The sequence below is a fragment of the Talpa occidentalis genome, unplaced genomic scaffold, assembly GCF_014898055.3.
Source record: "Talpa occidentalis isolate TD23 unplaced genomic scaffold, MPIMG_talOcc4v2.1 talOcc4.9, whole genome shotgun sequence".
In the NCBI taxonomy this organism is placed as follows: Eukaryota; Metazoa; Chordata; class Mammalia; order Eulipotyphla; family Talpidae; genus Talpa; species Talpa occidentalis.
Window position 1 is genome coordinate 117,759,594 of NW_023605305.1, and position 62,631 is coordinate 117,822,224.

General features: G+C 66.4%; 9 protein-coding genes across 11 annotated transcripts in view; 7 read left to right on the forward strand and 2 right to left on the reverse strand.

Annotated features, from left to right (window-relative positions):
* The window catches only part of LOC119236971 (olfactory receptor 1044-like), a 933-nt gene extending 669 nt beyond the window's left edge, over positions 1–264 (reverse strand). Inside the window, exon 1 of the mRNA XM_037500902.1 lies at positions 1–264. This exon is cut by the window's left edge and continues 669 nt beyond it. Within this exon, the coding sequence (XP_037356799.1) occupies positions 1–264 (264 nt within the window).
* A 7,445-nt stretch (positions 265–7,709) lies between these two features.
* Positions 7,710–13,198, forward strand: LOC119236972 (olfactory receptor 2G3-like). The gene is made up of 4 exons (XM_037500903.1): positions 7,710–8,625; positions 11,250–11,427; positions 12,314–12,606; positions 13,146–13,198. Exons 1-4 carry the CDS (start codon positions 7,710–7,712, stop codon positions 13,196–13,198), a joined length of 1,440 nt encoding a protein of 479 aa, XP_037356800.1.
* Positions 13,199–19,541: 6,343 nt separating this feature from the next.
* Positions 19,542–24,002, forward strand: LOC119236973 (olfactory receptor 2G3-like). Its single transcript, XM_037500904.1, has 3 exons — positions 19,542–19,685; positions 21,200–21,364; positions 23,109–24,002. Exons 1-3 carry the CDS (start codon positions 19,542–19,544, stop codon positions 24,000–24,002), a joined length of 1,203 nt encoding a protein of 400 aa, XP_037356801.1.
* Positions 24,003–28,714: 4,712 nt separating this feature from the next.
* On the forward strand, positions 28,715–29,671 carry LOC119236974 (olfactory receptor 2B11). Its single transcript, XM_037500906.1, has one exon. The coding sequence runs from the start codon at positions 28,715–28,717 to the stop codon at positions 29,669–29,671; it is 957 nt and encodes a 318-aa protein (XP_037356803.1).
* A 4,680-nt stretch (positions 29,672–34,351) lies between these two features.
* LOC119236975 (olfactory receptor 2H2-like) lies at positions 34,352–35,302 on the forward strand. The gene has a single exon (XM_037500907.1). It carries the CDS (start codon positions 34,352–34,354, stop codon positions 35,300–35,302), a length of 951 nt encoding a protein of 316 aa, XP_037356804.1.
* A 2,068-nt stretch (positions 35,303–37,370) lies between these two features.
* LOC119236976 (olfactory receptor 2H2-like) lies at positions 37,371–42,660 on the forward strand. Its single transcript, XM_037500908.1, has 3 exons — positions 37,371–37,671; positions 40,615–40,690; positions 41,706–42,660. The coding sequence occupies exons 1-3, from the start codon at positions 37,371–37,373 to the stop codon at positions 42,658–42,660; spliced, it is 1,332 nt and encodes a 443-aa protein (XP_037356805.1).
* A 1,486-nt stretch (positions 42,661–44,146) lies between these two features.
* LOC119236977 (olfactory receptor 2H2-like) lies at positions 44,147–45,863 on the forward strand. Its single transcript, XM_037500909.2, is given in 3 exon segments — positions 44,147–44,707; positions 44,710–44,881; positions 44,884–45,863. Coding segments are annotated over 3 exon segments (945 nt in total). The 3' UTR covers positions 45,096–45,863.
* An 801-nt stretch (positions 45,864–46,664) lies between these two features.
* LOC119236978 (olfactory receptor 2H2-like) lies at positions 46,665–49,553 on the forward strand. The gene is made up of 3 exons (XM_037500910.1): positions 46,665–46,724; positions 47,483–47,586; positions 48,599–49,553. Exons 1-3 carry the CDS (start codon positions 46,665–46,667, stop codon positions 49,551–49,553), a joined length of 1,119 nt encoding a protein of 372 aa, XP_037356807.1.
* Positions 49,554–52,406: 2,853 nt separating this feature from the next.
* Positions 52,407–60,229, reverse strand: NLRP3 (NLR family pyrin domain containing 3). 3 transcript variants are annotated; one of them, XM_037499595.1, is made up of 9 exons: positions 59,953–60,229; positions 58,642–58,749; positions 56,599–58,336; positions 55,657–55,827; positions 55,288–55,419; positions 54,231–54,401; positions 52,848–53,018; positions 52,600–52,770; positions 52,407–52,524 (listed from the first exon to the last, which is right to left on the reverse strand). In XM_037499595.1, the coding sequence occupies exons 1-9, from the start codon at positions 60,227–60,229 to the stop codon at positions 52,422–52,424; spliced, it is 3,042 nt and encodes a 1,013-aa protein (XP_037355492.1). In that variant the 3' UTR covers positions 52,407–52,421. The 3 variants fall into 3 exon arrangements, with proteins under 3 accessions (XP_037355492.1, XP_037355490.1, XP_037355491.1); XM_037499593.1 differs by having other exon boundaries at positions 55,288–55,458; XM_037499594.1 differs by lacking the exon at positions 54,231–54,401 and having other exon boundaries at positions 55,288–55,458.
* Positions 60,230–62,631: the final 2,402 nt, after the last annotated feature.

The window sequence follows — 62,631 nt, forward strand, 5'->3', positions numbered from 1 at the left end:
CAGGAGTGTGCTGGCCAGCGCCCTGGGCACGGTGACCGAGGTGTAGCACACGTCCAGGAAGGACAGGTTCTTGAGGAAGAAGTACATGGGAGTGTGCAGGCGGCCGTCCCTGGTCACCGCGGCGATGATGGAGCCGTTCCCCAGCAGGGCGAAGAGGTAGATGAGCAGGAAGCAGGCTGTGCTCACGGGCCGCAGCTCTGGCCTGTCCGAGAAGCCCCTGAGGATGAACTCGGTCACCATGGTCGCCACGGTCTCATTGGTCATTTCCCGTCCGGGTCGGGGATAAAGAGCCGAGACTGTCCGGGAGCGCGGTGGCCTCGGGGGCCGTCAGAGCGGGATGCACAGGCACACGGTGGCCCCAAGCGGTGGCCCCACCATGGCTCCCGGCCGCCCGCCCGAGGTCTCCCTCCTGCTGCTCCTGTGATGGCTGAGAACAGGAGGCTCTAAACAGAAGGAAGAGAATCACACGCATTTGCGGAGGCCTGCTGGGCCCTCACGCTCGCCGGCGGGCTCTGAGACGCTGGCTTCATGCAGACCCCTTGGTCAGCGTGCCCCTGGGCCTGCGCCGCCCGCCGGCGGGCAGCAGCTGCACGTGCATGGCCGCCGGGCTCTCCACAAGGGACTGGGGGATGCAGGGCCCTGATCGGCCTCTGCCAGCCGCCAGGAGACAAAGCTCTCACGGTTTCTGTGAGCACAGCCGGGAGAGGTCCGGCTCCCGAGGCCCGGCCAGCCCCACTGCTCCAGGCTGCTCCACCCCCGCCACAGACAACAGCCCCCAGGTGGCCTCCCTGGTGGCGCAGGGGTTTGGTCTCAGCCCTATCACGCTATCGCCAGCCACGGCAGCACGAGCTTGATCCCGGCCAGAGAGAAACCCACATGGCGCGGCAGACCCCTCCTGTCTCCTGCTGCTCCCCTCAGCAGTGGATTTCGTCAGTCTGCCTGTTCTGCTCCCCACTCTGTCTCTGGGGAGTCCCCTCCCCCCAGCTCTTGTGTGCATAAAAAATAAAATAAATCTTCTTAAAAAAGAGCGAGAACGGCCCAGCACAGCCTCTTCACGCAGCAGCGCTGATGCTCACTGCAGGGTCACAACCGGGGTGACTGTGACTATTTTAAAGTCCGTAATTATAGTAAATTTCTTAACTGCGGCAACACTGGCTCCCACGCTGGTGTGATTCAGGGCACAGTCACCCCTCAGACGTGCATCACCCCCACCCTGCCCCTCGCCACTGGCTCCCCTCCTGGGGTCCATGCGGCCCGGGGTCCATCCTCCTGCCGCTCACCCCCCGCGCCCCGGCTGGCCGCAGCAGAGCCCATTTCTCTCCCTGGGAGGGGACAGAGAGCGGGCTGGGGGTTGAGACGGGGCCTGGAGGCCTGGATGGCTCCCTGCACCTGCCAGCCCCGGGGAGGCCTGACGGCCGGCTTCGTGCTCTCGGGGCCGCGGCCTCCACAGCTGCAGGTCAGCCTGGACTCTTCATGAGCAACTTAAATTCTAAGCGACATGTCCTGGTCACTGACATGGAGGGAATCCGGGGGCCCGGCCGCCCATGAGGGGCACGAGAGGCCAGTGGGGTGTCGGGGCGGCCACCCTGGGTCACACGCGCACAGTGGGACCACAGCGGGGCCAGGCAGGGGCCGGGCCGGGGTGGCTTCAGTGACTCCTTCTAGGGCAGCCTCGGTGGCTCCACGGCTGAACTCATGAGGGCGGCAACCCCCGGCCCCGCCTGAGGAGGGGACTGGACACCACCCAGACCCTGTCCTGACGCCAGCCTCAGGCCTACGTGAACACAGATCCCCGAGCACTCAGAGCAACCCGGCAAAGCAGGACATGGCCTCGACCCTCAATGGCCCCACGGTACCCCCCATGGTCCCCCCACAGTCCCCTGCCATGGTGTCCCCATGGCACCCCCGGAACTTCCCCTCTTGCACCAGGGCCCTCCAGTCGGCCCCTCCACCACCTTCCATTCACACAGAGCCTGGGGCCATCCCCTGGGGAGCCACGGTGTCTGTCTCCCGCCTCAGTCACTAGCTGGCCCCTGGGCTGGCCTGGACGCTGGTCGGTCGGTGTCAGGTGCACCTGGATGTCCAACCTCTTCCCGAGCAGCAGTGGCCAGGCTGACCGAGCCCCGAGGCTGCACATCATGGCAGCGGACGTGAGCCTGGCCCCAGGGGCTTAATGGACAGGTGGGAGGGGGCCTGCTTGGCCAAGTGGCCATGACTGTCAGACACTGGACGGCCCCGTGGAGGGCGTCTGCCATCTGGAGCGCAGCGTGAGCCGGTCCCGCCGGGCCCACCCACCACCCCTGGGCAGCGCTCACGGCTGGCCCGGTCCTCACCCGGGAGCTGCCCCCACACAGGCCACACAGTCAGCCCGGAGGGACAGACGCCTGCGACGGCCACAGAGGCAGGGGACACCGTCCAGAAAAGACCCTGACGCAGACCCGGGGGCCCGGGGAGCTCTGAGTGTGCACTGCCCCACCCCCGCATACCCGCAGGAGCTGTGTGGCCCCCACCGCCCCCAGCCCCGCCCCGCCCCCGCTCTGCGCCAGCCAGTCCCCGGGTCAGACTGGACAGGACAGGCGTCTGAGGAAGCAGCCCTGCTTGTGTGGCAGCAAGACGACGTCTAGGGCAGGGGCCTCCTCGGGCAGTTTGCGCCGACCTCGGCCGCCCGGTGCCCACGACAGGCCTGAGGCCCCATCATCACCAGCGCTGACCGCGAGGGCCGGACCTGCTGCCCGGGCCGCCCGCCACGGCCCCACTTGGGAAACAGAAAGTGAACGTCTCACCCTCCCCGTGGCCTCACCTGTCCCGGCGTCTCCTCCCCGTCAGCCTACACGCCGCCGAGACCCGCGAGCTCAGCCTGGCCAGACGTCGCACAAAAGCACCCGGAGGAGCCCTGGGGTGGGGCACCGGGGTCAGCACCTCTGAGCGGCCAGGGCCGCATGGGTCGGGGCCGCCTCAGCCAGGAAAGGGGTGCGGGCCTGCCTGAGCCTGCGTGTTTTGGGGCGTCCGGCCTCGCGTCCATCCTGGGGCCTGCAGAGCGGGGCCCAGCACCGGAGACTGCAGGCGCAGATTTACATTTTTGGATAAACGATCCTGGACGGCTTAATCTAACGGCCGTCACCGCATTGTCTATGGTCAGCTAGAGCCACAGAGGACAGCGAGGACCGGGCAGCGAGGACCGTCAGAGGTGGGACAGGAAACCCACAGGAAACTTGAGGTCAAGCGGCTACACGGGACAGGTAAGAGACGTTTCCAGGGAGGACAGTCGTCGGCTCGGAAGGCCAGGCCAGGCACCAGTGTCCAGGTCTGGGGGTGCCAGCTCTGCCAGTCAGCGGTGGTGCCTTGAGGATCCCCAGACCCTGCCCCACCGAGAGCGAAGTGGTGACTGAGCTGCCGCCACCTTCCCGGGTCAGTAGCTTTTACTGTTGAACTCTGCCCGTCAGCTCATCTGAGGGCGAGGCTGCGTCCCCCGGGGCTGACCACGGAGGAGTCCCCGACCCCGGCGCCCCGGCGCATGTCCCTGGGGCCGAACTGCTGGCAAAGCTTCCCGCAGCTCCCCAAATTGGCGATCAGAGACCGGGAATCAGTCCCCGGCTGGCGCAGCACAGCCCACAGGGGCGTCCCTGTGAGCAGACGGGTCCAGCTCGTCAGTGGGGATCCTGGTTGGGGCGCATTTGAGGAGGCTCCTTGAGGGGGGGGGCGGGGGGCGTTCTATTTGTCTTGGACATATTTTATGCTCTTGTCAGTGTTTGAATTACTCTCCTACATTGTTGCTAATTTTCTTGGGGCGTCTGGCGTCCCCACCCCCCCCCACCCCCATGGTCCTGGCCCATGTCCCCGTGCCCGCTGGACGCCAGGCCTGCACCGGCGCGACCCTCGCTGGGGTCCACTCAGCACGCGGCCCGCTGGCCCCTCCATCCACCTGGCCTCGTCGGCACCTGGCCTCACCCCTGTGCAACCCAAGCAAAGCTGGGGGCCTGCGGGGTCGTCCCAAAAGCCCCCACGCACGCGCCTCCCGGCCCAGCGCCCGCCCCGCAGCCACCTCGGTGAGAAGAGGGAGCTTCGCTGTCTCACTGCAGTTCTATTCCCTCAACCCGAGAGTGAGACTAGGGCAGCCGCACCACCACCTCCATGAGCTGCGTCGGGAGAGGGAGCCCGGCCCGGCCCAGTGGCCCCCCATGCCAGAGCCGTGGCCCATGGGTGGCACCTGCTTCCCAGCCCCTGAGCTGCCCGTGCACCCGCTGGACGACCCCGTCCCTCCAACTGGCCCTGCTTCCCCGAGTGCGCCCTCCTCACGGCTCGGCCCAGACGGGTCTCATGGCGGCCGCGTCCCCGCCGGGCCAGACCCCTCCGCCCTGTTCCCCCAGGGTGCTCGGAGGACGGAGGGCTGGGAGCCGCTCGCCCGGTGCCCCCGCGCCCGGCGGCCCGCGGCGCAGCACAGGTGGGGCCAGGGCAGGAGAGCTGGTCCAGACCTTCGGCGCCCGGGCGGCCACTGCAGAGCCTGCTCAGTGCGCGCCCGCAGCCCGGGTTGGGGCCGGGCGTTGGGAGGGGGTGCGGGGGGGACCCGCTTTCAGCCCCCGTCACGGGAGGCCGAGACCGCCACGGAGACAGCGACAGACTGGAGAGGGGCGCGGTGTTCAGCCACGGCCCTGCGCGGCCGCGCCGAGTCCCAGGAGGCCACCGCAGGCCTGGGAGGCCGCAGCCCGAGGGCTCCGCACCTGCCCGCAGGCGGCCGCGCTGCCCTGAAGAGCAGCTCCCGGCACTGGGGGTGTGGCTGGGGGTCCCGAGGGGCGCACAGAGGGGAGGCCCTGCAGGGGGGCACGGGGTGGGGGGAGGGGGCTCTGCGGCTGGACACGGGCGCGGGAGGAATCTACACGCAGTCTCTGCAGCCCCGAGGGCGGCGCCAGCAGGGAGCGGGACAGGTAAGGGAGAGGGCGCAGGAGGGGGTGTGTGAACCCGGTATTTAAAGATTTGAGAAAGACGGCTGAGCTTGCAGAAAAGAGTGAATCCAGGCGTTCCTTCTGTTTCTTACCGGTCTGCACAGCGGGGGCGGCGCTGGGGCTCCGGCGGTCAGCCTGAGGGCTGAAGGGGAGCCCGAGGGGCAGCCGCCCCGCTGCTTGAGTCCGCGGGGAGGAGCCCCCTCGAGTCCCACTGGTCTATTTTCCATTTTGGGACATCTCTGGCGGCTCTGCCGCTGCAGCGAGGCCCCAGACAGGCGCAGAGCAGAGAGGCAGCTCCCCCAAGAGCCCAGAGCCCGCAGGGGTGCCCTGCGGGACCCGTCCCCAGAAGACCTGCTGCCAGCGCCAGCCCCAGTGGCTGAGCCGCGCCCGCCAGCCCCGCCCACCCGGTCCTGGCACTGGCCGGGACAGCCTGCGTCCTTATCACTCGCCTGGCTGCGGGCCCTGGGGGTGGGAAGGGCGCAGCCAGAACATGCTGAGGACACCACCGCACCGCAGACACCCCACAATGGCCTTGTACTGAGGGGCACGGCCGGGCCGGCCACGGGCAGCGTCCCCGTCACTGGGCTGCGGGGGTCTGATGCGGCAGGTAAGGGCAGAATCGGGTTTGCTGTGAGACGGGGCTTGGGCGGCTGCTTCTTCCCAAGTGCAGCCGGAGCCTCTGCTGGCTTGTGTGCGGGTACCGGCTCTCGGGCCGACCCCGCTGATCTACGAGCACCGCAGGCTGGGCGGGTGGTGGCGGGAGGGTAGGTAGGAGGTAGGAGGAAGGACGGGTGCACGGTGCAGGCAGATGGACAGACAGGGAGAGGGGTGACCATGGACAGGCATGACCCATGGCAAGTGGACCCTGGCCCTGAGGCCTCGGCCTCTGTGGCGTCACCGGGAGACACATGTTGGGGCTGTGGCTGGGCCATCCAAGACGGCCAGCAGGCAGGTCAGTGATGCCACGGCTGCGGCCAGAGGTCCGGCTGCTGGCGCTGAGGAGGGGATTCCGTCCAGGGCTCACCCCTCCACAGCTGAGCGGGGCCTCTGTGCCCCACGGACGCTGTGTTATCACCACAGTGGGCTCCGTGGGGTCGGGCTGTAGGGGCAGGGCTGAGTCCGGGGCCGCTCCGCCGGCTCCAGCAGAGACACAGCCTGGGGAGCAGATGGTGGGAGATGCGACAAAGCCGGGGCCCGCGGGAACATACCCAACCCACAGGGGGTGGGTGGGATTCCCAGGAGAGCTCTGGAGTGGCCGTGGACATGGGTGGGCAGCACCAATGTTCAGGTCCGGGTGAAACCATCTGCTCCTGGCAGGGGTGGGCCAGACCGAGGCCCCACCTGGAGGAGCGGGGAACCCTCCTGCCACCCACCCTGGCCCTGGGGGCTGCAGGGAAGTGGCCCCTCTGTGCTCACGGCCAGCAGACGGCTGCGCTGTCCTGCGTCTTCAGCCAGGGTCCGACTGTGGCTGGGGCAGCCCCTCCGGCAGCTCAGGCACACCCCCCACCCCGGTGTCCACCGCGGGCCCCCCGGCCAGGGCCGGCCACACAGTCAGGGCGCATTGTTTTGGCTTCCTCCACGTCGGAGAGCGAAGGGCCTTTAACAGAGCCGACCCTGTGTGTCTTCACGCAGATTGTGTGTTCACAAGTCTCATGCACAAGCTTTTAATGAATAGTGCAGATTCTTTTTAAGATTATTTATTTCTGCACACAAGAGCTGGGGGCAGGCCAGAGGTGTGGGGGGTGAGAGGATTCCCCAGAGACAGAGCGGGGAGCAGAACAGGCAGAGGCAGTGAAACCCACTGACGAGGGAGCAGTGGGGAGACAGGAGAGTCTGCTGCGCCATGTGGGCAGCTCCCTGGCCAGGGATCGAACTCGTGCCGCAGTGGCTGGAGAGAGCTTGATAGCGCGGAGACGTAAGCCCCGCGCCCCCAGGGGGCCCTCTGGTGTGTATTCTTTGGAGCAGTTTTCCTGTCTTAGACATTAAGGATGTTTGTCCTTAATGAATCGATGTCTAAATAATCTTCCCTCAAAACGTATTTTTCAAACTAGCTTGTGCTCGCCGCCCATCCATCACAGGGTGGGCGTGGCCGGGGTGTCCCCGCCGTGCCAGCACCCCCACACACCACTCCAGAGGACAGCTGTGCTCCAGCCGCGCGCCCCCGCCCCCCGCCAGGCCGACCCCACCAGCAGCGTGCGACGTGCCCGGGAGCTCCCAGGTCATCTCAGCATCGTGCCTCAGCGAAGCCACTTGACTCGCCGTCTACGTGCCGCACCGGGGAACGCATTCTTCACGTATTTCCCTAATCTGAGCTTCTCACTGAGTTGCTCACTGTGTTCTGTCTCCAGACCGACTGTGACCCCCGCAAGGACCCCGATTTCTCTGCCACGGCAGCGGAGCGTGGAGACCAGGTGCAGGCGGGGGTCGAAGGGCGGGCCAGTCTCCAACCCACGACGAGGGATGAGGCCTGAGATGGTGCCGGGGCAGGCTCCCGGCCGTGGCTAGGAGGTGGAGGCGGCCTGGGCGCCTTGGGGGCTTGTGGTCAGCCGGGGGGCACGTCCTCGTGGGCGGCCGGCTTGGGCCACCAGACCAGAGCCCCGTGGTGGACGCCTTCAGGCCGCAGTGTCCGGCCAGCTGGACTGCTGGGCACACGGTGGGGGCGGGACCCCTGGACGGCGCCTGTGTCTTCGGGTCTCAGGGGCACACGGTGACCCCGGGCTGCGTCCCAGGCCCCTGACCCACCCCCTCCCACAGCACCTCTCCTCGGGGATGGACAGGGCCAACCAGAGCACCCCGGAGGGCTTCGTCCTGCTGGGGTTCTCCGACCGGCCGCGCCTGGAAGCCGCGCTCTTCGTGTTCGTCCTGTTCTTCTACCTCCTGACGCTGCTGGGGAACTCGGCCATCGTGCTGGTCTCCCGCCTGGACCCCCTGCTGCACACGCCCATGTACTTCTTCCTCAGCAACCTGTCCGTGCTGGACCTCTGCTTCACCAGCAGCCTGGCACCCCAGACCCTGGTCAACCTGCGGGGCCCCGACAAGACCATCACGTTTGGCGGCTGCGTGGTGCAGCTCTACGTCTCGCTGGCTCTGGGCTCCACCGAGTGCCTGCTGCTGGCCGTCATGGCCTGGGACCGCTACGTGGCCGTGTGCCGGCCCCTGCACTACGCGGTCATCATGAGCCCACGGCGCTGCCAGCACCTGGCTGCCACCTCCTGGCTCGGCGGCCTGGCCAACTCCCTGGTCCACGCCACCCTCACCCTGCAGCTGCCCTTCTGTGGCCACCGCAGGCTGGACCACTTCATCTGTGAGGTCCCCGCCCTGCTCAAGCTGGCCTGTGTGGACACCACAGTCAACGAGCTGGTGCTGTTCGTGGTCAGCGTCATCTTCCTCCTGCTGGCCCCAGCCCTCATCCTGCTCTCCTACGGCTTCATCGTGGCCACCGTGCTGCGGCTCAGGTCCGCGGAGGCCCAGCGCAAGGCCTTCAGCACCTGCTCCTCCCACCTGGCCGTGGTGGTCATCTTCTACGGCACCATCATCTACATGTACCTGCAGCCCCGGGACAGCTACAGCCAGGAGCAGGGCAAGTTCATCTCCCTCTTCTACACCATGGTCACCCCCACGCTGAACCCCGTCATCTACACGCTGAGGAACAAGGACGTGAAGGGTGCCCTGCGGCGGCTGCTCTCGGGGAGACTGTGCTCCCTGCGGACATGAGGGGCCGCCGTGGCTCCGGCTCGCCAGGCCCCATCCTCATGGCCATGAGTCGCAGCCTGACCCAGCCTGACCCTGCGGAGGGTCCCTGCCCGCAAGTCACTGGACAACACGCATGTGTGCGTCCCGAGTGGAGGCCGGCCAGGCCCCCCAGACCCCCCAGATCCCCACCCCAGGCCCCCACCCCCGGCCTCCCTTCTGACCCGTCCCAGAGACTCAGTTACTCGCTGCTCAAACACTCGCCAACCCGTCTGGCTTGCAGTTTGTGTGTGTGTGTGATTTATTTTGTTTCTTGTCCATTTTTTACCAAACACTCACTTTGCCGCAGCCCTGCGCCAGGAAACCTCCTTTCTCACACGCGCTCCCTCACCGAGGGCACCGGCGCCAGCTGGCGGGAAATACCAGGCAGCGCCTCCCAAACAGCCCTCCCATCCGTGTGCCCGTGGCCTGCGGGGGCGTCAGGGCAGGAGCCCACGGCCGCTGAGCCCGTGCCTGGCGTGCGCCCCGTCGCAGCCAGAGCTGGACGTGTGGAGGAGACGATCGATTTTATTTCAAAACAAGCACAAAACAATGTCTGTGACTTGCTCACGCAGAGCTTGACCGGCCATGTCCTCCACGTGGAGGCGGGGACGGCCCTGACCACCACGCCAGGCGGTCACCTGTGGGCGTGAAACTCCTGGGGAGAGACAGACACAGGCGATTGCCACACAATTAAAAAAAAAAGACGACGTGAGACGCTCACAGCGTCAGCCACTGGACCTTAAAGCCCACGCCGGGGCGCGGTCAGCCACGCTGTTCAGGGCGGCAGGGGCTGTGCGGGCACCTGAGCCGGGAAAGCTGGCGTCACCTGCGCCTACAGGTCTCCTGTGTGTCCCTGTCACGAGGCCCAGGCCGGGCACCGCCCACACTCCAGGGTGTGGGTCCTGAGAGCACGTGGACGCCCAGGGCGGGGAGCTGCAGCCAGAGCTCGGGGCACCTCCACTCACACCCCGTCGACCCCCAACAACGCTCTCTCCAGGGCCTATAGGAGCCAGCCCCCAGGTTAGCTCCTCCCCAGGAGCAGGTGCAAACGGGGAACCTGCTGGCGCTGCCCCTATGGAAGGCCCGGGAGAGTCCAGCCGTCGGCCAGCCCCGGGCGCCAGGCCCCGGAGGAAGCCACAGCTCCTGAGCGGGGCTCCTGCCGCCCGCAGCCCACCGCGGCTTCCCGCGAGCTCATGGCGCAGCCGTCGCGGGCCCCACGGTCACAGTGCGCTCAAGCCACAGTTCTCGGATCCTCCTGGACGCCCGCCAGCAGCACCGGGGCCGCGCTGCTGACACCAGAGACGAGGCCGCGGGCCCAGCTCCGGGGAAGACGCCGCACAAGGGGCCGGGCACGCCGCGCCCTCCTGGCTGTCCCCGCCGTTATGAACTGACTTGGCGTTCCTGAGGCGATTTCCGCATCCGCGTCCAGGACTGTCCCCCGGGACACCCGCGTCCTTTGTCCTCAGACTCTGCTGCCCACGTGGGCTGGAAACTCCAGCCCCTGTTACCACGGCGCAAGAAGGGGGCCACGCAGAGCGCCAAGACGGGGATACAAACGCCTGCCTCGCTCGTAGCGGGGAGACGGAGCGGGAAGGTGCTGCGGAGGCAGACGCAGCGCAGAGGAGGCTGTTCCAGGTCAGCGCCCCGGGCCCCGGCGGGACCTCACCTGGACGGTGAACACTGGGATACGAAACACTGCGCCCGGCGGGCAGGCAGGGGCTGGACCAGCAGGCCCGAGTGCTTCCCTTTGCACGTCTCGCCGCCCTGGGAGAGCCGCGGCTGTGCCTCCTCTGAGGAGCCGAGACTCCAGGGCTGACCGCGGGGCCCGGGGCCAGGCTGCCCCCTGCTCTCGTCCCGCGTCTCGCCCGCGCCCACCTTGTCTCTGCCGCAGCCAGTCCGCCGGGGACGGGGCAGTAACCGGGGTGCGCACGGCCTGCCAGCCCCTCGCCCACCGCCTCCCCCGCAGAGCAGGCAGCCGCAGCCCTGGGGCAGGCGCGGGAGGGGACGCCCTGAGCAAGGGGAGAGGCGGCGGCGCCTCGGAAGCCTGCCCCGGCGCGAGCTGGGGCTCCCGTTCCTCAGGCCGCGCCTCCGGCTGCGTGTGCAGCAGCCCCAGGAGCAGAGGCGTGAGGGACGGGCCAGCAGGGGCGTCGCCCGGGGCCGGGTTACACGGCTCCCCTGAGGCGCCACACAGCGTTAATGAAGAAAGTCACGGCAGGTTCCTCATTAGAAGACGCTGCGCGAGACTGGCCGTCCGAGCGAGGCTCCTCACAGCAGCGCTTCGCCACTCCCTGGCTCGTCACAGCACGTGTTCCCAGGGCCTCCTGCAGTGCGTCGGGAGCGCAGCCTGCACGTCCTGGTTCCTCAGCGTGTAGGGGAGCGGGTTGAGGAGAGGCGGCCACAGGGTAGACGAGGGAGACGAACTTGCCCTGGTCCTCGGCCCTGCTCCTCCGGGCAGGCTGCAGGGACCTGAAGGTGACGGGGCCGCAGAGGACGACCGACCACCACGGCCAGGTGGGAGGAGCAGGGCCGGCCGCCTTCCTCCTGCGCCTTCCTTGCCGCCGCCGCGGTCCTCGGCACGGCGCGGGCGAGACAGCACAGGCGACCAGGATGAAGGACACGGGCGCCGCCAGGAACAGCAGAGACAGCGAGACAGCAGCGGGTCGGGCAGCGTGGGGGGCAGGCACCAGACACGGGCCCAGACGAGGACGAACCGACACCAGGAGCCGGAGCGCAGATTCCAAACCACCAGCGGGGGGTGGGGCGAGCAGAGGCGGGACGGGCGCGGACTGCAGTGGGCACTGGGCTGCCGCGGTGGCGGGCGTGGGGGCGCACCCTGAAGGGGGTCCCGTGGCCCTAAATCGTGTACAGTGTAAACCCATTTTGCCTCAAAAAAAAAATGATAAAAAATCTGCAGTTTCTGCCCGCCAGCCGCACCCAGAGAAAGCTGTGCAGAAAGTCGCCGTCGCCGTTGCAGGACACGGATCGAGCGTCCTTCCCGTCGCGACGCTCGCTGCTTCCTACCCGCGGACGGGGAAGCTCAGTTAATTGCGACAACAACAAAGCCCCGAGGTTTCGTGGCGCAATTTCCAGCGTGGAGGAAACGGCCGCGCCGGCAGCCCGGGAGAGCCGCGGGGACGGGCCTTGCTCAGGGGCCTCCGCCCCGCCCCGCCCCGCCCGCCCGCCCCGCGGCCCCTCCTCGCTCCCTGCCGGCGGCTCGCGCGCTCGGCCTGCTCTCCCAGCCCCGGCCCCGTCGGCCCCGTCGGGAGGTGCCCGCGGCCTCGAGGGCCTCCTCCTCGCGCCTGCCCGGCAGCTCCGGATCCGGGTGCAGCCTGCGGGCCGCCTGGGGGCGCGGGCGCTTCGCCCGGGTCACTCCGCAGCCCCAGCGGCGCCCGCCGCCCGCTCTCCGCCCGGCGTGCGGGGCCGCGGCGGTGTCCACGCGCGGAGACGCGGGCCCCTGGGGCTCAGCCGGCTCGGGCCAGCGCTCAGCACCGCCGCGCGGGGTGCGGCCTCAGGCCTCCCTGCTCCCCCGCGGGCGGGCGGCGGCCCGGGAGGGCGGCTGCGCTGGGGGCGCGCAGGGACGGGGGGCGCGTGGCGCCCCGATCTCCGCGCCCCGCGCCCCGGGGCTCCCGTCGCGGCTGCAGGCGGAGACGGCGCCAGCCCCGCCCGGGCCCCGCCGGCCGGCGGGAGCCGCCACAGCAGCGCGGAGAACCGGCCCCGGCGCCCTCGGCCCCCGGGGGTCAGGACCCCCGGGCGGGCCGGGCTCCCCGGGGCCCCCGCCTGCGCCGGGGCAGCGGCTCCTCGTCCGAGGAAACCTGCGACGTCCTGGCCGCGGGGCCGCCCGGGCTCCGCCTCCGCGGCTCAGCCCAGCCGACCGGGCCGGGGCGGCGCCAGAAGAGCTCGGGCTCCGGCTCGGCCCGGGAAAGGCCGCGCGCGCGTGTGTGTGCATGCGTGCGCGTGCACGGGGTGTGTGTGTGCGTGTGCACGGGGTGTGCGTGCGTGTGCGTGCACCGCGTGTGCGTGCACGGGGTGTGTGTGTGCGTGCGTGTGCGTGCACGGGGTGTGTGTGCGTGCGTGTGCGTGCACGGGGTGTGTGTGCGTGCGTGTGCGTGCACGGGGTGTGTGTGCGTGCGTGTGCGTGCACGGGGTGTGTGCGTGTGCGTGCACGGGGTGTGTGTGCGTGCACAGGGTGTGTGCGTGCGTGTGCGTGCACGGGGTGTGCGTGTGCGTGCGTGTCCATGCACGGGGTGTGTGTGCGCGTGTGTGTGCGTGCACGGGGTGTGTGTGTGCGCGCGCGCACGGTGTGTGCTGTGCACGCGCGCGTGTCGGGGGCTCAGTGGCACTGAGGTCGCCAGGTCCCGGGGCGCGCGGCAGCCCCCCGCGACCCCCGCGGCCTCGCGGGCCGCACGCGCTCCCACCGCTTACGTCGGCCCCGGGGCGGCCCCGCCCACGACTCCGATTGGCCTGGTTTTTCAGTCCTGCAGCTGATTGGACCATTTGGCACCAATCACCTCCCAGCTCACAGCTGATTGGCCCAGTCCACAGGGCAGGAGGTACCCAGGCACGTGCAAGGGTCGGGGCGCGGCCGCCGCCCCGGCTGGGGGTGGGGGGCCGCGGGGAGCCACCTGCTGCGCCCGGGGCGGGGGCGGGGAGCCCCGCGGGCCGCGCCGGCCCTACCGCGGCAGCACCACCTCGTAGTCGTGCTCGGGGCCGCAGGAGGGCGGCCGGGAGGGCCCCGGCGTGCGCAGCAGCGCGTACTCCGTCTCGGGCGCGGGCCTGCGCGCCGCGCGCACGTTCTCGTAGCCGGGGTCCGCGGGGCCGTGCGCGATGACCGTGTAGCAGACGTCGTCGCGGCCGCCGCCCGCCGCGCCCGCCTGCCGGGAAGGAGCCCGTCAGCCGCCCGAGCCCCGCCCGCCCCCGCCCGGCCCGCCCGCCCCCGCCCGCGCCCGCGCCCGCGCCCGCGCCCGCCCGCCAGGCCCCGCCCACGCACGCCCGCCCCCGTCCATGCCCGCCCGGCCCGCCCGGCCCGCCCACGCACGCCAGGCCCCGCCCACGCACGCCAGGCCCCGCCCACGCACGCCAGGCCCCACCCATGCCCGCCAGGCCCCGCCCACGCACGCCAGGCCCCGCCCATGTCCGCCAGGCCCCGCCCGCGCCTGCCAGGCCCCGCCCACGCCTGCCAGGCCCCGCCCGCTCCCCAGACCACGCCCGCGCCCGCCAGGCCCCGCCCATGCCCGCGAAGCCCCGCCCACGCCCGGCCCTGGACGGCATCGGCGCGCAGGTGGCCCCGCAGACGCAGACGGCGCGGGAGGGCGGGGGCCGCCTGCGGGCTGGCGGGCGGGGGGTTGGGGGGGCCAGCGTCGCGGCTCGGCGGCCTCCGCAGGGGCCCGCGGGCCGGGGGACACGGCGCTGCCCACCGGCCCGTCCTCGATGTCCGGGCGCTTCCCCTCCCCAGCGCCCCGCGAGCCCGGGCCCAGCCGGAAGCCGCCCGGCGCCTCACCTGGTCCTCCACGCGCGGCGCGGCACCTGCGGGCGGGGCGGGAGCAGAGCGTGGGCGCGGGACACGAGGCCCGACCCCCCCCCGCCCCCCCCCCTCGCAACAGAGCCGGGGCCCTGGGGCCCGCCCAGCATCCCGAGCCCTCCCCGCGCCCCGGGCCACGGGCCGCCGTCAGCCGAGCCAGGCTCAACCCGGGGCTCCGGGGCTCGTAGCGCCCCAGCAGAGGGGGTGTCTTTCCTGCGCCCCGATAATTGCGACTCTGATCTCCAGAAGCCCCTCAGCCACGACCCTGGCCGAGCTCCAGGGCCCAGTTGGCTTCGAGGCCGAGCACTGACGGGGCGCCGGGGCGCAGGGCTCACTCGGCCCGCCCGTGGCCCTGGGCCGCAGCCCCCGTGGCGGCCCCGGGGCGGTGGGCACAGAGGCTGCCGGGCCTGGGCCCTGGAGCCCAGAGCTGGGGGGGGGCGGGGGGGCGGGGAAAGAGCCCGGACTCCTGGGCTGCAGCGTGACCTGCGGGCACGGGAAGCGCCGCCACTGAGGGCTCGATCCTCCTCGCTGCCCACCAGCCTGCTCCCCGAGGAAAGAGGGGGCGCATGAGCACGGGCGAGGATGCAGGCTGGGCCCCGGCCACCCCACCCAGCATCCCTTTGGGCCTCCGCCAGGGTGGCCGGGGGCTCACAGCATGACGCAGCCGTGGCCTCAGGGTGCCTGCGGCTGGCCCCGGGACGTGGCCGGCTCGCCGGGACCCTCAGGGGCACAGACGCCCCAAATGAGCCGGGTGGAGACGTGAGACTTACGATCCTGGTGGTGGCCTCGGGGCTGCCTCCCAGGGGCCGTGGCCGCCCGCCTGCAGGGAGAGGAGCAGCGGCGTGAGATGCCCAGGCACGACCCGCGGTCCCGCAGTCCCGGGCTAAGCAGAACCTGCGTGGCCCAGGCTGGGACAGAGAGTGGACACGCCGGCCGCGCCGCTGGGACCGCAGAGCTCCGTCCGAAACCAGGCAAGGGCTGGGGACCCTGTCGCACAAGCACACGCCGGCCTCGCACGCGGCTCCCTCTCTCTATGAAGCTGGGAGGATGGAAAAGGCACAAAAATCCCGAAGAGACTAGAGCCCGGCACCTGCCGGGCATCAGGGACCGGCGGGCAGGACCTGACCGGACAGCGTCCAGGCGCCGAGCACCTGTGGGACAGCCCAACAGCCCGGCCAAGCTCTGATTCAGCCCCCAGCGGCTCCTCTGGGAGGCAGCTGTCCCTAAAGGTAAATGAGAAGTTTCTAGAAACCGTAACTGTGGACAGGCCCCCGAGCGAGGCTCTGTAAGGGGGGAAGCCCGGGCTGGCCATGTGGAGTTGTGGTCTTTTTAAATATAAAGATCATTTTCCATTGAGAGAAACAAAATTTAAAGGCTGTAGGGGATTTGCTCCGAGCTGGCACGTTTCCCAGGACAGCAGAGGCTGACAACGTCCACAGGGCGGGAAGGCGCAGGGACGCCGACCTAGGAGGGGAAGCAAAGCTCGAATTGAAGCCACAGACCTGAGAAGAAGTAAAAGGAAATAGCAAAATATCAGCAAGAACAGCGCTCCCCGTCCGGCTCGGGGACCCGGGAGAGACCTCGTGCAGGGGACACTGGTCTCGCGCGTCCTGTTTCTAAACAAGGAGAAAACAAACATGCAAAGGACATCTCAAGCCCAGAGCAATTTTCAGAATAGCCACCAGCCTTTAAACTCAGGCCCACAAAAGTAAGACGCGAGGAAGTTGGCAGCGGTGACTGCCGCCTCCTGGAGAAAAGCAAAAGTGACAGAGACTGAGGCTTCGGGGGCGGCGAGGGGGCCCGTCTCTCGGCTGGGGTGGTCCCACGACTGTGTTTTGCTAAACTTATCACGCTGTTTACCTTAAAAGGGTTTTTGTTGCGTTATCCTAGATCTTAAAAGTCCAACGGTCCTTGGCGCGACCGCGCCTGAAGCCCTGGACTAGGTGAAGATCAGCAGAAACACAGCACGCGACGCCTCCGGAAGAAGGCGGGGTGAGTCACTCATCCTGACCCACTGGCCACAACGAGCCGCCGCCCCGGCCTCAGCTCCAGCCATGGGAGCCGGCGAGGGGCCGCCAGGTTGGGGTCCCCAGCAGCCAGGGTCCCTCCCGGCAGGACGCCTCCGCCGGCCGGCCTCCTGTGTGCACGTGCAGACACTCGGGGCACGTGTGCAGGGAGGGGTGCGCCTGGCGGGCGGCACTTTGGGGCCGGCGCCCAGGACCGTCTCCCGGTCCTCTCTCCCCCAGGCCCCATGCATGCTCGGCGGCTGCCCCGTGGGGGCGGCTCTTCCTGCCAGCCTCCTCACGACACTGCAGCCCCCACTTCCCCGGCAGCCCCCGCCCCTCACACTGCAGGGGAAGCGGAGGAACCAGCCCGGAGATGAAGCGATTAGGAGGCGGCTGTGCGCAGAGATAGGGGAGGCCGTGGCTAGCAGACCAGGTGTCCCCTGCAGATAGCCGGAGCTGGGGGTCCCTGCACACCCCGCAGACGGCTGGGGGCCTCTGCCTTTCTCCACCGCGCGTCCCATAAGGGCCAGGCCGCGGATGAGGCCAGGGCCGGGTGCTGGGCCTGCAAAGGTGTTGCACGCAGAGAGGGTGTCAGGGCGCCAGGCCCCCCCCAATCCCGCACCCAGGGCACCTCCCAAGCCCACACTCAGGATGCAGCAGAGCCTCAAGGCCGAGCCAGGGTGTGGAAGGGCAGACTCGGTGTTGGGGCGTGGAGGGTGGGGAGCGGTGGCCGCCGCCGAAGGCCCTGACTGGGGCGCCTGGGAAGCCATGACCACGAGCTTGCCTGGCCCACCCCCACCCCCAAGGAGCTGCCGGGCCAGGGACGCAGTATCCCCGAGGCCTGGGCACAGCCCGACTTACCTTGGTCTCCCTGCCCCGGGCCCTTCCCGCCTCCGCCGCTGTGCACCATCCCCCAGGCAACTGGAAGGAAACAGAAGGTGAGCGCGGCCTCCCGCAGGCTGCCCACTGCCCCGCTACGCGGCCCTGCAGTCACCCGCCACCATCTCTGGGTGCCCACTTGGACATTGCCTCAAGGCCTGGCACCCGGACGGCTGCCATCGGCCCTGGCACGTTCGCCTCTTGACTGAGAACTGGGACGTCCGGGCCAGCTTCCCCCACTCGGGCCTGTCCTGGCCTTGGGGCTGTGGCACAGAGGGGGCCTGCAGCAGGACTGCCCGGCACCAGCCCTCACCAGGTGGCACCAGCCGAGCCGAGCCTCACAGAGGGCCCTGCTGCCCCCGAGTCCAAAGCCTCGAGGTTCATCCCCTGAAGCCGGCCACTGCAGAAAGAAGGTGCCAGAAGGCACCAGAAGCCTTCCCGAGGCCGCGTGCTCCTGGCCCCTCCCATACCCGCCTGTCGCCAACTCTGAGCCAGAGCCCGAAACCTGGTGACCCCAGGAACCCACCGCACGGTTGTCACAGGCCCCACTGCGGCCCAGCCCAGGCCGGCCTGCTTTTGGCTCTCATCTCCGCTCTGTGTCCATCACGGGCAGCGCCGGGCGCCCCAGCAGGACAGACTGGAGCGCCCAGGCCAGCCGGCGCAGCTCCTCTCCAGGGGCGCGTCACAGACCCCGGCCCCACACCCAGGGCCACAACCCCAGGCCACATGGAGACCCAGCCCCAGTGAGTCCAGAGGCCCCCTGCAGAGGAGCAGCCCCCGACAGCACAGCCCCCAGGTGCCCCTCCTGCCCCCACCCCCCGTCCTCCCCAGACCCACCTGAGCTCCCGCAGAAGACGATTCCCCATCCTCGCCCAGTGCTCCTATCTACCCTGAGCGCCCCCTGCTCTGCACTGCCCGGCCACTGGCACCACCCAGCCGGACGCAGGATGTTGCTCTGACCACAGGCCGGGAGCCGCGACCACAGGCTGCAAGGGGGGGGGCGGGGGGGGGCAGGAGAATGCCTGTGTGTGTCTGCCTGTCTGTGCATGTGGGGGGGGGTGTGGGGGGGGTGTGGGGTGTGGAGTGTGTGGTGTGAGTGTGTGAGGTATGAGTGTGTGAGGAGTGAGTGTGGGTGGTGTGAGTGTGTGGGGTGTGTGATGTGATGTGATGTGTGTGGTGTGAGTGTGTGGGGTGTGTGATGTGATGTGTGTGGTGTGGTGTGAGTGTGTGGGGTGTGTGATGTGATGTGTGTGGTGTGGTGTGGTGTGTGAGTGTGTGGGGTGTGTGATGTGATGTGTGTGGTGTGAGTGTGTGGGGTGTGTGGGGTGAGTGTGTGGGGTGTGTGATGTGATGTGTGTGGTGTGGTGTGAGTGTGTGGGGTGTGTGATGTGATGTGTGTGGTGTGGTGTGGTGTGTGAGTGTGTGGGGTGTGTGATGTGAGTGTGTGTGATGTGAGTGTGTGTGGGGTGTGTGGGGTGAGTGTGTGGGGTGTGAATGTGTGGGGTGCGTGGGGTGTGTGGGGTGTCTCCATGTGCGCTGGCAGAGGTCGAGGGCGGGGCTGGGCGCTGTGCCAGAGCGAGGCAAGCGCCCCCAAAAGCACCTGTGCTGAAATGTTAGCGCCTGGTTAAGCCCCAGGAGTGACAATTGACTGGAAACGTCTGTATTTTTAATTGCCATGAAACTGTAATTATCAGAGCGGCAAATCCCAGGCTCCTCCCTCCCAGGGCACCCCCTCCTGAAAGCGGGGTGTGGCTGCAGGGTCATTGGACTCTGGGGTCCCCGCCCTCTCGCTGCCGCTTGGAGCCGCCTGCCCCCCTCCGCCGTCAGGGGACAGCCAGGCCCAGGGCCCTCCAGCCGCCTCCAGGCCGCGTCCCCCCTGGGGGCTCAGCCGCCTCCCTCCCCTGTCCCCACAGGGAAGAACAGCAGCGGGGGGGTCAGCCCTTAGGTCAGGCTTGATCTGGGAGGTCATTTAATTTGCACCCCCATATCCCCTGCCCCCTCATACTCGACACCCCCTCGTGGTCAGTGGGGAGGGTCAGCCCGAGTCAGCCAGCTGCCAGGATGTGGAGCGGGGGCTGCCCGGACACCCTCAGCAGGCTGGGGCGGAGCTCCTGCCGGGCAGGCCAGCGTGGCCAGGCCAGGTGGCCCCTGGGCCGGCCCCTCGCAGCCCAGCGGCAGCCCCCGTTCAGCTCTTTGCTCTGGCACGACGCGTGCGTCCGCCGAGGTCTGTGTCTGGGCTGATGTCCAGAGCTGAGGCGACGGTCACACGTCCGAGTCTCTCCCAAACACGCGGGCGGCTGCGGGGACGCGGCTGTCACCAGCTCAGCCGGCCACGGTCTGCCCGGAAGCTGGGCGCAGCCACAGCTCCCCGGCCCGGGCGCGCGCCCCTGCCAGGCAGCGGCCACTTCACCTGGGGGTGGCTGGGGCAGCAGGGCACAGAGTTCCCCAGATCAGACGGCCGCCAGGATGCAGCAGCCATGCCAGGCCCTAGGCGGACCCTCCAGCAGCAGGACAGAAGGGCCGCGGGCCTCCCACACCGCCTCGGAGAAGACCGGGTGGGCGGAGCTCAGCCTGCTGGCGATCAACCCCAGGGCGCAAGCCGGCGAGACAGTGTGCCCCGGGCCAGCCAGACCCGCAGCCGCGCCCCTGCCAGGCCCGGAGCCGGGCCCTGACTCCGCCACCAGAAGGGCGTCTGCCCAGCAGGCCTGGTCAGCACAGGCTGGAAGTCCACCGCGTGACCGACCGGTGGATCACTCACGCCATCCGTCGATCCATAGGATCGGGATCCGGGGGAAAGAAAATTTTCCCCATCGGGAGACGTGATCTCACCTGTACAAAATCCCAAAGACGCCGCTGAAAACTGCTGCACCAGTTTGAGGATCCAGGGTTGTCCAGGACACGCAGAAAGCAGCCGCGCGTCTGCACGCCGACCGGGCCGGGCCGGGACCCTCACGGCAGCGCTCGGGCAGGCAGATGCCGGGTGGCGCCGCGGTGCCGACAGGCCCGCTGGAAACCGCTCGCGTGTCAGATGAAGGCCAGAAGTAAGAGGGGACACGCCCTGCGTCTGTGGCCAGCGGCACGGGTGTCACTGGGGGCCCTGGAGCGGCCCCGGGGGCCCGGCGTCCCCATCACAACGCCAGGTTTCTGGGAATTTTTCACAACCCTAAAATCCTCTTGGAACTGCTAAGACCCCAAATAACCAAAACAATCTTCGTTAAAAAGAAAGGTCTGGGGCCTCCCTGGTCGCGCAAGGGGTTAAGACGCAACCTGTGGAGCTGGCCGCAGCCTCTGCAGCACGAGTTCGATCCCCGGCCAGGGAGCTGCCCACCTGGCGCGGCAGCCCCCTCCTGTCTCCCCGGGAGAAGCAGAAGCAGCAGAAGCGCAGATCTCGGGCGACAGCAGGAGACGCGCCTGCAGGCAGAGAGGCGGCGCGGGAGACGCGGCCTGTGGAGCGGGAAAGCCGCCCTAAAACCCGGGGGACCCTCTCTGGACCATGGGGCCCCCTCCTCATTAGCACCAGCCACCTGCTGGGGACCCGGGGCACACGCTGGGCTGTGGACAGGGACGAGGGAAGGTCTCCGCGAGCCGGGCCTGGTTGTGTTGGAAGACACAGGTGAGCAGGCGGCGGAGGGGGGCGGGGGCGGGCGGCACACGTGGGGGTCTGGGCAGCTGCCGGAGGGCGAGGCCTTCGCACTCACGAGTGCCGACTGGGCCGCTGGTTTTGCACAGACTCTCCGGCGGGGGCTCCCGGGTCTGCTCCTCTGGCGGGGGGAGCCCAGACAGACGACAGGCGTGGCCAGAAGCGCCATCGCCCCCCGGGACCACCTCACGGGGGCGTCCCTCGGCGGCAGCGCATCCCCCGGGCCGGCATCCTCCAGAGGCCCAGAGGCGCAGCCCTCCAGGGGCCCCTGCTGCAGTCAGTCCCTGAGCTCTTACCTCCCGCGGGAGCCGAGTCTCCAGAGCCGCGAGGATAAAGCGCAGGAGACCCCCGTCCCCGGCTCGCTCTGCGCGGCAAACCCGCCCGAACCCCGCGGTGCCTGCGCGCCCGTGGCCGGGCCAGCGCCCTCGCCCAGGCTGGCCCAGGCTGGCTCCCGCTCTCCAGCCCTCCACTCCGCGGCCTCCAGGGGGGAAGGGAGGAGCCGGCGAGGCCCGATGGGCTGCTGGAGGTGGGTCTCTGCGCGCTGGGCAGCGCGGGCGGAGCCCCAGGTGGGAGCCCAGTGAGCTCTCCACCGCGGTCCCGGTCCCGGCCCCACCTGCTGGTCTCAGGCCCGGCACGCTGGGCCAAGGAGGTCAGCGTGGCCGCAGGGGACATGGCAGGCGCGGCGGGGGGGCACAGCATGTGCAGGGCCACACGCGTGTGCATACAGGCCAGGGGCTGGCCCTCCCCAGGAGCCTCCCCGGCCGCTGCCTCGCCCCCACCCCACTCGCCCGCCTGGGCCTGGCTTAGACAGAAGCAAAATTTGAACCAAGTCTAGAAAGTCGAGGAGAATTTGGGGCAAGGGAGCCGGAGGCGGGCGTGGAGAGCCCACGTGAGGTGGGGAGGCTGCGGGGCTGCGCGTGGAGACAGGGTGGGTGAGAGTGAGACGGGCGTGGAGCCTCGGGGGCCCCTGCCTGAGCGCGGCTGGGGTGGGGCGGGCGAACCAAGCAGAGCCCAGGGGTGCGGTGCCCTGAGCGGGACCCCAGGACTGAGCGGACCCCGGGGGGCGGGGGGCCACACCGAGGGGACCCCGGGGGCGTCCCCCACACCTGGGCTGAGCGTGAGGCACCACTGGGGCTCCAGAATTCTCTCTCCCCTGAGAGAAGCTCGAGGCGGGAAGGAGATGAGACGATAGGGGAATCCAGTCTGCGGGGAAAAGATGGCGAAGACAGCACATCTTGGAAGGAATTGGGGGGCACCCAGGAAAAGTTTATTCACTTTTAAAGATTGATTTATTCATCATACAAGAGCCGGGGTGCAGGCCAGAGGTGCGGGGGTGGGAGGACTCCCCAGAGACAGAGCGGGGAGCAGAACAGGCGGAAACACGCTGCCGAGGGAGCAGCGGGGAGACGGGAGGGGCCTGCGCGCCCTGTGGGAATCCCCCTGGCCGGCCGGGAACTGAACCCACGCTGCTGGGGCTGCAGACAGCTCAGGCTCTGCACGCGCCACCGGGGAGGCCCCAGGAAAAGTGCAAAAGGTGAGCTGAGAAGGACGAGGTGCCAAGTGAGGAGCGCGGCCGAGGCGGCCGCTGGGAAGGCGGGTCGGTGGCCGCACAGCACAGCGCGGGGCTGCAGGCCGGGCCGGCCCTCCCCGGGCCCCCGAGGGGACGCCGCCGCCCCCCACCCGCTCCCGAAAACACGTGCTGACCGAGCCGGCCCAGGGAGGTGCGCGGCCGGGGCTGCGGGCTGGGGCTGCCTGCCTGGCGGTGACGCCCCCAGTCCCCCGGGCCCGAGCCGCCCGCCGCCTCCTGCGCTGGGCTCCGTCCTGTCCCCGCCTCAGGGGCCCCGCAGCCGCCGCCCCTTCCCAGGAGAGGAGGGACGCGGCGTGGAAGGGAGAGGGGCCGGGAGGAGGCGGGCGGCCGGGGCGGGCGGGCGGGAGGTGAGTGCTTGGGTGACAGATAAATAAACAGCGGCAGATACGGGGGCGACGGACGGATGGACAGACAGCCAGACCTTAACACAGAGGAACTCGTCTACATTTTTCAAGTGAATGTGTGACAGCAGGACTCGCTTTACTCTCCCTTCTGAAACAAAATGACAAAGCCGGGGACTGGCCCCAGCCGGGCCCCAGCCTTCCAAGCAGCGGCCAAGAGGACGGCCCTGGGCAGGGTGGGCCGCGGGCGGGTGGCCAGTCCCGTCCTGCAGGCCCCGCCCTGCTCAGTGGCCGCGCTGGGGCTGCACCGCAGGACCCCGGGACGGCACAGGGCCGCCCGTTACAGCGCCTTAGGGCGCAGCCAGGGCCGATGGCCGCCGGCAGGTCATGGGGCCCCTGACCCACTCTCTCCTCCAGCCCAGGCCAGCTGAGGCCACGGAGGGAGCAAACACCAGCTCCCCCAGCACCGTCTTCCCGGTGGCTCCTCGGACCACCCCTGGCTGGAGATGCCGCTCTCTGGCGCCTTCCTGCTCTCCTCCCTGCCGACCCTGCCGGGCCACGGTTCCATCGTCCTCTCCCTGCCGGGCCCCAGGCTGCGCACCCCCATGTACTTCTTCCCGGGCAACCTCTCCGTGCGGGACCTCCGCGTCACCAGCACCATCGTGCCCCCGCTGCTGGCCAACCTCAGGGGCCCCGACAAGACCGTGGCCTTCTGGGGCTGCGTGGCGCAGGCCTACCTCTTCCCCTGGACGGGGTGCACCGAGTGTGCCCTGCTGGCCGTCATGGCCTACGACCGCCACGTGGCCATCTGCCGGCCCCTCCGGTACACCCTCCTCATGCCGCCCCGGGCATGCGTGCAGCTGGCCGCCGTGGCCTGGGTCAGCGGCCTGGCCAACGCGCTGGTGCAGGCCACGCTCACCTTCCAGCTGCCTCACTGCGGCCACGGCAGGCTGGACCACTTCTTCTTCTGCGAGGTGCCCGTGCTGATCAAGCTGGCCTGTGGCGACACCACGGCCAACGACCTGTCCCTGGTGGTGGGCGCCCTGCCCTTCGTGCTGGTGGCCCCCGTGCTGGTGCTCGTGTCCGACGCGTCCATCGCCAGGGCCGTGCTGCGGTCGCCGGCAGGCGAGGGCAGGTCCAAGGCGCTCAGCACCTGCAGCTCCCACCTGGCGGTCGTGCTCATGTCCCTCGGACCCGGCAAATACATGGACCTGCAGCCGCCGGCCCGAGGCGCTTCCCAGGCCAGAAGGGGGCAGGACACCCCAGGAGGGGAAGAGCACCAGCTCCCCGAGCCCGCAGCCTGGGCGGGCACCCCGGGTCTGGAGCGGCGGCCCCCGGGGCTGCCCGCTGGGGCCTGACACACGCCTCTTCGCGCCCCGGCCACAGGGCCAGCTCTCAGTTTGGGGAACTTGTGCCGTGTGATGCCGGGAGCCATCCTCACGTCCCGCCAGCGCCTGGCCAGGCCCGTCTCACCTGGGGAACTCGCCGCGTTTCTTCCTCGTTAAACACACGTCTAGAGCGCACCCCTGGGTGCCTGTCCGCGTGGGCTCTGATCCTGAAAGGGGGTCGCTGGGACTGCGAACAGGAAGGTCTGGTGGGGGGAGCAGGGGATGGTCTGGGGGCCCTTGCTCCCCCTTGCCAGCTCGCTGGGGCTCTGCACCCGCCCTCGGGCTGCCCCTTCCTGGCCGGTGGCCCCGCAGGCCTCCCCGCAGTGAGGGCAGAAGCAGGAGGCCGAGGGCGCGGTGGGGAGGAGCGGGAGCCGCTCGTCTGGGTTCTCAGCAAGGCCTGTGAGGGGACGGGGAGCTCGCGCGGAGCGGGGCACCCCCACCTCTCTCCCAGCGCCTGGTGACACCTGCCGCGAGGCTGGGGGATCTCAGGAATGACTTGCCGCCTGAGATGGCTGGGATGGGACAGGTGCCCCGGCCTGATCCTGGGGGCCGTGAACGGGCATTTTCTGGAAGACAAGCGGGTCCTCAGTGAGCAGCAAGGGCCCGGCCCGGCCCGGAGCAGCACAAGGAGGATCACGGGTGCACCCCAGGGGCCTGGTGGGCAGACCCAGGGTCGGGGTGGGCAGAGTGCTGGGGACACCGGCACAGGGGCTGGGGACGGCCGCTCCTGCCACTGCTGGACCCCGGCACCAGGCAGCAAGCGCAGCGCAGCAGCCTGCAGGGAAGGGGGGATGGATGGACGGTGGCCGACAGACCACACACGCACGCGTCCGTGTCACTCGGGAACACGCAGCATCTCGCTGACGCAGGTTATGTCACTTCCTGATAAGTTCCGGCACCGAGAGACCATAAAGCCTTCCTCAGAGGGGGGCCTGTAAGTCCCCCCCCTACTGGAGAGGGCTAGCGGTCGGGACCAGCCTCCACCCTCGCCAGTCTGGCTCCCGCTCCCCGCGGCTCTGTGGGCACCCAGCATGTGCGCCCGGGATGAGGGGCCTCTCCTTGAAATGACGAAGTGGGCGCATTCCCGAGGGCCCCAGCGGCCGCCTCCTCGGCCTGGACGCCAGCCCTGGGGTGGAGCGGGAAGGACAGACGTGCACGCACGCAACTGCAGGGCGCAGCCAGGCGAGCCCCGACCGCGCGGGGCCGCCCGGGGGCCTGCAGACGGCCTGCGGGGCCGGCTCTCATGCCCACCTTGTCGCGGCCCAGGCCCACATGCACTCCCCGCAGGAGGGCGGCAGGGCGCAGAGGACGGCCCCCCGGCAGCTGGCCAGTGGCTTTGCCCACCCGGCTGTCTTGTCTCCTGGGCTTGCTGAGCAGTGGACACTCGCTGGCCTCAGACTCCCGGGGCAGCTACAGCCGTCACTGAGCAGGGGCCGCTCTGTCGCGTCTTCCTGAAGCCTCCGTCCTCCTGGGCCGCCTCCACCACCGGCTGGGGCCCCGGAGGCCTCGGACACCAGCGTGGCAGGGACAGCTCGTCTCGCCCATGCAGCTGCTGTGACCGCCTCGTCCAGCCGCCCCCGTCCTGCTCTCGTTTCAGAATCTCGAGTCTTAACTTTCTTAATATTTCTCTTCTCCCAAACGTCCCACTAGGAGGCTTTTCTCCCATTTGGTTTTCCTGCGTGATTAAACTGGACATGTAGGCCTTTCCACTCACATTTTATTTCTGAAACATTTTCCTCAAAAAAGCAGCCCCCTCCATTTCCCAGCGCTGCTGTGCTCCCCCCACCCCCTGGCTGGGCTGCGCGGAGCTTCCACTCGCCGGCCGGCTGGGAGATCTGGGTGGTTTTATTTTAATTAATTAAAATAAAGATGCGAATCACAGGTGCCTCTGGGCCAGGTGGGCCAACGCTGTGCGGCAGCAAACACAGCCTCCCAGGGGTCAGTGACTCCTGGACACGCCGTGGTCACTGCCGGCCGATGGGCAGCTGGCGGAGCTGACAGACTCCTCTGGCCCAGCAGCAGCTGAAGACAGGATGCAACGCCCACCAGGGCTCCAGGCCGCGTGGTGCAGGCGGCGGTTCCCCACCTGCGTGGCCGGAGAGAGGGTGGACGCGGCAGTGACTGGAGCTGTGTGAGGGGCAGTGACCTCCCGTGCAGGGTCTCCAGAGCAACCTTCTGGTGCGCCATCAGGCGCAGGGGCTGTCTGGGCTGCACGCCCACCCCTGCCGGGCACACCTGCCCCTGCCCTTCCCAGCCGTCGCTCCCAACCCCCTCTCCAGGCTGTCCAGTCCACCCCGTCCAGGGGACACGTGAACAGGCATCCGCCCGTGGGGAGCCGGAGGTGCTCGGCGCCACCGCACAATGTCGCTCTGCCCTGTGCCCGCCCGTTGTGGAGCGAGGCCGGAAGAGGCGCACAGCTGCAGGACACGGCGTTGGGGGACATGGCCAGGGGGGGAGGGGGGGACGCACCTGTCCGGGCACGTGCCGAGGACCAGCCACGCGCGATCCAGCTGCCAGTCAGGCAGAGCCCGCCCCACCGGCCCCGTCTTTTAGGATTTGCGGTTAATTGCACCCCAGACGCGCCCCGCAACAATTATCGGTGAACCCCTCAGACGCTCATTAAAGAAAACATCGGGGATCGCTCCAGCCAGCGGAGAGCGAGCTTCCCCTTGACGTCTGGGGAGCGGGCAGCGCCCTTAAAGGAGGAAGGGGTGAGGGCATCACCTCGAGCAGAGCACACCAGGGGCGCCCCCGCGCTCACCCTGGGGCAGGTGAGCGCCCACCGACAGCCCCAGGTGGAGGCCCCGCCCGCCCCCCACGGGGAGCCGGGGGCCGCTCCTCTGCTGACCAGGCTGCCCTCGGCAGGGAGGCGAGCCCAGGTAAGGAGCCGGGCGCGTCCTCAGAGCAGCACTTGCTGCCGAGGGCAGGAGGGGCGGCCCCAGGGTGGCAGGGAGCCCCTGCGCTGACACAACCGCCCCTTACTCAGCCCCCAGAAGCCAGCACCCGGGGGCGGGCCCCGGGCCACAGGCTGGAAGCTGGCAGGGCAGAGCAGCGGGGCCGCGGGCAGAGCGGCCAGCACGGGCCGGCAGGCGGGGGAGGCCCTGGGGCCCGGGTGCCCAGGCCAGGCGGGGCTGGCGGCCGTCAGCTCACGGAGCTGGAGCCGGGTCGAAGCGGATCCGCCTGGCGTCTGTGCTTCCCTCAGACCAGAGCTTCTGTCCAAGAGTCAGAGCAGGACGGGGCTGGGCTGCCCACGCCAGACCCCACCTGCCAGCTCCGGGGGGACTTGGCAGCTGCTGCTCCCTGGCATCCGGGCGGCGGACGGGTCAGGCAGGATTTCGATGGGGACGGAGCCTGGGTCCAGCCGGCAGCAAGCCCCCAAGCCCGCCTGGCCCTCCCAAGCCGCCCACACGCTGCTGCCTGCTCGTCGGGCAGGTGACACGCAGGGTCCTGGGTCACCACGGCGCCCCCGTGTGCACGCTGCCGCCAGCGGGCAGCCTGACGCCGCCGGCCCCAGCAGAGGGCATGGGCCAGCAGAGCCCGGCACCTGGGGAGAGGGGGCCGTCCGGGCAGCCGCCGTCCCGGGCAAGTTGCTGGGCTGCAGCCTCTGCGGACCGGGCACACGGGGCCGCCTCCTGAGCGAGGAAGCGGAGGGGCCAGGGCGTCCTGGAGCTGGACCCAGGGAGACCCCTGCAAAGGGCCTGACTCGAACCTGAGTGTCCGCCTGGGGTCGGCGTGTGATGTGCCCGCGTGTGTACGATTGTGTATGTTCGTGTGTGTATTCATGCGTGTGAATGTGCTTGTGTGTGTCTGTGACTATTGTTGCATAGAGTGAGTGTGTGAGTGTGAGGTGCATGTGTGTGGAACACGCCTGCCACACTCACCGTGCGGGACGAGCACCCTCACCTCTATCGGGCCGCTCCCCCCGGTTGGCGGAGCTGATCCCCTCTGGCCACTGGGAGTTCAGGGCCCCACCAGGCCTGGCCCCCTCCCCCGCAAGCAGTGACGCCGACCCAGGGGCCAGCGGTCAGCACGTTGGGGCGCTGGCCCTCTGTGCCCACCATCTTGCCAAGTGCCTTTTCCAGCAGGTGTAGGCTCTGAGGAGAAGTTTGTCCTCAGCAAGCATGGCCACGAGGTGTCGAGCGGACACCCGCCCAAAGTGGCAGGACGTGCCCACCCCACCCCAGCCCCCACTGAGCCCCACGCGTGCTCCCACGGGAAAAGGCCTGGGGTCACAAGGGCGCCAGGGGGTGCGTGGGTGCCTTGCGGTGAATGCCGGTCGTGTGGGACCCACACACGGGGACCTAGTCGTTGTGAAGGCCGGGAGGAGGGACAAGCTGCCCGCGTCATCCACCTGTGGGGCTGGGGTGCGTTTGTGGTCCTGGGCAGGGGTGGGGCTAGGGGCTGTCGCGCTCGGGAGCCAGGACTCTCGAGGCAGTGGTGGAACCCCAAGTGGAGCCAGGGGTGTCCGCCAGGAACAGCTGCTCGGCAAGGACACTGTCCAGGGTGCCCAGCCATCAGGGCCATGTCTCTCCCTGACCAGGGAACCCCTCATGCTCAGGGTCAGGGTGCCAGGCCCAGCCCAGGCAGAAGTCCCCAGTGGCACAGGCCAGCCCCTCCAGGCTCTGCCATGCACCCATCTGTACCCACCCTGTGCCCCCCACAGGTGCAGAAAATGCCTCAGCATGAGGGGTGACAACCAGAGCTTCTCAGGGGGGGCCCCAAAGGACTTCGTGTTGCTGGGCGTCTCTGACAGGCCATGGCTGGAGCTGCCCCTGTTCATCGTGCTGCTGGTGTCCTACGTCCTGGCCATGCTGGGCAACATCTCCATCATCCTGGTGTCCCGGCTGGACGCCCAGCTGCAGAGCCCCATGTACATCTTCCTCAGCCACCTGTCCTTCCTGGACCTCTGCTACACCACCACCACGGTGCCCCAGATGCTGGCCAACATGGGCAGCTCCCGCAAGACCATCAGCTACGCGGGCTGCACAGTGCAGTATGCCATCTTCCACTGGCTGGGCTGCACCGAGTGCATCGTGCTGGCCGCCATGGCGCTGGACCGCTACGTGGCCATCTGCGAGCCCCTGCGCTACGCCGTCATCATGCACCGGCCGCTGTGCCAGAGGCTGGTGGCCGTGGCCTGGCTCAGCGGCTTCGGCAACTCCCTGGTGCAGGTGGTGCTGACTGTGCAGCTGCCCTTCTGCGGGCGGCGGGTGCTGGACAACTTCTTCTGTGAGGTGCCCGCCATGATCAAGCTGTCCTGCGCGGACACGGCTGTGAACGACGCCACGCTGGCCGTGCTGGTGGCCTTCTTCGTGCTGGTGCCGCTGGCCCTCATCCTGCTGTCCTACGTCTTCATCGGCCGCGCCGTGCTGCGCATCCGCTCGCGGCAGGGCCAGCGCAAGGCCCTGGGCACCTGCTCCTCCCACCTGCTGGTGGTGTCGCTCTTCTACCTGCCCGCCATCTACATGTACCTGCAGCCACCCTCCCGCTACTCGCAGGAGCAGGGCAAGTTCATCTCCCTCTTCTACTCCATCATCACCCCCACCCTGAACCCCTTCATCTACACCCTGCGCAACAAGGACGTGAAGGGCGCGCTGCGGCGGCTCCTGGGCAGGGTCTGGAGGCTGTGCCGCGGCTGAGTCTGGCCCCGGCCCTGCCTCAGAGCGGGCAGCCCCGCTCCGGCCACACCCCGGCCACGCCCTGGAGGCCACAGCCGCCCGCAGGGCCAGCGCCGGGCCTGGACAGAACTGTGCTCCATTAAGTGCGGTCACACCCTTGGATGATGCCCACCGCGCCCCTCCGTGTCCCCTGCCTCCTCTCCGTCGCGCCACAAACGCGGCGACCCTGGCACGCGGCCTTCCGTCACTCACAGTAAACGCGTGTTCGTCCTCGTGTGTTTAATGCTCCATGAATTTATTTGGCTTTGAAAAACATCCAAAGAGGAAGGACACTACCTCCTCCTCCTGGCCTGGTCGGCCCACCTCCCTGTGGCCAGGTCTTTGCAGGACGTCTCCCGCACCGCGGTCTGCAGGCCAGGCCAGCGCGCAACCTGGGAGGGGGAGGCGGGAGTAACGACGGGGTGCTGGCAGCTGATGTCTGGGGGCTCCAAGTTGCAGCCGCACACAGGGCCACGACCCGCCCCAACGCCCCCAGAGTGTGAGGCGTGGGAGGGTCCCCGGGCCCCATCCCGACAGGAGGGTAACCCAGACGCAGAGGTGAGGCGGGAGAGGCCGTGAGGTTCCAGGTCAGAGGACCCTGTCCGCCCACCCACGGGTGGCAACAGGCCGGGTCCAGGACCGTGGGTGCCCGGACTGGACCCAGCCAACCTCTGCGCAGTTCCGCTGAGCAGTTCTGGGCCTGCCCCTCCCGCCCCCAGCCCTCACACTCGGGAAGCCAGGAGACAGGGTCCGAAGCGGTCAAGCCCAGCTGCGGCTGCCACTGGAGGCAGAAACGGGGTCCGCCCAGGGCACCCACCCCCGGCAGTCCGCAGGACCTCCCAAGAGGGTCAGGACCCAGTCAGAGATGGCACAGGGAGGCCGGGCAAACACCTGCCACCCTTCCAGGCCCCACGGCTGGTGGGCAGCCGAGCCGAGAGCACCGAGGAGACACCGTCCTCCCCCAGCGCAGGGGGTCCAGGGCCTGGCCTTCCTCTGCTCCTTTGCCGCAGGCAGGGGCCGGGGCGGCGAGAGGCCGGTGGTCTCCCCTCAGCCACGTGTCTCCAGCCCCAGGAGTCCACCCTCAGACACACGCAGGGGCTGGTTTGCACAGGTCCACTGCAGGGGCCGGGGCCAAAGGCTGGGGAAGCCTGACCCCCGGGGTGCAGCTCGGGATACAGAGAAGATACAGGCCTCGCTGGGCCTCCCGTGGCTCAGCCGGGCGCCTCGGGCAGCTGGCGGGGACAAGGCCCAGAACAAGGGGTCCCTGGACGTCTGCTGCGAAGCCAGTCTGGGACAGGAAAGTCCAGGACGGCAGGTCGTGAGCCAGAGGGGCAGGCGCGAGCTCGGGGCGAGCCGACCCCGGGAGACCTCACCTGCGGACCCGGCTGATTTCCCTCGTGGGGGGGCCCCCAGGGCCTCATCAGCCTCGGCTGCTCAGCCTCCCCGGAATAGGGAGGAAATTTCCAGGTTCCCGCGCCAGCCGCTGAGGTCTGCCCAGGCTGTGATAAAGGCAGGGCCGGAGCCCCCGCCGCAGCCCCGTGGCGCCTGGAGGTGAGCGGCGCTGGCCGGAGGGGCGCGAGCGGGAGCAGCGAGCGGCCCCGGGGGCTCGGGCGGGGCACGTCCAGGCACAGGACAGCAGGAGCAGCGGGGAGGGCGGCCGTGAGCAGCCCGGGCCCAGGCAGCGGGGCTCAGAGTGAGGAGCTGTCCTGGCTGGTGCCAGGGACGCCCTTGAGGCTGGAGGCGAAGGCCAGACAGACAGACAGACAGACAGAGGCCGCCCAGCCCCATTCACCCGCGCATCCGAACAGCCAGACCGGAGGGTCGGAGCGGGAGGAGGTGCGGGGGGGGCGGGGCGGGGAGGGCACCAGGGCCTGCCGGGCGGGATCACGGGCTGGGCAAGGAGCTGCCCCCACTGGGCCGAGGAAGAGGCTGAGAGAACAGTGGGGGCTCGAGGCGCGGGGGGCCGGCAGCCATCCCGGGAGGTGAGACGCGCCCACCTGCGCTATCGGGCGCCCCCGCCCCCTGCAGAAAGTGAGCAGGGGCCCCACCGGGCGCTGAACTGCAAGGCCAGGGGAAGAAGCCCCGGCCCGGGAGCGCCGGGCCCAGCTGAGCGTACCGGGGCAACCTCTGTCTCCTCAGGGGCGAGGATTCAGGGGCACGAGGTCCCAGGGCAGCCTCACGCTCGCTTAGGGGCCACCACCACCCACGCCCCGTCAGCCCTGCACGACTCAGCGTCCCGTCTGCTGCTTGGGCCTCAGGAGCACCCTGTGATTGCCGGGGGATCACCCAAGACACACATCCTGACATAAAGCCTCTTCGCTGGGCACCAAAGGGCAGCTTGAGTGCACGGGGGGGCCCTGCTCCTGTAGGGAGGGTGGCGGGTGGTCTCGATAGCTCCCCCACACGCGCGGCCCCCACAGGGCAGGCCCCCCCAGCGCAAAATGGCCACCCCGGTCTACCCGGGCGAAGAGGCCACCCATGACGGGGCCTGTCTCCAAAGGGGCTCCATCTACACCCTGGGAGCTCACCCCTTCTCCACTGGGGCCCGCTGATCTGCCCGCGCCCACCCTGCCCCAAGTGCCACAGAAGTGGCTGTTTATTGGGAGTTTGGGTTTGGATTTTTAGATCAGGGAGGAGGCGCCTCAAGCCCCCAGCGTCCCGGATGCCAGGACGTCCTCGCTCCCGCCTGAAGAGCAGCGCGGCGCGGCCACGTGGCGAGGTCCCGCCCGGGACCCCCGCGCCCGCATCCGGCCCGGCCCTGACGCTGCCCTGACCCCAGGAGCGGGCGCCTTCCCTTTGGGGGTTTTCCCGGCACGGCCCGGAGCGGGACCAGGCCCCGCGGTGGCTCCGTCTCGCACCTGGGGCATCCGTGCACGCCGGGGCGGAGCCGCTCAGCAACTCCAGCGCCAGGGCCGTCCTCGGCGGCGCATTCATCCCGGTCCCGTGGATGCTCAGCTGTGGCTCCCGCGTGAGTCGGCCCCAGCACCCCACCCCCCGCCAGCCGGGCGACCACCACCCAAGCCACTGTTCCCTCCCGCGTTGTTCCTGCCGCGCGCGTGGGCTCCCTGTCCTGCGCCCTCCGGTGCTCTGCGGGGCTCCCACCCACGCAGTCCCTCTTCTTCGTTCTCCGTTTTGTCGCTCCTGATGTAGGCATCAGGGTCTTGGTCCTGCCTGGCCCGCGCCGGGGGAGCACCTGCCTCCTTCGCGGCTCCGGGCCTCACATCCGAGTCCTCAGCCCACTCTGCATGGACCTTCTCTGTGAGCCTCCACGGCCGGCTGGGGGACGTCCTTCTCCGCCCAGTGGCCCCGCTCCCTTGTCAGGCCCGGGCGGCCGCGCCAGCGGGAGCGGAGTCCGTGTCCATTTCGTGGCTCTTTTTTCTACTTCTGTAAAAGCTCCACCGACAGCTCGGCAGCATCTCAGTGAGCCCAGACGGCTTCGTGGTCCGGACACACTGACCATCCCCTCGCTGGCCTTGGGATGCCCCTCCAGCCATCCGTGTCCCCTTAGGGCTCTTTCGACAAAGCAGAGCAATGGCACCACCTTGGCTATGTTTGTTTTTAATAAGTTGTTTTTACCTTTTGCTATTGAAACAGATAGTTTTCCTATCACTGATTCACATATCCCATCATTAGGGAATAGAGAAGCTCCTGATTTTTGAATATCCGTTGTGGATCTTGCACATCTACTGAGTTCTTCCATTTAATCTAATGGTCCTGGGTGGAGTGTTTGAGATTTTCCTTATATAAGATTGTGTCATCAGCAAACATGCCATTTACTTCCTGCTTTCAGCCGCTGCCTTCTCTGTTTCTCGGCTGATTGCTCTGGCCGGGACCTCCAGTGTCATGCGGGCGGCTGCCTCGTTCCTGATCGCAGAGGAAAGGCTCGTCCCTCCCCGCTGAGACCAGTGGACACTGCCCTGACACGCAAGGTATGTCCCTCACAACGTGCGCCAGGTTTCTTACCATGAACCGATGTGGATTTTGTTCAGTGCTCTCCACCCATCGAGGATGGTCGTGGACTTCTTTCAATCTGTTAATAGGCGGGATCAGAGTGATTTGTTCTTGCCAACCACCACGGCCCCGGGATTACCCACCTGAGTGCCATAGGGCCCTTCAAGGGCTGACCCGGGTCTGCTGCAACTTGGTTGGCCACACTCAGCCTCCTTTCCATGCACGTGTGCAGCTGAGATGAGGCTGTTCCTTCCTCTTCAACAATTTGGAAAAGTCTGAGCAACAGGCATCTTCTTTTCTGTAAATTATTGATAAAATTCCCAGTAAACTCAGGAGGCCGGGGAAGGGCTTTGTGGAGAGTAGGAAGGTCCAGCCTCCTCGGCACTGACTGGTCGGCTGTGATGCCTTCCCTTTGTGACCCAAGCTTCACGGGTTGCATGTTTCTGAAAATAGTCTCCTCTCCTAGACTGTTCAGTGGGTTGGCGGGTGGCCCTTCGTAGTGTCAACGTTAAAATCTGCACATGCACCAGGTCTCAACTAGCAAAATATTCCTGCAGGCCAGCAAATTTCATGTCCCAGTAGTAATTGATGTGAAAGAGGCTTGAATATGCAACACCAGTAATCGTGCGTAACTGAATTTCTACAACGTGAGCCACAAGTTCTGCTCCTCCAGGTGCTCCACGGACACGCCTCTCCTTCCCTTCCACAAGGATGCTGGAAGGACCCACCAACACCACCTTCCCAGATGGCTTCATCCTGTTGGGGTTCTCAGATAAACCAGGACTGGAAATGACCCTCTTCGTGCTGGTGTCCATCTTTTACATGGTCACCCTCGGGGGCAACATCACCATCATCCTGCTGTCCCACCTGGACCCCCAGCTCCACACCCCCATGTACTTCTTCCTCAGCCAGCTCTCCGTGCTGGACCTCTGCTTCACCACCAGCTGCATCCCCCAGATGCTGGTCAACCTGTGGGGCCCGGACAAGACCATCAGCTACCTGGGCTGTGCCGTCCAGCTCTACATCTTCCTGGGGCTGGGGGCTGCCGAGTGCGTGCTGCTGCTGGTCATGGCCTTCGACCGCTACGTGGCCGTGTGCCGGCCCCTGCACTACGCTGTCATCATGCACCCCAGGCTCTGTCACAAGCTGGCCTTCCTTGTCTGGGTCAGTGGGATTTTTGACACCTTGGTCCAGTCCCCCTCCACCATGAAGCTGCCCTTCTGCCCTCACCACCGGGTGGACGATTTTCTCTGTGAGGTCCCTGCCCTGATCCGCCTGGCCTGCGGGGACACGCACGTCAACGAGCTCCAGATATCCGTGATCGGCGGCACCTTCCTCCTGGGGCCTCTCCTGCTCATCCTGGTCTCCTACGGACGCATCGCCCAGGCAGTGCTGGCCATCCAGTCCCAGGAGGGCAGGAGCAAGGCCTTCCGCACCTGCTCCTCCCACCTGGTGGTTGTCCTTCTCTTCTACTGCACCGCAACCGCCGTCTACATCCGACCCCGGAGCCATTTCTCCCAGAAAGCAGGGAAATTCCTCACCCTTTTCTACACGGTGGTGACCCCCACGCTCAACCCCCTCATCTACACCTTGAGGAACAAGGACGTGAAGGGGGCTGTCAGGAGACTCTTGGCGAAAGGCAGGCAGGCCGGGGAGGACTGAGGTGGCTTCAAAGTCACCACAGGCCCAGCTGCGCGACTGCGCTGCCTGAAACCCAGCCCGGCTGTCTCCATCCACTAGGGCCTCGGCGCCCTTATCTCGTCAGGTGTCAGTGACTGGCCCGGCTCTGGCTCGGCCCCCGGAGCTCCCACAGCACCCGCCTGTCGGGTCCTTGTACTGTGAGTAACCCCGGCCTTCTTGGTTTTCACACCTAAGCTGAGCTTGCACACATGTAAGCGTTTTGATTTGCTTTTGAAATCGCTGCCGCTCTGGGTAAATGCAGGGTCAACATTGTTTCACTACAATCTCTGTGTTTTAAACCTTTAACGCCTATCACAGACATCCTGAAAATAAAGGTCTAAAGGCCTCTTGGTTGACGAGCAGCACAGGTACTATGGGAAGTCTTACAGGCCTCCTGAGACACCCGCGAAGTCGGCCTCTCCCCTGGGGACAGAGACCCCGCCACGGCTCACGCCCGCTGGCCCCACAGGACACACCTCAGGCGAGGGGACGGGTCAAGCTTCCGGCGCCTGAGTGGACATCAGTGCGGATACTCTGCGAGTCAGAGGACAGGGGGGCGTGTCCTGGGGTGGCGTTAGCCTTGTTGGAGCTGGCGGTCACCCCAAATGCCGTCGGCCTCAACGTCCAGCAGATCTCCTTGTCAGTCGCCGCAGCATAGTCAGAACTTCATGGCCCTTTAACAGTCTTCTGCCCCCTGCAGTGATTTTCACCGATGCTTTCCCGGGAAAAGGACGTCCACAGCCTCTAGAGTCACAGTCTCGTGGGACCGACACGAGGAACCGCAGAGCTGACTGTGACCAGGAGAGAACTGGGCTCCTAAACTAGCTAGTAGGACTCACGCCTCCAGCACCACACTGCATGCGCCCTGCGCTGTGACGTAACAACTCTGAGGGTTAGGGTGGAGTCGCCCCAGATTTCAGGGACCTGGGACCCAGCAACGACGCGGGGCCCCTTCGCGGGCGGCGCTCTAGCTTGCGCCCCTCCCCCGCTGACACCGTCGCGGCGTGGAGACCGCGCGGCCACCGTGACTCTCACGGCCGCTCCCTGCTCGGCTGAGACAGGTGCTCGCTCGCGCCCGCGGGAGAGCGGCCGGGCCACGCGCCGGCGCCGGGACAACAGCCGCCGAAACACCCCAAGTGGCCAAAGGCCAAACACCAAAGCCCAGGGCTGCTGCAGCTCAGCGCGGGGCTGTGGGCTTGGCCCGCCCAGGACAGGCCCGGCAGGGCTCGGGGCGGCGTCTGCGGCTCCCCACGCACAGGCCCCCTCGGGCTCCAGCAACACCCAGGGGCTCTCAGGGGTCCTCCCAGGCGGCCCCACCCACGAGCCTGATTGGCCCCTGTAGGACCAATCAGCTCACACCTCACACCTCACTGGCCCAGCGCATGATCCAGGAAGTGCGCGTCACATAAAAGGTCTGAGGCGCGGCTGCTGCTACCGCCTGTGCTGCACGCTCGGGGCCGCCCTGCAGCTGCGCGGCCGCCCGAGCGCTGGACCCGCCCCAGGCCCGCCCGCGTGGCGCTGGCCCCGCCGTCCTGGACTAGGGACAGCGTCGTGGGTCCCCAGACGACTGCTCCCGGGGGACCCACCAACGCCCCGCGGGGAAGATCCAGGGACGGACGCCCCCCCCAGCTGCCCGGGCCGCGGGGCGCGGTTGTCAGGGCGCCCCAGGCCCGGCGACAGCGGCGCCCCCCTGAAGCCCGCGCCCCGCCGGCGCCGCCCGTGTCCCTCGTGCTCGCCGCGACCAGGCCCCGCGGGCCGACCCGCGCCAGCGCCACCGGTGCCGAGTCACCCGCCGCGGCGCACGACGGCAGCAAGGCGCGAGCCAGGCGGGAGGACAGCGAGGCCGCAGGCTGACTCCGCAGCGCCGCCAGGCGCCCCACCCGCCCCGAGCTGGCGCCCAGCCGAGGACGGGGCCCCCCGCGAAGGCAGCCGTCGCCCGTGGGCCTCGCCCGCGCTCTCGCTCGCAAGAGCCCTCGGGCTCCAAAGGCCGCAGCCACCACCGCGGGGCACGGACTACACGCGGAGCAGAAGGCTCGCCGCGGGGGCCGCGATGGCCGCCAGCCGAGATAGCGTCAGGGGCGGCCGGCACCGACCTGCCCCCGCCGCCAGGAGCGCCGGGCAGCACCGGGCCCAGAGCCCCCCTCGAGAAACCAGTGCAGAGCAGCTCCGTCTCAGGCCGCGCCCTGCGGCGCCTCCCCTTCCCGGGGAACAGCTGGCGACGCCGCTCCCCCCCTTCCTCAGGAGCTGCGCCTTCTTCCTTCCAGGGCTGCGGCTGTCTCTGTCCCGCGCGCAGCTCCGGACCCGGACCCGGACCCGGACGCAGCTCCAGCTCCTCCCCGGGGACTGCCAACGTGGTCTCCCTGCCGCCGCCGCGAGCCCTGGTTTATATCCGCTCCCGGGCTGCCCCGCCCACAAGTCTGATTGGACCATTTTTCAATCCTGTGGCTGATTGGACCGTTTACCCATCAGCCCATAGCACTGATTGGCCCATTCCACGACCCAGGAAGCGCACTTTGCATAAACAGGCTCTGGGAGTACCTGCCGCCAGGACCTGTGGTGAGAGGCGGGTCCTAGTAGCAAGAGTCTGATTGGACCGTTTAGCACCAATCAGCTCACAGCGCACCCGCCGCGAGCGGAGCGGCTCCACGATTGGGCGACGCTAGGATCCAGGAAGTGCGCTGTTAGATAAAAGGCCTCCCGGGCGCGCCCGCCCCAATTGACTGGTGGAGCCGCAGGGTGAGGGACCCGCTGCTCCCGGCCTCCCACAGCGGAGGTGGTTCTTTCCGACAAAGAATGGGGGTGAACAGGAAAGACAGATGTAATCAGTAATAAATACCCTTGTAAACATCAGAGTCTGCTTCTCAATACTTGTTGAGCTTTTTCTCCTACACTATGAGTTGGATTCTGGACTTTACAGCTGTTTTACTATCATGATCCAGATGTTTCCAGGTTTTCTTTTATGACTTGGACGTGTTAATATATAAGATTCTCTAGGGTGAGCCCCTAGAGATGAAGGGGAGAACTTTCTGTCCTTATGGTGGCTATTTAAAAAAAAAAAAAAAGATTTATTTATTTATGCATACAAGAGCTGGGTACAGGCCAGAGATGCGGGGGGTGAGAGGATCCACCAGACACAGAGTGGGGAACAGAACAGGCAGATCTACTGAGATACATGCTGAGGGGAGCAGCGGGTGCAACAGGAGAGGTTGTTCTGCCTCGCCATGTGGGTCTCTCCCTGGCCAGCCGGGGATCGAACTCATCTGCAGAGGCTGCGGACAGCTTCACAGTGCGGTGCTTAACCCTGTGTGCCACCAGGAAGGCCCACGGTGGCTATTTCTGAACACCTGATGACATCCAGCTGCAGCTAGAAACCAATACCTACCCTCCCATATGAAGATGTTTCAACAACAACTTCTAGAATTTCTAGACAAGTTTCCCTCAATATTCCCCAACGACAACCTTGAACCTTTATTTTCTGCTGCTTTCATTGAAATGATGGTTGTGTCTGCAAGATACAGCCTTTACTTGGGGCCCGCTATGGGACCGCTTCTAGCAGTCAGGCACACTCGTTAACAGAATGATCTGTTCTCAGGCCTAAGAGATCTTCTTGCAATAATTAAATTCCAAATTGCGGACATCTTGGGACATGTCAAAGTTGGGACTGCACAGAGGCAAAAATCTGCCTAAATATGTCTATTTGGGAAGAAATACATTTCCTAGATATACATTTCCTGTCCTTTGTGAAGACACTTATTCATATGTAGAAGAAGCTCTTCCAGTATGAGGTCTCTCCCTCACTCAATCAACCCTCATCTCCTCAACTCTTCTCAGCGAGAAGATTGAGTTCAAATCTGCAGGCCAGCCATGCCTTTGTTCACTGCATCTTCAAGGGTGAATTCCATAACCAGCCTTTCCTTCTCCCACCCATCCTCCTCAGCTAACCTCTGCAGTGACACTGAATCTAAATCCACGGGCAAGTTAATCGGTTGTGCTACGCTTCCCCATTTGCACAGGAGGACACAGGATAATTCCAACACTCTGCAGCTATTTAAGCTACAAGCATCTGCCTGGTGCTCCCCCAATGTCTCGTCAGGAAGCACATGGAGCAGAACAGGAGACTCCGAGATGGCACACAAGGACAGAACGCACTCAGCTCACAAGGATGCTCCTAAGCTAGTGACTAATTCCATGTGCACACAATAAGCTGGTTTGGGACAGAAACGTCTAACTGAGAGACTGGAACTACAGGAAAGAATCCATCATAACGTGCCAGCCCTGTCCTCAGAGATCAGAGCCGCAGAGGTCCCAAGGAGGGAGAATGTGCCTGAAGCTAATTTCCCTGAGAAGGGCCCCAGGGGTCTCATCAGTCTCAGCCACTCAGTCTTCCTGGAATAGAGAGGAAATTTCCAGGGCAGCGCTTCTGTGAATCTTCCCTAAGGCTGCACGGACAATGCCAATAAAAGCAGACCAGCTGTCAGCCCTCTACAACCATGGTGTCCGGGAGGTGAGTCCCCCTTCCTCGGGCTGCAGGTCTGGGCTGAAAGAGTGTCCATGCATTTGGGGGCTGAGCCCTTGGCTCTCGGGGTGTGTCACTGGGGCTGAGGGTGCGATGTGAGTGGTGGAAACCCTGACACAGCGGTGGTGACAATAATGAGAACTCAGGAGTGCCCCAGGACACTGAGGGTGCCTCTGGGGGCTGCCCTGGTGCACACAGAACAAAGCCCATGACCAGAAACGCGAAAGAGGATCGGCAGGACATCACCCTAGGACTGGAGCTGTCCTCGGCCCAGGGCAGAAGAGAGATTAAGACCGGGACATGCATGTATTAGAAGCGATGCCGAAGCCACTCAAGGGTCTGAGCACCACTTAGATACAAAAGGAGACAAGACCCCACCCCATCCCCACCCCTGGTAGAGGTGGGCCAGCAGAGGGAGGCCCACAGTGTCACGGTGCGAGCAGAAGCATAGAGCCCCCTGGACACACTGACGTGCACGTCCAGGAAAGCCCAGAGGAGTGAGGTGCGGGCTGCGGCTGGGGGAGGCACCTTGCCCAGGACTTGGCCCTGCCTGACCCTGGGGAGCACCCCAGGATCCTCCCGAGAACAAAGCAAGGAGAACAACCAGAGCCCTCCAGCTCAGGGAAGCAGGCCAAGTGCCCTCCCCAACAGCAGCATGGGCAAGGAGCGGGTGTGGACTCCATGCAACTGCAGGATCCAGGCTCAGCCACAGGCCCTTACTGTGATGCTCCATCACCTCTGCTGACTGCGGCGGCACTCGGGCTCCGCGTCTGCCCAGTGAGGGAACCGCAGCCCTGGGGTGTCCTGGACAAGCTGCCCATGCAGGAGGCCAGTGAGAGTCCGGCCAGTGGCGGGTATGAGGGCGCCAGGAAGACTACCCGGGACTGAGGATCTCGGGGCGCCTGCACCCCTGATTCAGGGAGCAGGAGCAGATGTCATGGCCCTCACCTCAGGGTCCCGCGTGTCCAGGCCTGACAAGCTCAGGTCAGACGACACTGGCACCCACATGAGGCTGGAGCCATGCAGGGATCCCCGTCTGAAGCCCAAGGCTGCCTCTCGGGTTTGGGTCACTTTAGGTGCCAAGTGCCCCGAGAGCATGCCACAGTCAAGAGGTGCGCACAGAGAGCAGTGGGGTATCTCCATCTTTCTACGCCAGCCTCACAGCCAGCCCCAGGACTGGGGCCTCGGCCAGGGTGACCGGTGCCCCGGACAGAGTCACACGTCTCACAGCCCCGTGGAGGTGCCGGTCGGGCCACGTGGCGGTGGGCGCGTGTCCAGCAGTGGCGTCTGCATTGGGAGACTCACCGCCTGTGTCCTCGGCCACACTTGTCCCTCTCCCGATTCACCTGCCCACCCCGGGCTTCTCGGACCACCATTTTGGGCTTATGCTCCCAAAGTTGTTCTTACCATTCATTCATCCACTGGTTTCTCTATAGACCACGTGTGATGACACAAACCGTAACCCACAGTCACCGAAGCGGCAGGAGAGGGTCTGCTGGATCCCAGATAGGGCACTAAGAGCAGGTGAAGCTACTTCAGAGGGACAGCAGGGCCAGCTTGCAGCTCTGCTCCACATGCTTGGCCCTGGCTTTCCCTAGAAACATCCAGCTGAAGACCTGCTCCCGTGGGAAAGTCCCAGGGGTTCCTGAGGCAAGTGAGGGCCAGGAAAGGTTAGGGAGCGCGTGCGATACTCACCGTCTAAATACTCCTGTGCGACACCCACTGTCTAAATGATCATGTGGGATACACATTCCCTCAAGATCCTGTGGGATACCCATTGTCTAATTACTCATCTGAGATGCTCATTGCCCAAAACAAAACTCTCTGCTCCCCAGGTGGTGTCTAACCGAGTGCTGTCCTCTCTTCCAGACGGGTGCCCGTCGGACCTGCCAACGACACCTTCCCAGATGGCTTCATCCTGTTGGGGTTCTCAGATAAACCCCGACTGGAAATGACCCTCTTCGTGCTGGTGTCCATCTTTTACATGGTCACCCTCGGGGGCAACATCACCATCATCCTGCTGTCTCACCTGGACCCCCAGCTCCACACCCCCATGTACTTCTTCCTCAGCCAGCTCTCCGTGCTGGACCTCTGCTTCACCACCAGCTGCATCCCCCAGATGCTGGTCAACCTGTGGGGCCCGGACAAGACCATCAGCTACCTGGGCTGTGCCGTCCAGCTCTACATCTTCCTGGGGCTGGGGGCTGCCGAGTGCGTGCTGCTGCTGGTCATGGCCTTCGACCGCTACGTGGCCGTGTGCCGGCCCCTGCACTACGCTGTCATCATGCACCCCAGGCTCTGTCACAAGCTGGCCTTCCTTGTCTGGGTCAGTGGGATTTTTGGCACCTTGGTCCAGTCCCCCTCCACCATGAAGCTGCCCTTCTGCCCTCACCACCAGGTGGACGACTTTGTCTGTGAGGTCCCTGCCCTGATCCGCCTGGCCTGCGGGGACACGCACGTCAACGAGCTCCAGATATCTGTGATCGGCGCCCTCTTCCTCCTGGGGCCTCTCCTGCTCATCCTGGTCTCCTACGGACGCATCGCCCAGGCGGTGCTGGCCATCCAGTCCCAGGAGGGCAGGAGCAAGGCCTTCCGCACCTGCTCCTCCCACCTGGCCGTCGTCTTCCTGTTCTACTGCAGTGTCACCGCCGTCTACATCCGACCCCGGAGCCATTTCTCCCAGAAAGCAGGGAAGTTCCTCACCCTTTTCTACACGGTGGTGACCCCCACGCTCAACCCCCTCATCTACACCTTGAGGAACAAGGACGTGAAGGGGGCTGTCAGGAGACTCTTGGCGAAAGGCAGGCAGGCCGGGGAGGACTGAGGTGGCTTCAAAGTCACCACAGGCCCAGCTGCGCGACTGCGCTGCCTGAAACCCAGCCCGGCTGTCTCCATCCACTAGGGCCTCGGCGCCCTTATCTCGTCAGGTGTCAGTGACTGGCCCGGCTCTGGCTCGGCCCCCGGAGCTCCCACAGCACCCGCCTGTCGGGTCCTTGTACTGTGAGTAACCCCGGCCTTCTTGGTTTTCACACCTAAGCTGAGCTTGCACACATGTAAGCGTTTTGATTTGCTTTTGAAATCGCTGCCGCTCTGGGTAAATGCAGGGTCAACATTGTTTCACTACAATCTCTGTGTTTTAAACCTTTAACGCCTATCACAGACATCCTGAAAATAAAGGTCTAAAGGCCTCTTGGTTGACGAGCAGCACAGGTACTATGGGAAGTCTTACAGGCCTCCTGAGACACCCGCGAAGTCGGCCTCTCCCCTGGGGACAGAGACCCCGCCACGGCTCACGCCCGCTGGCCCCACAGGACACACCTCAGGCGAGGGGACGGGTCAAGCTTCCGGCGCCTGAGTGGACATCAGTGCGGATACTCTGCGAGTCAGAGGACAGGGGGGCGTGTCCTGGGGTGGCGTTAGCCTTGTCGGAGCTGGCGGTCACCCCAAATGCCGTCGGCCTCAACGTCCAGCAGATCTCCTTGTCAGTCACCGCAGCATAGTCAGAACTTCATGGCCCTTTAACAGTCTTCTGCCCCCTGCAGTGATTTTCACCGATGCTTTCCCGGGAAAAGGACGTCCACAGCCTCTAGAGTCACAGTCTCGTGGGACCGACACAAGGAACTGCAGAGCTGACTGTGACTAGGAGAGAACTGGGCTCCTAAAATAGCTAGTAGGACTCACGCCTTCCAGCATCACACTGCATGCGCCATGCGGTTCATTGAAGGTTATGGTTGAATCACCCCAGATTTCAGAAGCGTCTTCCCTCTAGAGAAGACCTGCTCACGTGGGAAAGTCCCAGGCGTTCCTGAGGCAAGTGAGGGCCAGGAAAGGATAGGGAACGTGTGGGATACCCACTGTCTAAATATTCCTACAGGGCCTCCCCTGGTAGCGCAGCAGTTGAGCGCTGGGCTGTGAAGCTGCCCACAGCCTCTGCAGCAACGATTAGATCCCCAGCCCCTGGGCGAGGGTCCCACATGGTGCGCAGACCTCTCCTGCCGCCCGCTGCTCCCCTCAGCAGTGTATTTCATCACTCTGCCTGTTCTGTTCCCTGCTCTGGTGAATTCTCTCGCCCTCCCACACTTCTGACTCTACCCAGTGCTTGTATAAATAAATAAATAAATAAATAAATAAATAAATAAATATTCCTGTGTGACACCCACTATCTAAATGATCATGTGGGATACACATTCCCTCAAGATCCTGTGGGATACCCATTGTCTAATTACTCATCTGAGATGCTCATTGCCCAAAACAAAACTCTCTGCTCCCCAGGTGGTGTCTAACCGAGTGCTGTCCTCTCTTCCAGACGGATGCCCATCGGACCTGCCAACGACACCTTCCCAGATGGCTTCATCCTGTTGGGGTTCTCAGATAAACCCCGACTGGAAATGACCCTCTTCGTGCTGGTGTCCATCTTTTACATGGTCACCCTCGGGGGCAACATCACCATCATCCTGCTGTCCCACCTGGACCCCCAGCTCCACACCCCCATGTACTTCTTCCTCAGCCAGCTCTCCGTGCTGGACCTCTGCTTCACCACCAGCTGCATCCCCCAGATGCTGGTCAACCTGTGGGGCCCGGACAAGACCATCAGCTACCTGGGCTGTGCCGTCCAGCTCTACATCTTCCTGGGGCTGGGGGCTGCTGAGTGCGTGCTGCTGCTGGTCATGGCCTTCGACCGCTACGTGGCCGTGTGCCGGCCCCTGCACTATGCTGTCATCATGCACCCCAGACTCTGTCACAAACTAGTCTTCCTTGTCTGGGTCAGTGGGATTTTTGGCACCTTGGTCCAGTCCCCCTCTACCATGAAGCTGCCCTTCTGCCCTCACCACCGGGTGGACGATTTTCTCTGTGAGGTCCCTGCCCTGATCTCCACCTGGCCTGCAGGGACACGCACGTCAACGAGCTCCAGATATCCATGATCGGCGGCACCTTCCTCCTGGGGCCTCTCCTGCTCATCCTGGTCTCCTACGGACACATTGCCCAGGCGGTGCTGGCCATCCAGTCCCAGGCGGGCAGGAGCAAGGCCTTCCGCACCTGCTCCTCCACCTGGTCGTCTTCCTGTTCTACTGCAGTGCAAACGTTTTCTACATCAAACCAAAGAGTAAATTTTCTCAGAAATCTGGGAAGATCTTCACCCTTTTCTACACGGTGGTGACCCCCACGCTCAACCCCCTCATCTACACCTTGAGGAACAAGGACATAAAGGGGGCTGTCAGAAGACTCTTGGGGAAAGGCAGGAAGGCCGCGGGGGACTAAAGGACTTGGCATCAGGTCAGTGGCCTCGTGTCTCCCACTGAAGGAAGTGACATGCTCGTGGTGGGGTCTCTGCGATCAACCAGACCAGAATCCCTTGTCTCATGTAGTCGCCTGACAGAGCAAACCAAAGGGGGCACCGTCAGTCTCGACTATGCCATCATGAGATGCTGCTCTCATGCATTGGAGTGGACCCCACGGCAGCCATTTCCAGAGCCTTGTACCAGGAATGAACCAGCTGACGAGGGAGGGCGGGGCAGGCAGCATCGGCTCAGCACTGGGACCAGAACCAGGAGGACAGGCAGGTGCTGTGATGCCCTGGTGGCCTCTGGGAGATGACCTGTGAGACTCATTGTGACAGGATTGGCAGTGCCACTTTTAAGCTAGCAGTTGAGAGACAAGGTGATGGAGGATATTAGGCTTAATGAGCTGGGTGTCAGGATTGCCCCATCAAGGCCCTCTCCTGAGCTGGTCAGCAGAGCATGGCTGTCAGACCGGGAGACACCAAGGACCACCATTCGTCCCCACATTGCTCCTGCTCGCCAATCAGCATGCGTGCCAGCTGCTCACCACCTGTGAGGAAAGTGCGTTAAAATCAGGCTATTTTTCACCTTGCACCCTTTGGACATATAGCAGGCAACAGGTGGGCCTTACAACAATGTATGTTTCGTGTGGCAATTGGCACTTATTAGTGTAAAGGGGGCTCAGTGGCTATTCTGCCTCAGAGTCAGAGTCTCATTGACTGCCTATGTGTATGGTCCCGTTTCCTTATTAAAGGCCTAAAAATCCTGCGAAGGCTCCACATTTTCTTTCAGTCTGTGAGAAATGACCATGAACCTAGCAAACCTGGGATGGGTGCACAGCAAGTGGCGTAGTCGGCAGGATGGTGCAACACAGCTGGATATGGAGCCCTCTGAGACCTGGAGAGAGGTTGAGGGGTGCCCAGCCATGAGCAGCTGGTACCTGGTGGCCAGTCTCCTGTCCCAGTGGGCACCTCCCCATGAATGGCCAGATGTAGATGGATCCCATGCAGTTAGAACAGGCCCTGCAAGGAGTAGAAGACACCTTGGACAGAGGTAGCACCCATAAGGTGCAGGAGCTGTGAGATGGGTGCTTCTCACAGCTCTAGGAGTGTATGCAGAGAGAGAAAATCAAGGTCATGAATGGGCAGGAGGAGACCTAGCACCTACAGAATTGTGTGAAGTGGCTGGAAGAGGAGATGGAGAATCCGACCTGCCACTCCAAAGGCACCAATGCCCTCACCAGGGGGAGGAGGAGGTTGGACTCTGGCTCCGGGTTTCCACTAACTTAATTGGGTTATGACCAGAAAAGTCCAAGTAAGCAGATCGGACTGATGGGAGGGAGCCGTCCCAGAAACCCACAGGCCCATCTAATAGATCAGAGCAGTTCAGATGAGTCCCGAGGTGACCTTAACTTGCCACAGAAGGTATTCAGACCAAATTTAATTTCCCTGAGAGGTCCCTGGGGCCTTATCAGTCTCAGCTGCTCAGTCTTCCTGGAATAGAGAGGAAATTTCCAGGGCAGAGCTTCTGTGAATCTTCCCAAGGCTGCATGGACAACGTCAATAAAAGCAGAGTGGCCATCAGCCCTCTACACCATGGTGTCCTGGAGGTGAGTCCCCCTTCCTCGGGCTGCAGGTCTGAGCTGGCATGGCAGAGTGTCCATGCATTTGGGGGCTGAGCCCTTGGCTCTTGGGGTGTGTCTCTGGGGCTGAGGGCATGAAGCGAGTGGTGGAAACCCCGACACAGTGGTGGTGACAATAGTGAGAGCTCGGGAGTGTACCCAGGGCAGCATGGTCTCACTGAGGGTGAGGGGGGCACCTAGGCAGACACAGGGCGAAAACTCTGACAATGAGCACAACAGAGTGTTGGCAGGACATCACCCTAGGACTAGAGCTGCTCTCGGACAGGACAGAAGAGAGATTGAGACGGGGACATGGACATGCATGTATTTCAAGTGAATGCAGGAGCCACTCAAGAGTCTGAGTGCCACTGAGACACAAAAGGAAGCAAGACTCCACCCCACCCCCACCTGGCTAGAGCTGGCCCAGCAGAGGAAAGCCCCCCGGTGTCATCGTGGGAGCAGATGTGTGGAGCCACCTGGACATATGGACATCCCATCCTGGAAAGCCAGAGGAATGAGGTGCGGGCAGCAGCCAGGGAGGTGCCTGGCCCAGGAGAGCACCCCAGGATCCTCCCAAGCACCAAGCAGGGGGCCCCACCAGAGCCCTCCAGCCCAGGGAAGCAGGCCAAGTGCCCTCCCCCACAGCAGCATGGGCAGGGAGCGGGTGTGGACGCCAGACACCTGCAGGGTCCAGGCTCAGCCACAGGCTCCACCATGATGCTCCATCATTTCTGCTGACTCTGCAGGTGGGACCTGGGCTCTGTATCTACCTGGTGAGGGAACTGCGGCCCTGGGGTGTCCTGCCTGAGCTGTCCATGCAGGCAGCCAGTGAGAGTCCGGCCAGTGGTGGGTGTGAGCACGATGGGAAAGCTACCTGGGACTGAGAATCTCGGGGTGCCTGCACCCGATTCAGGGAGTGGGAGCAGATGTCGTGGCCCTCAGCTCAGGGTCCCGTGTGTCCAGGCCTGACAAGCTCAGGTCAGACGACACTGGCACCCACATGAGGCTGGAGCCATGCAGGGATCCCCGTCTGAAGCCCAAGGCTGCCTCTCGGGTTTGGGTCACGTTAGGTGCCAAGTGCCCCGAGAGCATGCCACAGTCAAGAGGTACGCACAGAGAGCAGTGGGGTATCTCCATCTTTCTACGCCAGCCTCACAGCCAGCCCCAGGACTGGGGCCTCAGCCAGGGTGACCGGTGCCCCGGACAGAGTCACACGTCTCACAGCCCCGCGGAGGTGCCGGTCGGGCCACGTGGCGGTGGGTGCGTGTCCAGCAGTGGCGTCTGCATTGGGAGACTCGCCGCCTGTGTCCTCGGCCACACTTGTCCCTCTCCCGATTCACCTGCCCACCCCTGGCTTCTCGGACCACCATTTTGGGCTTATGCTCCCAAAGTTGTTCTTACCATTCATTTATCCACTGGTTTCTCTATAGACCACGTGTGATGACACAAACCGTAACCCACAGTCACCGAAGCGGCAGGAGAGGGTCTGCTGGATCCCAGATAGGGCACTAAGAGCAGGTGAAGCTACTTCAGAGGGACAGCAGGGCCAGCTTGCAGCTCTGCTCCACATGCTTGCCCCTGGCTTTCCCTAGAAACATCCACTGAAGACCTGCTCCCGTGGGAAAGTCCCAGGGGTTCCTGAGGCAAGTGAGGGCCAGGAAAGGTTAGGGAGCGCGTGCGATACTCACCGTCTAAATACTCCTGTGCGACACCCACTGTCTAAATGATCATGTGGGATACACATTCCCTCAAGATCCTGTGGGATACCCATTGTCTAATTACGCATCTGAGATGCTCATTGCCCAAAACAAAACTCTCTGCTCCCCAGGTGGTGTCTAACCGAGTGCTGTCCTCTCTTCCAGACGGGTGCCCGTCGGACCTGCCAACGACACCTTCCCAGATGGCTTCATCCTGTTGGGGTTCTCAGATAAACCCCGACTGGAAATGACCCTCTTCGTGCTGGTGTCCATCTTTTACATGGTCACCCTCGGGGGCAACATCACCATCATCCTGCTGTCCCACCTGGACCCCCAGCTCCACACCCCCATGTACTTCTTCCTCAGACAGCTCTCCGTGCTGGACCTCTGCTTCACCACCAGCTGCATCCCCCAGATGCTGCTCAACCTGTGGGGCCCGGACAAGACCATCAGCTACCTGGGCTGTGCCGTCCAGCTCTACATCTTCCTAGGGCTGGGAACTGCCGAGTGCGTGCTGCTGCTGGTCATGGCCTTTGACCGCTATGTGGCCGTGTGCCGGCCCCTGCACTACGCTGTCATCATGCACCCCAGACTCTGTCACAAGCTGGCCTTCCTTGTGTGGGTGAGTGCAGTTTTTGGTTCTTTGGTGCATTCACCCTCCACCATGAAGCTGCCCTTCTGCCCTCACCACCGGGTGGACGACTTTGTCTGTGAGGTCCCTGCCCTGATCCGCCTGGCCTGCGGGGACACGCATGTCAATGAGCTCCAGATATCTGTGATCGGCGCCCTCTTCCTCATGGGGCCTCTCCTGCTCATCCTGGTCTCCTACGGACGCATCGCCCAGGCGGTGCTGGCCATCCAGTCCCAGGAGGGCAGGAGCAAGGCCTTCCGCACCTGCTCCTCCCACCTGGCCGTCGTCTTCCTGTTCTACTGCAGTGTCACCGCCGTCTACATCCGACCCCGGAGCCATTTTGCACAGAAATCTGGGAAGATCTTCACTCTTTTCTACACGGTGGTGACCCCCACGCTCAACCCCCTCATCTACACCTTGAGGAACAAGGACGTGAAGGGGGCTGTCAGGAGACTCTTGGCGAAAGGCAGGAAGGCTGCAGGGGACTGAGGGACCTGGCATCAGGAGGTCCGCAGCTGCCCGTCTCCCAGCCTAGGAAGTGACATGCTCATGGTGGGGCCTCTTTCGATTAGCCGGACCGGACTCCCTTGCTTCAAGCAGTCGCCCTACAGAGCAAACCAATTTGGGGCATCGTCAATCTCAACTCCGCGGTCATGAGACGCTGCTGTCATGGGTTGGGGTAGACCCCACGGCAACCCTTTCCAGAGCCTTGTACCAGGACTGAACAAGCTTGAGGGAGGGCAGGGCAGGCAGCAGGGCCTGGCGCTAGGACCGGGAAGACAGGCTGATGCCATGATGCCCGGGGGGCCCCTGGGTGCAGACACAGCCAGCTGTGCTGAGGTCCCTGGCCCGCACCCACCCTGTAGCATCTTGATTCAACTTCACCCTGACCCACTGCCCATGCAGGCCAGACGAACAAGGTAGCAGGTGGAATGAAGAGGGAGCACCGGCTGCCGCGTCCCCTACCTGTCTGTCCTCAGGCCTGAAGCCCCCGGGGCCTCTGGCAGCGCAGGAGGTGACTCATGCTCCCCCGGCCCACAGGGAGCTCAGATTCTGCCCCCGCTCCTGGTTGGACTGGGCACCACCCAAACTGTGGCTGCGAGGCCCCACTTGTGTCCTGCTTGGCTGCTCCCTGTGGCTGTTGTGACCTGTAGGGTGAGCCCCTGAGCCACATGAGGGCTTCTCATGCTCCTGCTCAGAAAGCACCCCTGGGACTCTGCACTCCCAAATCTAACAGGATCTTTGGACTAAAGTCATTCTCTCGTGCCAGCTGGCAGGCTAAATGGACCTTGTGCCTCGAGACCCCGGCAGGTTGCACCAGCTGCCAGAGCCAGCATGGAGCAGGGCCCCTCGCCGTGCCCCGGCAAGGCTGGGGCAGTCTGGCAGGGTCACCTCACCAGACGCGGACACAGACACCCCCCTGCATAGAGAAGCCTCCAAGCCAACGCTCGGCTAGCTCTGCCCAGAGGCCCATGCCCCACCGGGCAGCCCCGAGGCCCCGTCTCAGCACCAGAGAGCACCCCCACCTGCTGGAACCTGCCTTGTCCTGCCATGCCTGGTGCGTCCTGTGCTGTGAGCAGGCCTGTCTGGACTCCTGGCCCAGCTATAAAATGTTCACCGGCTGAATCGCTGCTGTATTGGGAACCCCCACTGGAATCCTAGAGCTCTCCATTCAAACAGCGGTCATGTTGGTGCCGGCGAAAGGATGAACTGGAAAGGAAGTGTCGAGAAACACGTTGCGCCGCGGCAGGGACTCCTGAGACTCAGGCTTAAAACCAGGGCTCACAAGGCCCCTGGCCCTCGCTCTGCGAGGCCAGGACACCCACGATGGTGTGAGGCTGTGCGGCCGCTAGGGGGCACTTTTGTGCCTGAACACAAAGCCAAGGACTGGAAGAGAAATTGAAGGAACACTCGGGGCTGTCAGGAGCCCTGGGGGGCCAGCGCCCAGGGAGTCCCTGCAGAATGCCACCCCGAGCCAGTGGGGGTAAGAACACAGGGCTCTCCTGCGCCCACCCGTCTCCAGGGCCCTTCATGAAAAGAGTCCTTGTTCCTGACTTTTTCTTTTGCCCTTTGTCATCCAGCACCTGACTTGCTGGGGGAGGGGGGCGGGGGGCGGCCGCGTGGCCCCAGGCGGCCCGGGGGGGGGGAACTTCCCCTGCTGAGGGGGCCAGTGAGGAGAAGCCCCGGTGCCGCCACAGGCCCGGGCAGGCAGGAGGCCACTGGCCAGCGCCAGGGCAGAAATCACCCGGTACAGCCTTCTTTGGGGCTCTCTCCTTTGTGGGGGCTCATTTTTGTTGATTTTGAATAACTGTAGACTCTGAAGAGGCCCAGAGACTGTGCACTGGCCTCCCTGTCCGCCTCCCACCTCGCCGGCGCCTGCTGGGTCTGGTCTCCCCCGGGCCTTCAGTTCCTGAAGCTGGTCTGACACTACGGTGGCCACATCCACCCCAACCTGCAGCTCCTGGCTGGGGGCCCCAGCTTCCTGGCCCTGCGGCGCTCTCTTTCCATCTCTCCTACCCCCCACTGCTGGGACTGGCTGCGGGCTCGAGACGCTGCTCCACCAGGGCCACGCCCCTTCCCATGCCCCTTTCCATGCCCCGCTCCCCGCGCGTCCCTGCGTCCCTGCCCTCCCCGACAATGGGGGGGCCTCATGAGTTTGCCCTGAGAAGTAGCCCAGGGGCCTCCCCAATCTGGACCAGCGGGCGCGCCAGCGCGGGACAGCTCAGCCGCTGCGTCCTTCCCCGGCCAGGTGGGGCGGAGACCCTCTCACGGCCACAAAGAGCACCCGGGCCAGCCACCGAGGCCAGCCACCCAGGGCGCCCCGCGGTTGTGTCACCAGCCCCGATACTGCGAGTCTCACCTGGGCCGGCGCCCCAGGCGCACCCAGAGCCGGTTCCCCCTGACCCCCCGTGGCCCCAGCAGCCTCACGCGCCGGGATACACAGTCCCCAGCAGCCACGAGTGGCCCAAGGCTCCGCCAGCCACAGCAAATGTGGATGTTTTATTGGAAAATGTAACTCTTACCAAAAATATTAAATATAAATATGTTGCTGCCACAGAATTCCCAAAAATCTATTGTTTCCTCCGTGTGGTTAGTCAGTGAAGAGAAGCTGGGGGAGCAAAGGGAAGGGGTGGAAGCAAACCCAGAAGTGCTTCCCAGCCACCCAGCGCCCAGGGAGCAGGTCTCCGCCTTGGGGGTGGGGGTCATGGCCCTGAGCCCCGCCTGGCTCCTGCGGCTGCACCACAGCTCCGGTCTCAGCCCACAAACCCCCTGCACCCCCTACGTCCCCGGGGGCGCTGGACCCCACCCCCACCCGGGCAGGGTCAGAGGGCCAGAGTCGGGGCGCTGGCCCCGTCCTCAGTACAGCGAGGGGTCGAAGACCACGGTCAGCTGGGGCTTCTCCTCCTGAAGGGTCTCCAAGCGGCTCCTTGCGTCCCGGTCGAGGGACATGTCGCACAGCCTGTGGGCGAGCGGACGGGTCGGCCCAGGACAGGGTCGCGCCCCCCCCGCCCCCCGCCCCCCGCCCCCCACTCACTCCAGCCTCCGCAGGCCGCAGCCCGGCCGCAGCAGAGCCTCGCACAGCAGCGCCACGCCCGCGCCGCCCAGGTCGTTGGCGCCCAGCCCGAGGCGGCGCAGGCCGGGCGCGCCGGTCAGCAGCGCGGACAGGTCCCAGCAGCAGCGCGCGGTCAGGCCGCAGCCGTCCAGCCTGCGGGGCACAGGCTGAGCTCCAGGGCCAGGCCCGGCCCCCGCCTGCTCCCCGCCCGCCCGGGCTCCCGTGCTCACTCCAGCGTCTGGAGCCCGCAGTCCGGCCGCAGGAGCCCCTCGCAGAGCCGCTGCAGCCCCGCATCCCCCAGCGCGTTGCCCCGCAGGTGCAGGTGCGTGAGGTGCGGGCTGGCGCCCAGCAGCGCGGCCAGGGCGGGCGCACAGGCCTCCGAGGCCCCAGCGTTCACCAGCCTGCGAGCAAGCACAGGAGTGGAGCTGTGGCCCGGCGGCCCCCGGGGGTCCCGCCCCACAGCCGCCCCGCACGGGTGTCCCCTCCCGGGGAGAGCAGGGACTGCGCCCTCGTCTGCCCCTGAGGCATCGCGCCAGGGAGCGAGGCTGGGCGGTGGCTCTGGGGCAGCGCAGCACGTCCAGTCGGCCCACAGGACCGTCCCTCCTGCAGGGGACTGGGGCACCGTCCTGCCAGGGCAAGACTGTACATCCTCCTGCCTGGCGTCCCCTAGCGGGCGCCCCACTCCAAACTTTAAGGGATCTCAGTACCCACGAGAAAGAGGAACGCACACCCTGGGCCAACGCCCTCCCCAACTCCCCCAGCCCCCCAACCCCACAGTCCAGGCTGGCAGCACCCCACGCTGTTGCTCTTTTTAATTTACCAGCGGCCCCTCTTGTGTCACGGGGGTAGGGTTTATGGAGTGTCTGCGGGGTGCTTGGCTGTGGGCTGACCTTAGCCAGGGTCGCGCACAAACCCTATCACAAGCTCTGCGTGCGGGCGTCACTTTTATCCCCTGATTTTCCAGTGAAAAATCGCAGGTCAGCGCAGTCACTTGGGGGCAGCAGGGGCACCGGGCAGACGCGGGGCGGGAACCCGAGGCACGGGGTCGGCGGCCAGTCAGCACTCCGGCCCCACAGCCCAGCTGACACCTGCGTGGCCCCGTCCCGGGCCTGCAACCCGCCTCACAGGACAGGCAATGCTTCGAAGCCCGCCCCCCATCTCAGCTGCCCTCCAAGAGCAGCCCAGGGGCACCCGCAGGTGTGTGGACGAGACGCTTCTGCGGACTCATCACAGCAAAACAGCAGCAGCTGCTCAAAGGCATTTACTACGCGGTTAAATAATCTATAGCTGCAACCACCACGAATAGGCTGTTTAGGAAGGAGAGACGGTGACTGCGAGGAGGGGCTGGTGGAGCGGTCAGCCGGCTCCCCAGCAGCCCTTCACGGACGCCCCAGCAGGGGCCCAGAGGCTGAGCCAGGGTGCAGGCGCCCAGGCCCAGGAGGACCCCAAGGAAGCGCCCATCCGGACCCGACCCTGCACTGGCCTGCCCAGGCTGCGCCCCAGCAAACTCTTCCTGGAGACCCCCACACCCGCTGCATGCCCTGCCCTCGGCTCCTCGGGAGCCAATGTTGAAGTGACCCCCCAGATGCAGGCCAGTGCCCAGGAAGACTCACCCCAGCTTCTGCAGCCGATATTGTGGGCCTTTCGCTTTCTCACATAAAATTCCAACACCTGCGTCGCCCAGAGCGTTGTCCCCCAGGTAGAGCCCGGTCAGGTGCTCGCTGGTGCTCAGCACAGCCGCCAGGTCCTCACAGCTCGCCGCGGAGAGCCCGCAGCTGACCAGCCTGGCGCGGGGGGAGGAGGTCGCGCCACCGCCAGAGAGGCCCGAGCTAGAGTCCTGCCCTGCAGGGGCTCCCCGCATGCGCTGGCCACACCCAGTTCCTCTGGCCGCGCCCTCCTGGCTTCCCTGGACGTGCTGGCCACGGTTAAACACAGGTGACCCTTCCCCACCATTTCTAAGCTGAAGTCGGTTCCCTGGCGCAAGGCGGCCCTACAGCCCCGCACCACACCCAGACCCAGACCCCGCTCCCCAAACTCACTCTGCCCCATCGACGCTGCTGGTGGCGCCCCCTCCCGTGCCCCAGCACCCCTGCCCCAGCGCCCCCTCCACCCTGCGTCCCCTCCCGCAGCTTCAGGGCCCCAGCCCCTCCACCCGCCCGCCCCAGTGCCCCCTCCACCTGGCGCCCCCTCCCATGCCCCAGCACCCCTGCCCCAGCGCCCCCTCCACCCTGCGTCCCCTCCCGCAGCTTCAGGGCCCCAGCCCCTCCACCCGCCCGCCCCAGTGCCCCCTCCACCTGGCGCCCCCTCCCATGCCCCAGCACCCCTGCCCCAGCGCCCCCTCCACCTGGCGCCCCCTCCCGCGCGCCCCTGCTGGGTCCAGCTCTCCAATAACACGCCCGGCGTGTGCTCAGGGCGCTGTGGGCACTGGGCTCCTTGCAAACACCACCCACTTTAATCCCCCCAGTGACGTGGCGAGGGCGGTGCTCCTGGGGTGTGGGGGCCGCCCAATCCTGCCCTGCCAGATCTGCACTCCTCCCCGGCCTGGCCACCGCCAACAGGGTGTGCCCCCTCTGCTCGCCCAGCTCCCCACTCCCGGGCACAGACTGCCCCACAGCCCGCTCCACCATGGACAAGACCGAGGTGGACGGGCCCAGCCCCCCGCAGACTCACCAGAGCTTCCTCAGGCCGCAGGACGGCTGCCGCAGCCCCTCACACAGCCGCCGCACCCCCGCATCCCCCAGCACATTGTGGCTCAGGTCCAGCTCCACCAGCGGGCAGGGGCCGCCAAGCACGGCCGCGAGGCTGGGGCCGCAGAGGTGGGAGAGGTCGCAGCGCCCCAGCCTGGGGCGAGCACAGAGCAGGTCAGAGGGCACCAAGGGTGGGGCGACGAGGCCACCTTTGGGGGGCCCAGGACCAGGCTCGGGCGCGCAGGGCCTGCCGGTGGGGGCACTGTCCATGCCCCAGGGTCCTGCCCCCTTGGCAGTCTGGCTGGTGCCCCCTCCCCCAAGGCCGGCGTGCAGCCCCTCCCCCCGCACTCACCACAGCCTCTGCAGGGCGCAGGCGGGGTCCTGCAGCGCCTCACACAGCACCTGCACCCCAGGGTCTCCCAGCGCGTTGTCACTCAGGTCCAGCTCAGCAAGGTTCGGGTTGGCGCTCAGCACGGAGAAGAGGCCCTGGCACACACTGGGCGTGAGGTGGCCATCCAGCGTGCTGGGTAGGGAGAAGGCAGGACGAGCTCGGAGCAGCCCTGGGCACAGAGGGGCCGGGACTGGCCGCCTGGGGTTGGAGGTGTGGGGGCAGGAGCTGTGACGTCCCCCCCAGCCCCTACCATCTCCCCTGCCCATGCATGCCCGAGGCCCCACCCCTCAGAAGGCAGCCAGCCAGGTGTGGGGCCCCCGCGAGCCCCAGAGCAGCCGCTTGCCCCTCCCGGTCCCAGCACCAGGCCTGGAAGCGCCGCTCACCCGCATGGTCCTCGGCCCAATGTGGCCAGAAAACGCCTCTGGTGTGCGGGAGGGAGGGTGCCTCCCCTGGCCTCCTGCTGGCCAGGGCCACCTGTGGGGGGTCACGGCCGCACCCCACACGCACCACCTGCAGGCGGCCACGCACACCCCCCCTTCCCTGGCCCAGTGTCCCCCACGCGCCCCTCAGATCCCCAGCCCGACCCACTGCCAAGCCTGTCGCTGTCCCTCGCACTCCCGTCAGGGCCCACCGAGCCATCACCCGGGAAGCCCCGCGGGTCCTGGGCCAGTGGGGCCATCTCTGGTCCCCGCACAGGCTGAGTGCCGAGGCCCGGTCGTCCAGCCGTCGTGGCTGTGGTCCAGCACCTGTCCTCAGGCCGTCCCCACCCCTCCTCCTGCACGCCAAGGCCCAGGGGCCCGACCAGGAGGGGCGGCGGTGCCGGCAGGGCCACGGGAAAGGGCAGCGGGGCGGTGGAGACGGCAGGGAGGCCCTTCCTGCCCCAGCCCCAGGCCCACTCCTTACCGGTGGGGAGAGGCTGCCCACGGGCCCCGAGGGACGTAGGGCTCCGGGCCAGGGGTCCCGGCCGCGGCTGCCTTCTCCTGGGGCTGGGCGTGCAGCACCCGCAGGGACAGCGAAGTCAGGCTACAGCTGTGCTGGATGCAGAAGGAGGACACCACGTGGTCCATGCGGGTAGACAGGTGGAGCTCCAGCCGGGGGAAGTGGCCCATGGCCCGCTGCACAAAGGCCCCCTCCTGCACCTCGTACAGGCAGTACAGCAGCTCCAGCTGGCTGGGTGGCACCTGCAGCCGCTTGGCCGGCGCCTTGGCCTGCAGCCAGGCCAGCAGCTCCTGCCTGACCTGCTGGGAGATCCTGCAGCTGAGCTTCTTCTCCAGGTAGGAAGCCCGCTCCCGGTTCACCAGGCCGAAGAGGAAGCGGACCACAAAGATCAGGTACCCCTTCTCGAACTTGCCGTAGCTCTCGAGGAGAGTGGTCACGTCACGGGCTGGCAGCCGGGCGCAGCGGGAGCCCGGGGCGCCCCCCTCGTCCTCCAGCAGGTAGTACATGGCGGCGAAGAACTCCTGGAACGTCATGTGCACGAAGCTGTAGAGCTTCTCGCAGTCCACCTCCCTCTGGAACAGGTTCATCCGCAGGAAGGCGGACACATCAGCCCGCTGCAGGCCGTGCTCCCGGAGGTCGCCGTCCTCGAACAGGATCTTCTGGTTCCAGATGCCATCCGCGGCCAGCGAGCAGAGGCCCCGCAGGGTGGCGGCCACCCGGGGCTCGCGGCCGGCCACTTGCGGCTGCAGCAGGCTGGACAGGAAGAAGGTGTACACAGCGGTGGTGGTCTTGGACGCCTGCGCCAGGCCCGTGCCACTGTCCATCTGCTGCTGCAGCCCGGTGCACACGATCCAGCAGACCAGCGGGATGAAGCACATGGCGAACAGCACCTCGTTGTCCCGTGTCAGCCTCAGGGCCGCCTGCGCCCGCTGCGCGTCCGGGAAGAACTTGAAGAAGTATTCTTCCCGCCCGGCCTCGGAGAAGCCCAGGATCTCCACGTGCCGGGGCCGGTCCAGCAGGTGCTGCAGCTTCTCCAGGGCCACAGGCCGGGTGGTGACCAGAAGGCGGGCCTCGGGCAGCAGCCGCTTGCGGATAAGGCTGCTCAGGAGGACATCCCCACGGACTGGGCACCGCCAGTCGGTGCAGAGCACCTCGCTGCGCTCATCGAAGGCACCCTGAAGCTCGTCGAAGCCGTCCAGCAGGAAGAGGACACGGGCAGGCCTGCTCAGGATCTGGTCCAGTGGGGGGCAGAGGCCAGGGCAGCAGCCGCGGACCAGGTCCCCCAGACTGCGCTGGGCCCCCAGGCTCACCTCCCGGCAGTGGATATAGAACAGGTAGTCGAACCGGCCCTGGTAAAGCCTGCCAACTGCCCAGTCCAGCATGACCTTCCTGGCCAGCATGGTCTTCCCGATGCCGGCCGCACCCTGGAACACCACGGTCAGCACCGGCTCGGGGCACCACGCGTCCGGCTCGAATAGCAGCTCCAGCTGAGTGATGCTCATGGGCCCGTCAGGCACCTGGGCCCAGGCCCGGCCCATGGCCAGCAGCTCATGCTCGCGCTCCCGCTGGCTGCGGTGGCCCTGGGCCAGACACAGCCGGGTGTAGCGCTGGCCCAGGTCCACGGTCTCCCCGAGGCGCGCATTGCGGTCCTTGAAGCAGCGGAACCGGCTGCGCACGTGCCGGGCGTAGGTCTGGCGGAAATCTGCGGGGCAGGGAGGGCCTGCTGAGCGACACAGCCCAGGATGGGTGCCCAGCATCCCTGGGGCCCAGACCCCTCACCTGGCAAGCGGAGGAGCCAGTGCCCCTGCGTGGCCCAGACAGGCCGTGGCCCAGGCTGGCCGGCAGCCCCATCCTGACGCCTGCCTCACTGCCTCCTCCCCTTTTCCCGGGGCTTCGGGGCACCGCCTAGACAGGGGACCCTCAGTCCCAGTTCCCAAGGCCACTCCCCCTGAGGGGCAGGTGCACGTGGTGATGAGCTGCCCCCAGCGCCCCAACCCAGCCACTCACCTTTTTTTCTGCAAGTGGAAATCCTGGAGAGGAAGCCTAGCACGCCCACCCACTCGTCCTCCAGGCAGTCCTCCTGGCACGTCATGGGGGCCAGGTCCTGGGCCGCCCCTGGAGAGGAAATGGCACAGTGAGCCCGGGGCTCCCGACACCACCCCCCACCTGGAGCTGGCAGGGAGCCGCGCCAGGGCTGCCAGGTGGTGCAGCGCAACCCAGGGACTTCCGCGCCCTCGGCCAAGGCCAGCCTCCCCCACCTGCCCCACTGGACCCTCTGTGGAGTCTCTCCCAACAGCCCAATGGCAGAAGCCGCACCTGAGGCTGCTCACGCTCGGGCCTCAGCAAGGCCCCTATGCCCTGCCCTGCCCTGGCCTGCCCTGGCCCGGCCCTGCCCTGCCCTGACCCGGCCCTGCCCTGCCCTGGCTCTGTCTGCCCTGCCCTGCCCTGCCCTGGCCAGGGAGCAGCTGCTGGGCGCCTGGGCGCAGGGTCGCTGCAGGGAGGCCCAGGAAGGAGGCCCCTGGCCCCAGTGGCCTGAAGGCGCCTGGAAAGAGGGCGCTGCATCCCTCCATCTTCTCCCAGCGTGGAAGAGGAAGATGCCAGAGGAAGCTGGGGACACAGGCCTGCACAGAGGGCAGTGCCCTCAAGCCATGGCACAGTGAGCACGGGACACGCCGCATCCCCACCACAGGAGCCCGCTAGGAGGCTGCAGGGCCTTCCCCAGAGACCAGCAAGCAGACCCCCACATGCTCGGAAACCGCCTCTGGCGCCAAAAGAAAAAGCCCCAAAGTGGGAAGGTGATGTGTGGGGGCGCCCGCACCCTGGGCATGGGGCTGCAGCTGGGACGTGGGTGGCCCCAGGACTCCGGGCTGTCACCCAAGGAGCAGAGGGCAGGGCCTGGCTGCGCCCGTCCATGACCAAGAGCCGGCCCGACGCCTCGGAGCCCAGCGGGCAGTGTGGGTGGAGATGCCGTGTGTGTGCATGTGTGCGTGTGTGTGTGTGCACGTGTGTGTGCATGCGTGTGTGCACGTGCACACGTGTCTTCGGGGCTGGCCGAGAGGACGGTCCAGTATCATGGCACTCAGGCTCACACACCCGGGCAGGGCCAACGCTTTGGGGGCTCTGCCAAAGGAGGGACTGCATGTGGCCCGTGGGCGATGCTCAGGACGCCCCAGAGCAGAGGACGCCCCGAGCCCCAGCACAGGCCCCGCTGGTCCAGGCGCCAACCTGCCGGCCCCATGGCAGCCGGGAGCTTCCGTTCCATGGACACAAGACCGCCCTGGAGTCTGGCCGGCCAGCCCCACGCGGGAGCCCACTCACCCCACACAGGCTCGTCCCTCGCGGCCCTGTCCCGCAGGTCCCTCCTGTTGATGGCAGCAAAGACCCGCAGGGCCGTGCTCCAGGCCCTGCGCTCCCCGTGGAAGTCGACCATCAGGGTGGCCAGGTCGGCGGCGTCAGCAGTCTGGGCCCGGCCCCGGGGGAGGCCACGGTGGCCCCGTTCTGCGGGCTCGTCCTCCAGGTGCATCTTGAACTTCTTGAAGTCGGCATGGTCCAGCTCCTCCAGGAGGCCGGCCAGCCTGCAGCGCACGCTCGCCATGGCCAGCAGCGCTCCCACAGGGGAGAAACAGACTTCACAGAGATCCCCGCCCCGTCAGCGACCACAGGCATGAAACCCCAAGCTCCCCGGGTATGAGGCAGGGTCCCTGGGGGACAGACAGGTCCAGCGCCGCCTCTCCCCAGAGCCAGAAAGGGCTGCCCGCGGCCTCCCCACCCTCCCAAGACTCAGTGTCCTCCTCTGCAGATGGCAGTGTGGAGGATGGTATTGAGTTCCTGCCAACCGCAAGGCTGTGGTTCCTGGTTTCTATTCTGACCCAGGAGGGTGGGCCCAGGGGTTTGGGGGGGTGGGGCCCAGGAGGGGCAGCTTCCCTCCCCTCCAAGGCAGAGCCAACCACTGGGGGCTGCACCCCGGGCCTCGTCCCTGGGTTGGGGAAAGCACCACCTCCCTCTGGGCCCTCAGCGCCCTACGGCCCCCCGCCCCCACGCCGGCCTCACCACCCCCAGCCCCCCTTCTGCAGCCCTGGCCGACCCCCGCACCAGCCCCGCTCGCCCCTGCCTCGAGCAGGTTTCCCTCCCCTTAGCTGGACCCAGCCACTCCCCAGGGTGCTTGGCAGACCCGTTGGAGCACAGGCAAGTGTCTCTGCTGCACACACGCGTGTCCCCACACACACACACACACGAGCACAATAAACACAACGCCCCAGAGTCCTGGGGATCACAGGCCTGCTGGCTACAGGAGAGCCCCAGCTGGTTCTGACCCACGCCGCCTGCCCCCGGGACCCCAGCCCCCAAGCCCCTCCACAGGACTGGACCCACACACCTCAGCTCAGGAGCGCCCAGAGGAAACTCAGCGGGGCCGTGGCAGCGCCACCCCAGCAGGCAGGAAGGATGTGGTCTCAGTGCCGAGCGAGCTTGAGTCACCACCAAGGCCGGGCTGCCGGTCACTCAGTGCCCGGCTTCCCGGACCAGGCAGCCCTGGCAGGGGCCACCCCTGCCAGGCCTGACCTCTGGGCCAGGCAGAGCCCCTCAGGGTGTTGCCAGCCCCCAGGCTGCAAGCACCGTGGCCACCGGCACCTCGTCCCCGAGTCCCCTGGGCTGTCACCGCGGAGTCTGGCTCATCCAGGGAGCTGGTCTGGACCCTGCAGGCCCTGCCCACTGAGCATGCGGCATCCGGGCCTGCCGGGCTGGACAGCGGCCCCACAGCCTGCCTCGGCTCCCCAAGTGCCCCGAGGATGGCTGCGGGCTGGGGCAGGCCCTTCCCTGCGCAGTGACTGACATCTTGGCCTCAGCCCTCAGGCTCCGGCCCTCCCTGTCCGGCTGCTGCAACTCATCCCGGGGAACTTAGGGGATGACTCCCAGGCCCAGCCCCACCCCCGGCCCCGGCCCCGGCCCCCACCCAGGGTCCCCAGCACTGACCCCAGCCGGACCACCGGCTCCGTGTTCTCGAAGCCAAGTGGGGGCGGGGGGCTCACAGCCCCCTGCCTGGAGGGGACGCAGCTGCTCCCCCGCTGTGGCCACGGCACCCCCGACACCAACACAGGGCCTGAGTGCCAGGTGCCGGCGCGGGGGGCGGGGTGGGGCTGGGCGAGTGGCTGCGGACCCCCAGTCCGTCAGCAGTGGGGCAGCGGCAAATCCGGGGGCGCCCACAGGAGGGGAAAGGCCCGGCTGCCCTTGAGCACCGCGGCCACAGCCTGCGCGCCGACCTGGAGTAGCCGGAGTGCCCGGGAGGGGGCAGATCCCTCAGGGATCGGGAAGGTCCCTCCCCTGCTGTCCCCCGCAGCACCCAGGGACCCTCACAGAGCAGGTGTGTCCCCGCGGGAGCCAGCACAGGCGCCCGGCACCCCAAAGCCAGCCCCCACGGCAGGCGGCACATGATGCCCTTGCAGGACACGGGACACGACGCTCCTGGCCTGAGGGGCCGTCCGCACGGCCCACTGGCCCTCTCCCCAGGGGCCGAGACACGGGGCAGGCCAGCCCGGGAGGACACGGGGCCCTGGGAATGGTGAGGCCAAGGGGGGCCGCAGCTGCCAGGGGGCCGGTGCCCACCAGCGGGGAGCGCCAGGGAGAGGGGTGGGCTGCGGGGCCTGCAGGGCTGGTGGGGGGAGGGGCGGAGCCGGGGTTATGCACCCCGCTGCCCTGGGCCCCCGTCCCGTGGGCCGGCCCCTCCCCGGCTGTCCAGTCCCAGGCCCCTGCTCCGGCCCTGCAGCGGCCCCTGCCGTCCTCAGCTGCCTCCCCTGCCCCAGAGCCCCACAGGCACCGTCCCCAAAGGGGCTGCCCCACCCCCTGGGCCCTGCTCGGCCGAGGACTGGACGCAGAGGCCGGCGGGTCCCCTGGAAGTGGGCTGCCTGGCGAGAGCGCCGGCCGTGCCGTGACCCTGCTTTGCCTCGTCCTTTCTGTGAAGTGCTGGGATTCTGCACCCGAAAGAGAAAGAACGAAACTGGC

Coding starts and splice junctions, on each gene's coding strand:
- LOC119236972 (XM_037500903.1), top strand. CDS start 7,710: ATGGACAGGGCCAACCAGAGCACCCCGGAGGGCTTCGTCCTGCTGGGG. Junction 8,626..11,249: donor TGCCCTGCGGCGGCTGCTCT/CGGGGAGACTGT, acceptor GGTCCTCGGCAC/GGCGCGGGCGAGACAGCACA. Junction 12,607..13,145: donor CCGGGAAAGGCCGCGCGCGC/GTGTGTGTGCAT, acceptor CTGGTTTTTCAG/TCCTGCAGCTGATTGGACCA.
- LOC119236973 (XM_037500904.1), top strand. CDS start 19,542: ATGCAGCAGCCATGCCAGGCCCTAGGCGGACCCTCCAGCAGCAGGACA. Junction 19,686..21,199: donor GGGCGCAAGCCGGCGAGACA/GTGTGCCCCGGG, acceptor CGCGGCCTCCAG/GGGGGAAGGGAGGAGCCGGC. Junction 21,365..23,108: donor CGGCACGCTGGGCCAAGGAG/GTCAGCGTGGCC, acceptor CAGCTCCCCCAG/CACCGTCTTCCCGGTGGCTC.
- LOC119236974 (XM_037500906.1), top strand. CDS start 28,715: ATGAGGGGTGACAACCAGAGCTTCTCAGGGGGGGCCCCAAAGGACTTC.
- LOC119236975 (XM_037500907.1), top strand. CDS start 34,352: ATGCTGGAAGGACCCACCAACACCACCTTCCCAGATGGCTTCATCCTG.
- LOC119236976 (XM_037500908.1), top strand. CDS start 37,371: ATGGCCGCCAGCCGAGATAGCGTCAGGGGCGGCCGGCACCGACCTGCC. Junction 37,672..40,614: donor CCTCCCCGGGGACTGCCAAC/GTGGTCTCCCTG, acceptor GCGTCTGCCCAG/TGAGGGAACCGCAGCCCTGG. Junction 40,691..41,705: donor GAGAGTCCGGCCAGTGGCGG/GTATGAGGGCGC, acceptor CCTCTCTTCCAG/ACGGGTGCCCGTCGGACCTG.
- LOC119236978 (XM_037500910.1), top strand. CDS start 46,665: ATGGACAACGTCAATAAAAGCAGAGTGGCCATCAGCCCTCTACACCAT. Junction 46,725..47,482: donor TACACCATGGTGTCCTGGAG/GTGAGTCCCCCT, acceptor CTGACTCTGCAG/GTGGGACCTGGGCTCTGTAT. Junction 47,587..48,598: donor GAGAGTCCGGCCAGTGGTGG/GTGTGAGCACGA, acceptor CCTCTCTTCCAG/ACGGGTGCCCGTCGGACCTG.
- NLRP3 (XM_037499593.1), bottom strand. CDS start 60,229: ATGGCGAGCGTGCGCTGCAGGCTGGCCGGCCTCCTGGAGGAGCTGGAC. Junction 58,750..59,952: donor GAGGGACGAGCCTGTGTGGG/GTGAGTGGGCTC, acceptor TTTCCTCTCCAG/GGGCGGCCCAGGACCTGGCC. Junction 55,828..56,598: donor TGGGCAGCCTCTCCCCACCG/GTAAGGAGTGGG, acceptor CTCCCTACCCAG/CACGCTGGATGGCCACCTCA.